Below are 72,089 nucleotides of genomic sequence, written 5' to 3'. Positions count from 1 at the left end.
GAACCGACAGTCTCTTTAAACTGGTGAGATGCACACTTGGGATGAAATGATGTCACTGGAAACTGGTGGTTTTCACCCTTGGGATGAAATGATGAGGGATACACCGGCTTGAAAAGAGTCCAGATATCATTCAGCAGCTGTACTCCAGTGTGGTCCAAATAAAAGATAGAAAACGAGAGAGAAACCATGTTGCCTGTACTGAATGGAGAGAGAGAGAGAGAGACTAGGTTGCCTGTACTGAATGTGGCAACATGTGACAATATTAATGCATTTACTTGGTATAGTTATGGCAAAAGAGAGACAATATTCAGTTACTTAAGGTTCTTAATCGGACATTCCAAAAATATATGTTTTTGTGTGCTGCACACAAATATGGCATTTCAGAGAGACCATAATTATGTACTGAATGTATTCAGAAATGGATACTGAATGGATCATATCTAGTGAGCACCATGGAATAAACACTTATAGAGTAAAACCTTTTCTTAAAAATATAACCCCGTACATTTAGGATATGAAAACTATAGGTAAAAAGAACATTGCACAATTGGGCTAGAAAAAAAAATGGGAAAAGAGCTCTAGAAATGGCCGATGTTATGTATCCTGGGGTACCCCCTAAACTAAAGCAAATCGACAACACACAGACCACATGGCACAGACAAAACATAAAACATGGCTGGGCTGTGAAGGCTTGAGTCACCTTGGTATTCGGACACAGAGAGTCAGGACATCCCTATGCACTAACACTGCTTTTCCTGGCTGTTAAATCACTTTTTACTCTGTCCAATTCTATCTGCATTGTATGTCTTACCATTTTCCCTTCTCTGGAAAAGATTTGGTTCTATATTAATTCCTTTCAAGTATTTAAATGTCTGTATCATATCTCCCCTCTTGGCCCACTCTACTCCCTAAATCTTTTTAACCTGCTCTGCTTCTCATTTTCCCCTTTCCCAGCTCCCCAGCAAAGTCCAATGTACTTTTCCCTAGCCAGTTGCCATTCCAGGAAGGTTTGGCGTATTCATCCTTTTACTGATTCCCACTTCACTCTCCTCTACAGGTGAGACTTTCTTTTGTTTGTAGATTTAACTCAATTCATTCAATATGGGGTTTTAAAAAAAAAAATGTATTTATTCATTTTAACAAAACATTTGCAAGTATCGACTTGTTCTGGAAATACAGAGAATAAAGTATTAAAACAAAGGAAAGGGAATTTAACAACATCCCACCATAAAGGCATAAATAGCACTGGGGGGAAAACAAAATAATAAGGAGATCGTACAAACTCATCTTCAATTTGTGACTTCCCATTGACCACAAGCTTGGATCATTTCCTTGCTCTGCTCTCTGTGGCTCCAGACACATTCCAGTTTTCTGAGACTGGTTCCTCATCCCCTTTTGCACTGCAGCACTTATCCTGGTACTCCCAGATTGCAGACCAATGGCCACCTTTCTGCCTGCAGAGTCCACATTAGATTCTTTGCCAAATGCTCAACTTGAGCTTTGGAAACCCAGCAAGGGTCACAGTTTGAAACCTCAAAGATTACATGCTGAGTGGGAGAACATGTTCTAGGAGACACTCTTACTACGCCCACTGTGTTCAGGGCTGCCTGCAGGATATTGCTCCAGTCGCCAAGGAATAAGTATCCAGCTCAAGGAGCAGAGTTGAGACCTGGGAGGTGTTTGCAGAACATTACCACTCCTACAATCTCATCCTGTAGAAAGTTGAAATTCTTTAAAGTATTTAGGAGTCAATTTAGATGCATCTTTGATTTTTCATCCTCAGTTGGTCTCGGTAGTTAGATTTTGTTTCTATGCTCTGCACCTCATACGTTCTATATGATCATATATAGACACTGCCTGCTGCAAATCTCTTCATTATGTGTTGGTCATGTCAAAATTGGACTAATGTAATACTATTATCTATACAGGACTTCCACAGGTTTCTCTAAAGAAATTGCAGACAGTTCAAAACACAAGGAATATCATTGGTTTCCGATAAAATTCAGGCTAATGCATAAAGCATTAACTTTGGCTTTCAAAGTGTTGACCAGTGGACAACCTGATTTATCTCGCAAATTACGTGTTCCATATAAACCTCCCCAATCATCTTATTTAGAAAATATGGCTTGCAAATTAGAGAGTCCATTATTGAATGATTCTCTTACATCTTTTCTACATTCCTTCACAAAAATGGACAAAAGCAAAAGAATCTTTTTATGATTTCTTATTGCATAACTCTTTTTCTTCATTGTATTGTCTTTTGGGAGATATTAATTTGCATCTGGAACTGGATAATAACTCAGTGCTGGAATTAAAGGAATTTCTGACCACTTAAAATTACTCAATCCCAGATCCAATTACAACACATCAGAAGGGACATTAGCTTAATCTAATAAGCTTCTCTTCCAAAAATATAGCTGTTCCCAGTATTAATATTACAAATAGTTCATGGCTTCTTTTGATCTGGTCGGACCATTTTGTTTACAATTTTAAATTATGTTGGCTGCCTTCACTATCACCTAATGAATCCAAACTCAGAAGCAGAACTTTGGCCAGAGGATTTGTTAGTCCAGTTGAATTCTGGAGTCACTAAGAGCAGAGCTATCAACAATGTTCACCTGAAAATTTTCTGGATCCTTGGGACAAGTCTGACTCTTCAATTTTAGAAGTCATAACACCAAAACATTTAATTAACAAAAGAAAAAGGAAAATGCAACCTTAGTTTGATTTAGAACTTCAAGCACAGAAAAGATCCTTAAGAAGATATGAGCGATCATGGTTGAAATCTAAATCAAATGAAGATAGATTGATCTGGTGTAGGGAAGTAAAGGAATGCAAAAATATGTTAAAAGATAAACAAAGACAATTTTATACATCGAAAATAGGCTCCAATAAGATAAACACAAAATAACTGTTTAGAACAGTATCAACTATACATAGTAACATAGTAGATGATGTGGGAGTAACAACTGTTTCTCCAGCTAAGGTTCCATCATCTCTCTATTTATTTATTTTAATTAGTTATATACCACTTATATCCTAAGTGGTTTACATTCAGGTACTTTATCATATTTCCCTATCTGTCCCAGCGGGCTCAAACTCTATCTAGTGTACCTGGGGCAATGAGGGGATTAAGTGACTGAGAGTAGCAAGCAACGGTCCTGGTTCTTAAAGAGCATGAGAACAAAGCTAAGTACTTTAAGCTATATGAGGTTTAAAAGTTTACAGCACATATGCACTTTTTGAAATGGCACTTTAAAGCACTAGTACACTTTGCACTAGTGCACTTTCTGTTGGTCCAGAGTCTCTGAAATGAAATGTGAGGTTTAAATAGCTTTTAGTATTAATGAACTACATAGTCCCTTTAGTATTAAATAGTAGTTTTAATGTAAATCATTGAAGAAATAAAAATTATATTTAATGTTAGAAAGAAGGTAGGGAGAATGGACTCAAGCCAGTGATGTGAATGTGAGTAAGAGAAAAGAAGTGTCTTTCTCTTTGAAAGAACCCTGAATGGGTGAAAACTTAACCCTCAATATTCTGAGTCTTGTTCCCGTTAATAAATAGAGAAAAAGAGAAAATAATTACCTCCAGTGTCATTTTGGTATATTTTGGTGGTTTTAAGTTTGATTCAGCAGCCCAATGCCCCTCCTGAGGGTCTTCTAAGGGTCTTTTTCCCATCACACACTCCCACAAAATACTGCCATTAGAGTTAATATGAACGCATAGAGGTATGATCATGTTTAAAGACTATCATTGGCTTGGCTCTTGAAATTGTCTCTCATTTTGAGAGGAAAACAAAGACCCTTAGTCAATCACGTATCACTACATCTGATATTGAGCTGATCTCTGCAAAAGTGCCCAAGTGCAAAAGTGCGTGTTTGGTAAATCTAAGTTGGCACTCATAAGAACATAAGAACATAAGTAGTCGCCTCCGCCGGGGCAGACCTGAGGTCCATCCCGCCCAGCGGTCCGCTCACGCGGCGGCCCATCAGGCATATTGCCTGAGCAGCGGTCCCTAATTAATTTTATACCTATCTCTAAACCTTCCACTGCTCTTATCTGTACCCCTCAATCCCTTTGTCCTCCAGGAACCTATCCAGGTCTTCCTTGAAACCCTGTACTGTGCTATTCCCTACCACTCTTTCGAATTACCCAGCTGGACTCAGTTGAAAAACTTATATGTTAAATATGCTCAATCTTCTTGTCGGTTAGATCCTTGTTTCCCAAATACTGTATCATGATGACTTCTAGTCCAACTTTTCAGACAGACCTTTATAATTGGTTGATCTACATGTTGACTAAGCTGTTGCCTTCTCAGCAGGCTCTGCAGTACTAACATAGAGGAAACACAAGACCTCATTTATCCTCAGATTATAGAAGTCTGCATTGGAAAGGGCAGGGATGCAGCAAAGACATTTTTTCCCTATGCTCATAGGCTGAACAAGGTCCACAATTCCTTTTATTCCTGCACATGCTGCTTCAAGTCTTAGGCAGGGTTGAAGAGGCTGACACATCATAGCAATATAGATGGCACGTAGGGAAGAGAGATAGTGGATAAAGATGCCCCTGAGATTGACAACAAGATTCTGGCACTTACGTTAGCTGTTTTTATTGTTGTCAGCTGCTGCCCTCCCCCCTACATATATCCGGCCAGGGTGGCTGGAAACTCTAGTTCAGAATTTGCTGCAAATAATGTTAATTTGTGATGATATTGCTGACATTTTCATTTTCCTTGAAATCTTTCCACAGATCCACAAGAAGAAGGATGACAAAAGTTGTGAGAGATTTCATCCATGCACAGGAAGTGCAGGCCCCATTCGAGCTTTATACTGATTGGCTGTTGGTGGGTCATGTGGATGAGTTCCTGACCTTTATTCCAGCTCCAGACAGGAAGGTGACCTATCCTAGAGCATTCTAACTTTGTGGAGGGGGATTTGTGTGTTCACTGAATCTTTCATAGTGCAGAAATTCAGCATCAGGCCTCCGATATCATAGCAACAGGAAAACTGTATATTATATAGACTTCTCCCTCTGCCAAGAGCAAAGAGCTACTATTGGCTGTTTTTAAAGATTCAGAGGTTGGGTTTTTTCAGCCTGAGAACAGTGTAGAGAGAGACAGAACTGCAGCTAGACTCAGTGAGAAGGGGAAGTGAGCAGTTTGGAGTAGGGAGAAGCAGCATGTCTCTCTTAGGTTAATAGTTTTGTGGGAGCTGGCAGAGCTCAGGAGATCAGTGTCCCAGGTAAGATTTGCCTCCTTGCAGCCCCATTGCTTTGTCCACCTTCAGTTTAGCTAGCTCCTCACAAACACAATCTTCTGTGGTCCTGCTCCTGGCACTTCAGTTAATACAGAATAGAAATATTTGTTAAGCAAATATTTTATCAGCTTCTACATAGTTCTCCCTTTCACCTCCAAGTCTCACAATGCCACTTTTGTACTTCTTCCTATCACTAATATACCTAAAATATATCTCCCCTCCCTGTTTTACCATGTCGATTATGTTTTCTTCCATTTGTATCTTTGCTTTCCTGACTACTCAACCAGCTTTTCTTAACTTTTCCAGATATTTTTGCCTGTCTTCCTCTTTCTGCAATCTTTTGTAATTTATGAAAGCTAACTTCTTTTTTCCTTACCTTTTCAGTTGTTACTTTTGAGAACCAAAGTGGCCTTCTTTTCCTCTTACTTTTACTTTCTTTACAAAATGGTTTGTTGCCCTTACAATAGCTCCTTTCAGTTTTCCCCACTGCTGTCCTGTGTCTTCCAGATGTTTTCATCCAGACAACAATTCCTTGTTGTTATCCCTCATCTGAACAAAGTTAGTTTGTTTTTTTAAAAAAAGTCTAGAACCTTTGCTTTTGAATAAGCCCTCTTCACATCTGTCTTAATATTAAAGCACACCATGCGGTGATCACTGTCTGAATTCTGCAAAGAAGATGGTTTGGATAGGCTGGAGTGGACTTCAATGACAGCTCCAGTAGTTGGAACCTAAGGACAATACCGAGTGGACTTCTAGGGCCCAAAAATAACAAAGAAAAAGACATTTTAATTTAATCATTGTAATGCATGTAATTTCAGGGCAGACTGGATAGACTTTATGTGCTGTCATTTACTAAGTATAAATTAGATTGCAAGCTCTTCTGAGCAGGGACCATCTATTGCAGTTTGAATGTACAGTGCTGCATACAGTTTTCAGTGCTATAGAAATGATAAACAGTAATCATAGTTATAAAGTCTGGATTTCTTGGAAGTCTCTGTAAGTGCCCCCACAATATTAGGTTGTAGGGGTTATGTGAGGCGCCCTTACAAACGCCAGGTCCCGAGTTCAATACCTTCACAGAAGATTCACCAGGAAGCAGACTCAAATAAGAAGCATGGCCAGAAGTGATGGCATAAAGAATATTTTATAGAAATAGGCTTACAGAAAAGTAATATTCATAAGCATTACAATTAAGGAGAGAGCAAAGCAGTTTCCCTGCCTTACAGAGTCCAGAGTGAAGCGTGAAGTTCCAGGGAGAGGCAGAGAGAAAGGAGGATGGGGGTGATGGTCTAAGCTTCAGGTTCCAGAGATAGGCAAGAGAGATGGGGGTGATGCAAGAGGAGCCTTTTATAGCTTGGAAACTTATTCTAAATATAGAATCTTTTGAACTTCAATAGAAGTTAAGCATCCCCATCCTTAGTAAACTGTGCTAGACAGGAGAAGAATAGACTGAAGTCAAATGTAATTTCCAGTATGCCTCTGACAATGACTGTGCACCTGGATCCATTGTATATCCTAAGCTGTCCATCCTAAGCATCAGACATTAACACATTTTCTTAGCACCTCTTCGCACCTCTTAGCTGCAAGTTGGTTTGTTACCTTTTAAGCATGATTTAATTAGGGCTGTTTGAAACAGTCTGCCTGGATGGTTTCTGTATGTGAATTCTGTGCATGAGTACTCAGGGTCTATCTGCATCCACATCCCAGAGTCAGATTGATATAATTTCCCATAGGCCTTTGCTGACATTGGTTAGGACAACCAAAAATGCTGATTGCTAGCAATAGCTATGCTGACAGTCTCCACTTCAGCTTTTATTTATTTTCATGTTTTTTTTTTGTGGTTTCCTATTTTGTATAAGGTGAGAATCTATCCATGCTCTGCAACTACTGCACCATATCCGGCAATCGGCATTGAATTTCCGGTTTCAATTTTGGCTTAACTGGAACTTCAACGCCAAGCAATTAAGTTCCTAGCCTGTTATCTATGCAGCCTATTTTAACTGCTGAACCCAAAACTGAATATCAGAACTAAGCAACTATATAGCGTGATGTAGCCAGTTAGCTGCTATATGCTAATCACAAATATTTAGCAAAGATAACTGGATGTCTCCCACTGAATATTCACTGCTAGCCAGTTAAATCATTTGTGTCCACTTAATCACTGCTAAATATCACCACCATCCACGTTCCAGTTATGTGACTCCAGGCAGAGTCTGGGCGGAGTCAGCACTTAGTCATGGTATTGAGTTTGCTAACCACTTAAATGAGTGATTGGCAGTTAGCTTCTGGATATTTAATGCTGATGCCTGGACATGGCCCGGCACTGATATTCGTGATCAGTTCATTTCACAGCTGTAAGCAGCTTAGACACTGCTGAGCACTGTAGGCTAAATTGACCACAGAGTGTCGGCCTTTTTAAATAAACAATAAGGTTGATTTTTAAAGTTCAACTGGATTTTATTTCTTTCCATTTGCTTTCCTTTTCCTCACTAGGGTTTTCGTTTGCTCTTGGCCAGTCCAATTGCCTGCTATAAAGTGTTACAAAAACAGAAGAGTCTGGGTCATGGAGATGTCACCATGTTCCAAGGTAGGTTCTACCCATAGCTTTTTCTTTCAGATCATTTGCAGTGTACCTCCTAGGATAAGCAGAATAAAATCTGTTTTACTCTTTTGGGACCATGCCAGGTACATATGCCCTGGATTGGCCACTGTTGGAAACAAGATACTGGGCTTAACGAACCTTCAGTCTGTCCCAACTCTTATGTTCTTACCTTTAAGGGGATCCAGAAATGCACATGACAGAGGAATGAAGGTTCAATAAAGTAAATTTTACTAATAGTAACTTGTATTTAATATGTTAAAACCAAGCTCTGTCCTCTTTATAGTTGTAACATTAAAGAAATATGCTAGTGGCAGAGCTACCTCTAGGGGTTATGGTGCTTTTGCAAACCACTTGTTACCCCATCCCAGAAAGTATTTGTGTTGTCTGATCATTTTTAATTTTCCAGTTGGATTGGAGAATAAAGAGTAAACAGTGGTGTGCCACAGGGGTTTGTACTGGGACTGGTGTTATTTAACTTATTTATAAATGATCTAGCTGTAGCCCTTTTTCTGCCATCATCTTCTTCTATGTTTCATCTTCTATGTTTCTATGTTTAGAAATTGGAACGACGAGTGAGGCGATTAAATTTTCAGACGACACTAAACTGTTCAAAGTTGTTAAAACGCATGCGGATTGTGAAAAATTGCAGGCAGACCTTAGGAAATTGGAAGACTGGGTGTCCAAATGGCAGATGAAATTTTTTTCTTAAATATCTTTATTCATTGTAAAGCTAATAATAAGTGCAACATATTATACAGACATTTTACACTTTAACAAATACATGTCTCTTCCACACACCCTTCTATATACCCAACAATTACACTCAACCATAATTAAATTAAAAGTATTTCCCTACCCTAGACGTGTATAATCAAAGGGCAAAATCAATAATCACTCCTTACAGAATTTTGTCAATGGTTCCCAAACATCCTTAAATTTCCTATAATGTCCCTGTTGTATGGCAATCATACATTCCAGTTTAAAAGTGTGGCATAAAAATTCTCACCAGAAATTATAATTTAACCAGTCCCAGTTTTTCCAATTCTTCAAAATAAGTTGTATGGCAACTCCTGTCATGATGAAAAGTAATTTGTTGTTATGGGAAGTTATTGGACTCCTGGCTCTCATATGTCAATGCCACTGGATTTTCCAGTATTCTATTGATTTGTCTCCAAATGGATTGCCAAAATCTAAGTATCAAGGGACAAAAGAAGCGCAGATGATCCAGTGTCCCTATATCAAGATGACAGTGCCAGCATCTATTAGATTTAGAACTATCTAATTTCTGCAAACAAAACAGGGGTCCAGAAACTTCTATGTAACAAAAAAAAAAACATGTTTGTCTCATAGATGCTGACGCCATACATCTCATCCTCCAAGTCCAAATTTATGGCCATTGAGACGCAGAAATCTGCTGCTTAATCTCAGTGCTCCAAATATCTCGAAGACCAGTTTTTGGTTTCTTATTCAAAAATTCAGATTTAAAATTTATACCATTGGGCGGCCTGATACCCTAGGAAATCTGTCTGGAAGCATAGGACCAGCAAACCCTACTGATTATTTAGATTCTGCCAATCAGGGAACCCCCTTCTGAATGACCTGCTTCAACTGTAACCACTTATAGATTTGAGACTTGCAATGCCAAATGTTTGTTGCAGTCGTGAAAAGTCAAGCAGCTTTCCATCTGATACTACATTATGCCCGCCTGCATCCAAAGCTTCCAGAGGCACTGGGCACAGTGATGCCAGCGCTTTAAGTGAAGTAGCTATTTTTTGACTATACTTTTTCCTGGACCCAGTGGTGGGTTAGGTTCCCTGTTTGAAAGCTACATTTTTGTAAGTGGAGTTTTTTGCCTATAATAAAAAGCGAGCAGCTAGAAATCTGTGTTGATTGTCGTCTCCAATTATGAGGCTTTTTCTCCATAGTATTATTGGCTAATAACATTATAATTATTTAAGAATTTAAACATCTCTACCATATCGCCTCTCTCTCACCTTTCCTCCAAAGTATACTTATTGAGATGTTGAAGTCTCTCTCTATATGCTTTTTGATGAAAACTCCTAACCATTTTGATAATCTAATTTAATCAGTAGACTTATATTCCGCTATTTTTCAATTCAGATTCAAAGCGGATTACAAGAAGAAGAACCCTACATTAAGGGGAGCTCATATACTTAAAAGTTATTGCACAAAGAGATAACTATCAAGAATCACTTTTATCAAAATCTTTAAAGCTTTACAAAAAAATAATATATAACTTCAGGCTTCTTATTTCTAAAGGATGACTGTTTAATGACTGAACTGCCTGATAAAAACCAATCCTACCGGTTGATTCTTCCTAATTATTCTAAAAACAGTTTGACAAGGCCGCTGCAAAGTCTGATCAATGTGGACAGGAGGGATCGTCCCCTCCAAAGGGAGAAGATTCTCAGCCTACAGTTACAAATGAATTAGTATCAAACTATTAATCAAAGATAGTAATTAAAATTCAGTTTTTGTGTCAGGTGCACAGTTTGCCTTTTTCTCTCCTGTCTACTGTACACCAAAGTCCAGTATTCAAATCATTACATTTATAGCTGTTTGCTGGTTTTCCGAAGGATTTTTTTTATCTGTGTTCATTTTTTTATTTGTTATAAAATTTTATGTATGCAACATTCTTGTAAACCGTTTTGGTTTAAAATGGTATAGAAATTAAAAATTTTTTTTACATCACATCTGTTAATTAGCATATTCATGTAACACAGTAGTTGAAATCCAATATATAATTGGCTAACATTCTTAGTCCCTAGGGGAGATTGTTTGGGCTTGAATAAAAAAAAGAAGAGAAGGGATTATTACAAGACAATTTATTAAATAATGGACATCAGGAATTGTGGGCTCGAACAGTAACTCATAGGTGACCAGCACCAGACCATAAGTCTAAATGAGAACTGTCCCATACATCATTTAGTCCTATTTAATGTGAACAATTAAGTTAAATCTAAATCACTTTTATTGGTCAACCTTAGCATGAATTTTTGTGAGCACATTGCACTTTAACTATTTTTGATATAGTGATGATTTTGGGAGTTTACGTATTATTATTATTTTTTTCATTTTCCTTTTTCCCTGGTGTGAATGTTTGACCATGATTTAGATGGGACTTTAAGTTAATTGTTCTCAATAAATAAGACTGTTATCTGGGGTAATAGGCCACCATTATCTAATCAATCCTTAATACCCAGACTTCCCCAGCTTACTGAAATTCTGCCTAAAGAAGTCCCTGCAACTATTTACTCTGGAAGAAAATTCAGACCACCTAAATCTCTAAATATAGGTTTAATCAATTCATGATCCATTCACAATAAACATCACATTCTAAAAGATATAATCCAACTAAACTCCCTTGACATTCTTTGCATTGTAGAAACTTGGTTACACGCTGGTGATGAGGCATTTCTATCTTATCTGACCCCCCCCTCCTGGTCATTCATATTCATTTAACCACCTTAGTGAGAAAAGAGGGGGTGGTTTTGCAATCATCTACAAATCTTCACTCTCTGTAATAATAGATACTCCCCCTGCCACCATGTCCATTGAATCTATCCACCTAAAAGTCAACATCAACCCAGTTTTAGTCCTTCTATTACTCTATATTCCTCCTCCTATCAGCAGTAATAGTTTGACCCAAATTCAGTCTTTAACATTAGACTTTGCTACCCAAGCCCAATTTCCCATAATACTAGGGGACTTTAACCTTCACTTGGAGGATGTCAGCTCCCCTTTTTCTCATGACTTTCTAACTCACATGTCTGACCTTAATTTTGCCCCCTTGTTCACTGACCCTACGCACATAAAGGATCATACATTAGATATGATCTTTATTCCTTCGTCTCATAAACATAATTTCTCCAGTCCATCTCTACTTCCAGTTCCTTGGTCTGACCATTATCTTATTTCTACCTCTTTTTACCCATTAATCAACCATAACTCACCACCTCCCCTAACAATTCATACAAGAGATTTTAAACAATTAAAAGAGAAACTTACTTCCTCTTTATTCCAACTTGATATAGACTCCTTTGATTTGGCTGATCCCGACAAACAAATTGAGATCTGGGACTTAGCCTGCCGTTCTCTCCTAGATAAATATGCCCCAGTTTCAACTCATATCATTTCTTCAAAAAAGCAAAAAACAAACAAACTCTGGTTCAATTCATTACTTCTGCTTCTCAAACATCAACTTTGTTCTTTGGAACGGAAATGGCGAGCAAGTCCTACTCTATTCAACCTTGATAAATATAACGAACTCTCCAAATTCTATAAACAATCAATTACCCAGGAAAAGAAAAAATATTAGAAAAAATGTATTTCAAAAGTGAAGATTTCCTCAGCTTTATTTTCTGTTTAAAAAAACTAACACATTTTAAGCAAAAACATATCATTAAAAGTGATTCCTCTCCCACAGCTCAAAGTCTGGCAGACTTTTTCCAAGCTAAAATCCAAACCATTAGTGATTCAATAGGAAAATAAAATAAAACCTGAAGCATTCAAATTACAGATGAAAATAGCGTAAACCATCTATGTGCAAAGTGCTCTCACTTTAAGTTTCTTACACTAAACGATATTCAGTGTGTCATGCAATCTTTGAACCCCAAGGGTTCAAATTCAGACTCCATTCCACCATTCATCCTAGCGGTATGGATAATTGACTAAGGGGCCTTTATGAAGCTGCGCTAGCAGGGTTAGCGTGTTGGACATGTCATCACGCGGTAACCCCCGGGGCCGGCTAAAAAACTAACACCTGCTCAATGCAGGTTTTAGCGGCTAGTGCGGCAGGCGGTTTAACGTGCAGTATTATGTGCGTTAAGCCCTTACCACAGCTTGATAAAAGGACCACTAAATATTGCCACTCTCTATGTAATTAGGTGGTGCTCATTGCTCTTTATGTATAGTCAGTGCTGCCACTCCCACAGATAATAGCACAGATTATACGTAAAATAAAACACTGTAATTAGTGTTTCAAAAAACAACTGACCATGTTGTTTTAATATTGATCTGTAAATGATTTAATTGCTTTGGTTATTACTAAGGAGGGTATCAAGGAGATGCCCGTACTAGAAACATTTCTTATGATGATGATTCAGAGGAACTGAACCAAATTATGGCGAATCTTGTAGCTGTAATAGATCAAATTGGTAAACTAAAGAGTAACAAATCACCAGAACCAGATGGTGTTTTTATCTTTCCTATTTTCTTTCTTTTAACTTATTTATAATACACTTAAAGGCCTAAGTGGCTTCCAATAAAACATACATAAAAAATAAAAAAAACAAACATAGTGACCGTAATATAGAAAATCAATAAAATCATCCTACAAAGGTTGCTCTTAAAACATTCTGAAACTTATCTCTTGATGGTGTCCCTTTCTTTTTCTCTGAATATTAGATTGTAAACCTTGGAGTATCCCCTCATTTAGAAGGATACCGAGCACTTTTTAAACAATAGTTTTGAAGGAACTGTAAAATAATATTACAGTCAGACCTACAGTATTGCTAATATTCTGTAGCCTAGTGTTGAAATCAGCAACAGCATTATAGATTTCAAGGGTGGCAGCATTGGGGTTACCCAGGTTTTAAAAAGCGCTTCTGAAACTAATTGATGACCCCGATACAGGTATCAGGAAAAAATGGTAGAAGCTACTCTGAAAATCAAAATTACGAACCATATGGATGGACCATTGATCAGTGTGGATTTAGCAATGGGAAATCTTGCCTAGCAATATTAGGGTTTTTTTTTTTAATTTCAAAATGTTAAGAAGTTTGTAGACATAATGATCATTAAAGTAAATGTGGATTTTCAGCAGCATTTGATAAAGTCACTCATGAGAGACTTAGGGAAATTGCATGGAATGTCCTGTTTTGGAGTAAAAGACAGAAATAGAAGTGAACTGTGAAACTCTCAGATATGCCAACTGGGAGCCAAATTAGCATACTTAGCCCAATAGAAGAATATGAATGCATTTCCCTCCCCCCAAAAAAAAGATATCAATAGCCTTTCATTTCAATGCAGGTCTGGAAGTAAAGTGGCTGACGATTAACAAAGTGCTCTCCACTGATTCCCTGCAGCAAGAGAACAATTATGTACAGGTATATTGTATGTGTGTGTTTATGAAACTTGCTTATTACCTTCTAACCTCACATGCCAAAATCTAAAGCATTGAAAGCCATAACACCTAGATTATTCCTGGATCAGCTATTAAAAAGGGTATTTATTGAAGTGTGTTAAAACTCTAATAGAGCTGACGTTAGGGGAGTGCAAATAGGGCAGCTGCCCTGGCCCAAAGACTGGGCAACACCAAGCTAACTCCAGCGATAAAGAGCCCGCCGCCTTCTGCCACCCTCCCGCTGCCTGCCTTGGAGTCCAGAGTCTATATAAGGCTTGGCACCAGTGCTAACTTAACTGACATAGAGCCTTCGAGTCTATCCGCTCATGAGGCCCCTGACACATACATGACAAAGTGGGAAGGAGCCGGCAGGGCCTTCCAGAGCGTGTGGATTCAAAGGTTCTTCATTGTTAAAGTTAGCACCGGTGCTGGTCCTTGTATGGATTCTGGATTCCGGGTCAAGCAGTGTTAGGGTGGCAAAAAGAGGAAGGTTAGAGGAGGAGAAAGACTGAACGTGTCTGGGGAGGACTGAGGGAGGTGGGGAAATGGAGAGAGTTGGTAAGGATGAATGGATGGGTAGGGAGACATGCTGGACAGGGATAGAGAAGGGATATTGTTTAAAATAATTATTTTTGAAATGCAGGCTTTTGTGCTCTTTGAAGTTAGTGTTAACTAGTTCTAATTTTCGATTGGTTATTCAAAGTGTGATTTTTTTTTTTCACATTTTGACTATTGTAATTCCTTGCTAATGGTTGTTCCCAGGGCCGGATTTTCCTATAGGCTAACTAGGCTTCAGCCTAGGGCCTCAAGATAAAGAGGGGCCTACATTCAAATTGTTAGCAAAATTAAAATTACACTATTCTAAAAACAGTGAACACTAAAACACTGAACCAAAAATAAGGAGAAATTTTACGCTTCGGGATCGGAACCGGCTCCGGCCGCAACGGGGCACCGACTCAGCTTCTCCCTTTCTTTTTCTCGCTCTGGGAGGAGGATCAGGGAGGGAAAGACGTCAGTCCGGAAACAGCTGGGCAAAGCCCAGCCCATGGGGAGAGAGGCAAAACGTGGATCCATCAGGACAGGGCGGCCCAGACTGGCATCGGGGGGGGGGGGGGGGGGTTAAGTGAAAGGGGGATGGGAGGCAGGCAGGCTCGCATCGGAGGGGGGGTGGGGGGGTTTAATAGAAGGCAGGCAGGCAGGATGGCATGGGGGTGTTCAATGGAAGGGGAATGGGAGGTAGGCGGGCATCGGAGGGGGGTGAGGTGAGGAAGGACGCACTGGGGGCACTATGGACATAGGAAGGGGCAATGCTGTGTGTTATGTTTGATTAGTTATTGTTACAAGTACTATATATGGTGCTGAGAATAAATGTCCAAATAAGTGTTCTTGACTTTTTTTTATTTATTATCCGTGTCACATTTTTTATAAAGGTTAGTACCAATAACATGTTTCATTTAACATATTGATATATATCACAGTAATGATGTATTTTATTATCTCATGTAATTTACAAACTTAAAAATGGGAGGTGAAAGGGCCTCATAAATGGAATAGCCTAGGGCCTCTTTTCATCTAAATCCGGCCCTGGTTGTTCCTAAGAAATATTTAAGATCTTTACAGGCTGCTCAGAACTCTATGGCAAGGTTAATAAGTGGAACTTCTAGATTTGAACACATCACTCCTGTTCTTAATGAATTGCATTGGTTGCCAATTGAGTATCGTATTTGTTATAGATTGTTGCTACTTCTTTTAAAAACATTGATTGGCAGGAAATCTCATTTTGTTAGATTCCCTTTGTATTTATTGACTAACATGGAACATTAATGCTGTGGTGGTCCCATCTATTCTTGAAATTCACTGCAAGGAATATAGGAAATCTATATTCTACATGCATGGACTACAGTTATGGAACCAATTACCTGAGCAACTGCGAAGGCTTGGTGATGACAGTTTCAAGATTCTGTTGAAAACGTTTTTATTTTGAAGTTTATTAAGAAATTGCTGTTTTAATGTATTTGCTATAAGTTATGTATGTTGGTTGGAATCTGCCTAGAAATATTGATAGAATGGAAAATACATTTTTAAAATAAGTAAATAAATATGCTACTTATGGGATGGAGAGGAAGAGAAGAAAAGAGGAGGAAATGCACATGGATGAAGGGGATTGAAGAAGAACTGAAGAGAAAGGGAAGATATGCACATGGATGGAGACACTTGGCAATGCCCCGGGTGTGTATAAACCCTCAGATAAGTAAATCACTGAATACCTCTACACGGATGGGAAAAGGGGGCAATGTCTGGAAAGCAGTATATACTAATGCTCGAAGTATGGAAAACAAGATTCTGAATCTAGAAGCTGTGATGGAAGAAGAGTTGGATATATATTGGCAATCACGGAGACGTGGTTCACAGAGAACCATGACTGGGATGTATTTATACCGGGCTACAATCTGTCCAGGATTGACAGGGTAGGAAGAAAAGGAGGGGGAGTAGCATTATATGTTAAAGATCATATTAAAGCCACACAATTGCTGGATCTGCAGGGCACTGAGGATCAATTTGGAAGGAGGGAATGGTGAATATATTTACATTGGTGTGATATACAGGCCTCCTTCACAGACAAACTAAGTGGACAGAGATTTAATAATAGACATTCAGAATATATCTAAACAAAAGGGGAACATTTTACTAATAGGTGATTTTAACATGCTAGATGTTGATTGGAGTATCCCTATTGTGGGGTCTTCTAGAAGTAGGGAGATCCTGGATTCTCTACAAGTTGGTAATGGAACCCACATGGGATGGGGTCATACTGGACTTAGTGCTTAAAAACTGGGAAAGCGTTTCTGATATTACGGTGGATGATCATCTGGTTTAATATTAAAATAGGTATAGAGAGGGCTCATTCAAAAGCAAATGTTCTAGTTGTAAAAAACTAACTGTTCAAATCGGGGATTACATCAAAGAATTGTTGTCTGGATGGGAACGTCTAGAAGGAGTGGAAATGCAGTGGTGAAAACTGAAAGGAGTAAATAATAAGAGTGACAAACCTTTTTATGAGGCAAGTAAGAGAAAAAAAGGCCACTTTGGTTCTCAAAAGTAGTAGCTGAGAAGGTAAGGAGTAAGAGGTTAGCTTTCATAAACTAAAGATTGCAGAAAGAGGAAGACAGGCAAAAATATCTGGAAAAGTTAAGAAAGGCTGGTTGTGTAGTCAGGAAAGCAAAGATACAAATGGAAGAAAAAATAGCTGACACAGTAAAACGGGGAGACAAGACTTTTTTAGATATATTAGTGATAGGAAGAAGTGCAAAAGTGGTATTTGAGACTCAAAAGTGAAGGGGAGGAATATATAGAAGCAAAAAATTTCAAGCCATTCTTTCCACATATTAAGGGGAAACGACCCGCGAAGGAAGTGGTGGGGCTGTTGGATGACCATGGAATAAAGAGAGAGCTAAAGGAGGACAAAGCCATTGCCGACAAACTGAACAAATTTTTTGCGTCCTTATTTACCGAAGAGAATATACACAACATACTGGAAGCTGACAAGCTATACGCAGGAAATGAAGACGGGAAACTGACAGGGTTGACAGTCAGTCTAGAAGAGGTATGCAGGCAGATTGATAGGCTTAAAAATGATAAATTCCTGGGACCGGATGGCATCCATCTGAGGGTAATCAAGGAATTGAAAGGGGCTATAGCTGAACTGCTTCAACTAATAGTCAATCTGTCAATCAAGTCAGGAAGGATTCCGGAAGACTGGAAAGTGGCGAATGTTACGCAGATCTTCAAGAAAGGATCGAGGGGAGATCTGGGAAACTCAGACCGGTGAGTCTGACCTCGGTACCGGGAAAGATGGTAGAGGCGCTGATAAAGGACCGCATCATTGATCACCTTGACGGACACAATCTGATGAAGACCAGCCAGCACGGCTTCAGCAAAGGAAGATCTTGCTTGATGAACTTGCTGCACTTCTTCAAGGGAGTAAACAGGCAGATAGACAAAGGTGACATTGTATATCTGGATTTTCAGAAAGCATTCGACAAGGTTCCGCATGAACAACTACTTTGAAAAATTGCGAGCCTTGGAATCGAGGGTGAAATACTCACGTGGATTAAAAACTGGCTGGCAGATAGGAAACAAAGAGTGGGGGTAAATGGACAATACTTGGACTGGAAAAGCGTCATGAGTAAATTGCCGCAGGGTTCAGTGCTTAGACCCGTGCTCTTTAACATAGTTATAAACGACCTGGAAATTGGTAAGACGAGTGAGGTGATTAAATTTGTAGACAATACAAAGTTATTTAGAGTAGTGAAGATGGAGGAGGATTGCGAAGACTTGCAACATGACATGACTTACTTAATTTTTAATTCAACTCCTCCCCTTTTGTTTTTGCCTTTCCCCCTCTTTTTTATTATATTGTAGTTCATTCCCCTTTTCCCTGGTTTCTCTTGTACTGTTGAATGTAACATAACCTAGCATTTTTGCATGGTAATGTTTGTATTGTTGTCTTTCTCTTTTGTTTTTGAAATTATATTTTAAATATCTTTGTACATCGCTTTGAAATATGACTTAGCGTTTAATCAAAAATTTTTAATAAACTTGAAGAAAAAACTTGAAGATGACATAAACACACTCGAGAATGGACCACGACATGGCAAATGAGGTTTAACATGGATAAGTGTAAGGTGATGTATGTCGGTAACAAAAATCTTATACACGAATACAGGATGTCTGGTGCAGTACTTGGAGAGACTTCCCAGGAAAGAGATTTGGGAATACTGGTCGACAAGTCAATGAAGCCATCCGCACAATGTGTGGTGGCGGCAAAAAGGGTGAACAGAAAGCTAGGAATGATTAAGAAGGGGATCACGAACAGATCGAAGAAGAAGGTCATCATGCCGCTGTACCGGGCCATGGTACGCCCTCACCTAGAATACTGCGTCCAGCACTGTTTGTCGTACATGAAGGACACAGTACTACTCGAAAGGGTCCAGAGAAGAGCAACTAAAATGGTTAAGGGGCTGGAGGAGTTGCCGTACAGTGAGAGATTGGAGAAACTGGGCCTCTTCTCCCTTGACAAGAGGAGATTGAGAGGAGACATGATCGAAACATTCAAGATAATGAAGGGAATAGACTTAGTAGATAAAGATAGGATGTTCACCCTCTCCAAGGTAGAGGGAACGAGAGGGCACTCTCTAAAGCTAAAAGGGGATAGATTCCGTACAAACGTAAGTGAATGGTGAGTGGTGGAAAACTGAAACTCTCTTCCAGAGTCTGTTATAGGGAAAAATACCCTCCAGGGTTTCAAGACAAAGTTAGACAAGTTCCTGCTGAACAGAACGTACTCATCAGCAGTAATTCTTATCTTATTATGATAAAGAAAAGGATGAATTGTTTAACAAATATTTCTGTTCTGTGTTCACAGTTGAAGCGCTGGGAGCAGGGCCGCAGAAGACAAACACAAATAGGGATGGAGGAGTGGTAGACCCTGATCGATTTTCAGAGGGTTGCATAACTGAGGAGCTAGCTAAATTAAAGGTAGACAGTGCGATGGGGATCAGATGGTGTACATCTGAAGGTGCTGAACAAACTTAGGGAAGTTCTGCTGGCTCAGCTGACTGATCTTTTCAATGCTTCTCTAGAGTCAGGAGTGGCACTGGAGGACTGATAAAGGGAGGATGTGGTCCCTCTACACAAAGATGGAAGTAAGAAAGAAGTAGGGAATTACAGGCCAGTAAGCTGACTTCTGTGGGAAGCAAATTAATGGAAACACTTTTAAAACAGAGAATGGTGAAGTTTCTGGAATCCAGTGGATTACAGGACCAAAAGCAACATGGATTCACTAGAGGTAGGTCTTGTCAGATAAATCTGATCAATTTCTTTGACTGGGTGACCAGAGAATTGGATAGAGGGAGTGCACTAGATGTGGTGAATTTAGATTTTAGCAAAGCCTTTGACAGTGTTCCACACAGAAATCTAATAAATAAACTGAGTGCCTTCAGGATGAGCCCCAAAGTGACAGGCTGGGTCAGAAACTAGTTGAGTGGAAGACAACAGAGTGTAGTGGTCAATGGAGATCACTCTGAGGAAAGGAATGTTACCAGTGGTGTGCCTCAAGACTCTGTTCTTGGGCCTGTTCTTTTTAACATTTTTATATGCGATATTGCTGAAGGACTATCAGGAAAGAGTTGCCTCTTTGTGGATGATACCAAAATCTTTAATAGAGTAGACATCCCGAATGGAGTGGATAACATGAAGAAAGATCTAGCAAAGCTTGAAGAATGGTCTGAAATTTGGCACTTAAAATTTAATGCTAAGAAATGCAAGGTCATGCATTTGAGCTGCAAAAACCCAAAGGATCGGTACAGTTTAGGGGGTGAAGAACTTAAGTTCATGTCATAAAAGCGGGACTTGGGTGTGATTGCACTTGAGCACTTTAATGTTATTTTCTAATCTAACAAGAAGATCATATCATCATCAGCCCATAAAATTTTGGTCGGGAAAACAAAGCTCAGTACAAGAGTTAAATAGAAAGCGTGTTTTTCTCTAATAATGTCTGTTAAGGTTACCACATTGGAAAATACATTAATTTATTTGACTACAAACAAATCTTAATGAAATTAAATATTAATTAAAAACATCTGGTATTTAGAAAAAGAGAAAGCACATAAGCACATAAGCAATGCCTCTGCTGGGTCAGACCAGAGGTCCATCACGCCCAGCAGTCCGCTCATGTGGCTGCCCATCAGGTCTAGGACCTGTATAGTAATCCTCTATCTATATCCCTCTATCCCCTTTTCCTTCAGAAAATCATCTAATCCTTTCTTGAACCCTAATACCGTACTCTGACCTATCACACCCTCCGGAAGCGCATTCCAGGTGTCCACCACCCTTTGGGTGAAGAAGAACTTCCTAGCATTGGTTCTGAATCTGGCCCCTCTTAATTTTTCTGAATTCCCTCTCATTCTTGTAGTTGTTGAAAGTATGAAGAATCTGTCCTTCTCCACTTTTTCTATGCCCGTCATGATCTTGTAAGTCTCTATCATGTCCCCTCTAAGCCTCCACTTCTCCAGGGAAAAGAGCCCCAGTCTCTCCAATCTTTCAGCATATGAAAGGTTTTCCATACCTTTTATCAATCTTGTCGCTCTTTTCTGTACCCTCTCGAGTATCGCCATATCCTTCTTAAGGTACGGCAACCAATATTGGACGCAGTACTCCAGATGCGAGCGCACCATTGCCCGATACAAAGGCAGGATAACTTCCTTCATTCTGGTTGTAATACCTTTCTTGATAATGCCTAGCATTCTGTTCGCCTTCTTAGAGGCAGCTGCGCATTGTGCCGACGGCTTCATTGTTTTGTCCACCAGTACCCCTAAGTCCTTTTCTAAGCTACTTTCACCCATTACCAGCCCTCCCATCGTATAGCTGTGGATTGGGTTTCTGTTTCCCACAAGCAAGACTTTACATTTCTCTACATTAAAGTTCATCTGCCATTTATTCGCCCACTCTCCCAGTTTGTTCAGGTCCCTTTGTAAATCTTCGCAGTCCTCTTTAGTCCTAACTCCATTAAATAGTTTGGTGTCGTCTGCAAATTTTATAATTGTGCACTTCTTCCTGTTTCTAGATCATTTATAAATACATTGAACAGCAGCAGCCGGAGTACCAACCCCTGCGGGACACCACTCGTGACCCTCCTCCAGTCCGAGGAGTGGCCCTTCACTCCTACCCTTTGCTTTTTACCCGCCAACCAATTTTTGATCCATCTATATACGTCTCCTTCCACCCCATGGTTCTTCAGTTTCCTTAGTAGGGGTACCTTGTCAAAGGCTTTTTAGAAATCCAAGTATATGATGTCTATGGGGTCCCCTTTGTCCATTTGTTTGTTAATTCCTTTGAAGAAGTGCAATACGTTCATTGCAGAAGCCATGTTGATTTGTTTTCATCAGTTTATTCCTTTCTAGATGCTCATCGATGTTGTCTTTTATCAGTGCTTCCGCCATCTTCCCCGGGACTGAAGTCAGACTTACCGGCCTATAGTTCCCCGGGTCACCTCTCAACCCTTTTTTTAAAGATGGGTGTAACATTTGCTATCTTCCAATCCTCCGGGATCTCCCATTTTCAGGGATAGATTACAGATCTGCTGTAATCTGCTGATTCCGCTATTTCCTCTTTTAGTTCTTTCAATACCCTAGAGTGGATTCCATCTGGGCCCGGAGATTTGTCAGTTTTTAATCTATCTATCTGCTTGAGTACATCTTTGAGAAAGGGGGGTTGAAAGGGACCAATGTTGGCTTGCATTAAGGATATACTGACAAGACTAGTTCTAACGTCTATGATCTTAAGGAGGCCAAACAGGTTGAAAAGGTGACAGTGAAAGCAAGAAGGATGCAAGAGTGCATAAGGAGAGATATGGCTAGTAGGAAAAATGAGGTATTGATGCCCCATATAAGACTGGTGAGACCTCATTTAGAATATTGTGTACAATTCTGGAGGCCGCACCTTCAAAAAGATATAAAAAGGATGGAGTCGGTCCAGAGGAAGGCTACTAAAATGGTGTGTGGTCTTCGTGATAAGGCATATGGGGAAAGACTTAAAGATCTCAATCTGTATACTTTGGAGGAAAGGCAGGAGAGGGGAGATATGATAGAGATGTTTAAATACCTAAGTAATGTAAATGCGCATGAGTCGAGTCTATTTCATTTGAAAGGAAATTCTGCAATGAGAGGGCAAAGGATGAAGTTAAGAAGTGATATGCTCCGGAGTAATCTAAGGAAGTACTTTTTTACAGAAAGGGTGGTAGATGCATGGAACAGTCTCACAGAAGAGGTGTCTGAATTCAAAAGGTACTGGGATACGCACGTGGGATCTCTTGGAGAGAGAATGAGATAATGGTTACTGCGGATGAGTTAACTAAGATGGGTCATTTGGCCTTTATCTGTCGTCATGTTTCTATGCTTCTATTTATGTTTCTCCTGCATGTTTCCTCTCCTCTGGACCTCATTCCTGTCATCCACCCAACATATCTCTCTGTCCCTCCATGAGTCCAACTTTTCTTCCTCTCTCCTCCACCCCCATTGGCAACATGTCTCCTTCTCTCTCTCTCACTGTCCTTCTCTCATTCCCTCCCTTGCTGCAAAGGGAGTGGGGAAAGAAAGAGAGATCCAGGGTGCATCTATCCCACTCCCTCTACGGCCACATCCAACATTTCTCCCTCTCTCATCCCCCGGATTATGTGCAGCATTTTTCACCGCTGTCCACTAGTCTCATGCCTATTTCTCCTTCTATCACTCCTCTCCAGCACAATGCCACATCTCTCCCTCCATCACTATGTCCAACATTCCTCCCCCTTACATCCACCTTCAATCTGTCCATCTGATCTCTCCCCACCACCATATCCAACATTTCTCCCTCCTCTACTGTTCCCATGCATCTCATCCTCAATCCTCTCTCTCTCTCTCTCTCTATGCCCAACAATTTTCCTCTTTCTTCCTTTCCCAATGTGCACCGTCTCTTTCCCTCTCACTCACACACTTATGCCCAAAAATTATCCCTTTCTATTCCCTTCCTCCTATGTCCCAAGTTAGTGCCCCATTCCTCCCTCCCTTCTGTGTCCCATGTTCATGCCCCCTTCCTTCCTTCTGTGTTGAGTTCATGCTCCCCTCCCCTGTCTTCCAGCCTTTGTCTCAAAATCATGCCCTTCCAATGTCCCAACACGCTCCTTCCCACCACCCTCCTTTCACCCTTTATCCCAGAAAGATAATGTCCCCTTTCTTGTTCGAACCACACTCACTCCTTCTGCCTTCAGCAGCTATAGTTGCAGGGATGCACAAGCAACATACATATGCTGCATGGGGCTGACCCACAAGCCTTCCCTCCGACGTCAGCTCTGATGTCTGAGAGGTTTCCGGGTCAGCTATGTGCAACGTGTGAACACTGTATGCACGTCCCTGCAATGATAGCTGCTGAAGGCAGAAGGAACAAGTTTGGCTCGAACAAGGAGGTAACTGGGAACTCACACACGCCCTCCGGCTGACCCGGAAGGCTTTCCTTTGACATCAGTTCTGACATCGGAGGAAAGCCCTGTGGGTCAGCTTCGGAGGGGGGGGGGGGGCAGGAATCCCTGGCAGTGGCTCCAACAGAGGGGGATGGACAGAAAGGAGGGGGCAGCCACAATTTGGATGGATGGGTGGGCAGGGAATATTCTCCACAGCGGCCAGGCCACATACCCCCTACAAGCAGCCCATGTACCCCTTAGGGTACATGTACATCGTGTTGAGAAACACTGGCCTAAGGGATCTGGCCAATCGGAGTCTTGGGCCACTCCCAGTAAATGTTAGCTATAATTGTTACTTCAATTGTTACATTTAATTTGTTACAATTGTTGAGTCTGACAGCTATAAGATACAAGGTATATAGTTTCCAGCCTGAACCTTACTTCGAATTTACTGCCTTTAGATTGTTGGTTCAGTTGTTATTATTGAGTCTTCTTGACTACTGTAACATTGTCTATTTGACAATTAGTAAGAAAGAGCTGGCAAGATTATTGTTGATACAGAATACAGCGGTCAAATTGATCTACGGTGTGAAGAAGTATGACCATGTCACGTCATTTTATTGTGAACTGCACTGGCTGCCAGTGGAAGTTCGAATATTGTTCAAGTTGGGCTTTTTTTTCTATAAGGCTTTACGTCAGGGGTGTCCAACCTGCAGCCCCGGTCAAGGGCGATGCAGTGTTTTCCTCTGCTGCCCCCAGGTGTTTACCGTCTTGCCGGTTCCCTCCTCTGTCTTGCTGCAGCGTTTGCGCATTTTTTTCAGCCAATGTGGCCCAGGAAAGCCAAAAGGTTGGACACCCCTCCTTTACGTACAGCCCCTCTCTACCTGGCTAATAGATTTTCTATAGCCTCACATAAACATAGCAGGAAAACCCACGCCTTGTTTAGTTTCCCCCCGTACAAGGTTGCAAAAGTAAGAAACTTTTCAACCACAGCATTCCAGGCAGCTTCTTACGACAAAGAATTTCGATTATTGTTGCTTACAGCTCATTCTTATATACATTTTAGGACACAGTTGAAGACTTATCTTTTTTCTAAATACCTGGGTTAACTAATCGATCCTTTTTCTTAGATTATGTTCACCGTTAATAACTTTTTCTACACCGCGTTGAACATACGGTTACGTGGTTAATAAGCACATTGTTATGTTATGAACCGGCCTTGATATTTTTTATTCACTAGTATCTCTTCTACATCATCATCAATGAAGGCCGAAGAAAAGAATTCATTTAATTTCTCCACTAAGCCTTCCCTTCCCTTCCCTTCCCTGAATGCCCCTTTTGCTTCTAAGTCATCCAGCAGTCCAACTGATTCTTTTACCAGCTTATTGCTTCTAATATACCTAAAAAGGATTTTCCAATCCCAACGATATTCAGAAATATTTAGCTGGCCGACCAGCTAAATACTGTTTAGCCAGCTAAACTCTAATATTCAGCAGGAGATAGCCAGCTATGTTACTGGCCAATCCGGCAAGCTGGATATTCAGCAGGAGATAGCTGGCCAGCTAAGTACTACTGAATATTGGGGGGGGGGGGGGGTCTTTGAGGTAAACCAGTGGATCAGCTGCAAAAAGTGAGTCTTCATCATTTTTCTTGGCAGCATTGCATTGATTGGAACCGGGACATCCTCAAAGAGCAACTGGGGCTAACAGAAGATGATATCATTGATATTCCTGCATTGTTTAGACTGGACAAATCTGGCAAGGCATTGGCTTTCTTCCCAAGCATGGTAAGTAAACTGTTAAAGCAGCAGTGTTTCCTAAATGTCATGGGGGAAAACACAAATTTGCCCTGGTTCATATTTGAAGTGAGAAAACATGCTAGTATTGAACATAAGAGTTGTCATTCTGGGACAGATCGAAGGACCATCAAGCCCAGTATTCTGTATCCAACTGTGATCAACCCAAGTCACAAGTACCTAGATGCCAAGTAGTAAAAAAAGATTTTATGCTGCTTATCCTAGGAATAACCCCAAGATTTTATGCTGCTTATCCTAGGAATAACCCCAAGCCATTTCAATAATGGCCTATGGACTTCACTTTTAGGAAATTATCCAAGCCTTTTTTAAACCCCACTAAGCTAATTGATTTCACCACATTCTCTGTCAATGAATTCCAGAGTTTAATTACATGTTGCGTGAAGAAATATTTTCTCCAGTTTGTTTTAAATCTAGTACTTAGTTGCTTCATTGCATGCTCCCTAGTTGTAGTATTTTTGGAAAGAGTAAACAAGTGATGCACATCTACCCTTTCCACTGGTAGTGGGGGAGGGGGGTGAGAAGGTGTGACACGGGTGAGGTGAGGGGGATCGGGGGTTATGAAGAGGGTTGATTTTTTTTTTTTTTAAGTATACGGACATCAGCCTGATATAAAAGTCAGGGTCACATAAGACTTATGTGGCCCTGGCTCAATATCAGCTAGGCCCGCTTACACTCTGGGCGACCAGCTATAGCAAGTAGGAGAATCTGTTCTGAGGATCCCCATCAGCTCAGGTGTTCATTTTTGGGGGAGTTTCTGGTACAGGAGCAGGGTGGGGCCACTTTGGCTCAGGCCCACTCAAAGTATCATATCTGGCTACACCTCTGGAAGTAACTACAAGTAAATTTAAATGAGAAGAGTGAATTTTGTATTTTAAACTTTCATCTGTCAACAGCAGTGGTAAAATATAATATAGCAGCTGTAACTGTTGACTAAAGAAACCCAAAAGCAACTGTGATAAGTCTTAATGCAGTTGAGTAAAGAACTTTCTATCCTGACATTTGTCCTTTTCTCTGTTTCTATCATTGACCTGTACAGGTGAATATGGTTGTTCTGGGGACTGATCTTGGAATCCCGAAACCCTACGGACCAATCATTGAGGAGACCTGCTGCCTTGAAGGGTACATGACCTCCATGCTGAAGCCCCTGGGCTTGAAGTGCACATTCATTGATGATGTTGTTTCTTATCACAGGAAACTGGGGGAGGTCCACTGTGGAACCAACGTCCGCCGGAAGCCTTTCACTTACAAATGGTGGAACATGGTCCCTTAAACACAAAGTCAACCCATAAATGACAAGAAGGCTACATCTGAAAGGCAAAAGAGTGTTTTACACACAAAAATAGCCTTTTACTGGTTGACCAGACTATATTCATGTAAGCGTTTGCATATACAAACCGTATGTGCATAAGTAGACCTAAACTGATTGGAGATGTTCCTGGGGCTGAAGTTAGGAAGAGATTAACATTTTGCGTACATATGGGCCCTTTTACTAAACAGCTAACATGGGTTTTATGGAGCAATAGGCAGTTGTGTAGGTCCTCGATGTTGTCTTGTAAAAACAAAACAAGCAAGCCCCGCAATAGCTGCCTAACGTGGGAGTGGGCAGGAGACGGGCATCTCATGGGCAAGCGAAGATGTGGCCGGCTCTCACAACTGCTGCTAGTGTGACTAAATTTACTGCCAACTCTTGTGAAGCTGTGCTATTGGAAGTTTGGCAGCACAACATCTGTCTGAGGGTGCAGTGGTACTCCCCTTCATTCAGTACCGACAATTCAGTCAGCCTGGTTCAGCACGGCCGTGTAACCACAGCTGTTTCGTCATGGCCATTGTAATGGTGAGCATTTACCTTGCTGAAGCTGTGAGGTTTGAAAGAGGGGGGTGAGGGAAATAGCGCCCCTCACCCCATCGGTGCTTCTTTCCTTCCCTTCACCCACCCGTGGTCGTCTTCTCCTGCTTCCGCATCATCTGGTGACTTCAAGGTTTGAAAGGGGGGGGGGGTATCATCACAGATCAATCAAGCACATCGTAAGGTTTCCCTTTATATTGGAACAGAAAGATGTCCAGAGAGAAGACTTCCGGGGTAAATGTTTGACCTTAAGAGGGCATCTTAATATAAAACAGCCCACTCTGAAAGGGCCATGATGAAACAGCTGTACTGAATTCTCCCATTCCCTTGATATTTAAGCTCCCTTTGAAAAACCCAGACCCCCCCCCAATCAGGCTAGGTACCCCCAATTAGGCTCAGCATCCCACCCAGGACAGGCACTGTACCCCCCTCCCCCATCAAGCCTGGCATTCCTCAGAGCAGACCTTGCCTCCTGATCCTACCACATTCCTCCTTCACTAAATTCCACCCCATCAGCCAACCCCACTCCCAGACCCCTCCCTCAGCATTTACTGCTTACCAGGAATTAGCAATTGATGGGGCACTGGTCAACAGCAATCTTCAGCAACTGGGCAACAGCAATCTTCTTCAATGTGGCCCGGTGTACTGTCTGAATCCAAGATAGCATCAGTGACCCCTGGTAGCATGGAAGAATGCACCTGGAGCTTTGTATAAGGTTTCAAAGGTTTATTTAAAATTTGATAAATCGCCTTTATGTAGTTTCAAGTTGGTTTACAGTTAAAATTAGCATGTTGCTTTACAGTAACCAAAACATTTAATAACAATAAATGTGAAACTACTAAATTGTTTCAGTTGTTAAAAAAAAAATCTCAGTCCTCAATAATAACCTCAAAAGCAGATTGTCGCTTTTTGGAAGTTTTTGCCAATGATGTGGTGGTGGTGGTTTGAGCTTGAGCTCTGCCGATAAAACCTGAGGCTTTTCTTCCATTTGAGTTGACTCTCAGCTTCAATCAAGTGGAGTTGTATGCAATAGTATAACAATAAATATGACATATTTGACTAACTTGAACATTAGGATAAGTGAGGAGAACTACAATATTGGATAGAAAAAAAACAATTAAGGCAAAAACCGAAGGTAGGATAAAATAAAAGGAGATCTTAGGAAACAAGATGGTTGATAAAGGCCAATGCCCCTTCCAGTCTGCAGCATCCACTATCTCCTCCTCTTCCTATAGGCTAAGGCTCTTAATATTTGCATCTCCTCTTCCTATAGGCTAAAGCTCTTTACACCTACATTGTGAGGTCATAGAGCATTATTGTTATAAACTAAGGCTTTTAACACTTGCATTGTGAGGTCATTGAGCTTTATAGTTAGAGAAACATAGAAACATAATGGCAGATAAAGGCCAAATGGCCCATCCGGTCTGCCCATCCACAACTATCTCCTCCTCTTAGTAAGAGATCCCATGTGCCCACACTTTCTTGAACTCAGACACAGTCTTTGTCTCCACCATCTCTACTGGGAGCCTATTATTGCACATTTACCATTTATGCCACGTAGGTATTTAAACATCTCTATCATATCTCCCATCTCCCACCTTTCCTCCAAAGTAAACATCTTGAAATCTTTAAGTCTGTCCCCCATACGGCTTATCATGAACACTACTGACCATTTTAGTAACCTTCCTCTGGATCGACTACTGCTAGGAGCTTTCAGTGCCATTTTGGGTTCAGGTACTGATCCCTTGGGATCAGTCCTTGGGAGGCCAGGGGGTAGAGGGAGGATATGAGTCTATGGAGTGGGTTTGCTGATGGAATTGTAGGATCAAGATTTGTGTGATTTGCTTACAGGTAGTTCTAGGCCTAATCAGAGGGTATGGAATCTAATCTCAAGGGGAAGGATGCTGGGCCTGATTGGAGATTTAGAGGCTCATTTTCAAACCACTTAGGTACATAGAGACATGATGGCAAATGACCCATCCACAGCATCCACTATCTCCTCCTCTCCCTATAGACTATGGCTCTTTATACCAACATTGTGAAGTCATAGAGCATTATGTTTACAGAAACATAGTAACTTGATGGCAGATAAAGGCCAAATGACCCATCCAGCTGCCTAGCTGCAGCATCGACTCTTTTCTCCTCTTCCTAAGAGATCCCATGCGCTTTGAAAATAAGCCTCTTTGCGCGTAATCAGCGGTAACAGGTTTCTTGAAGAAGGTGAAGTTTGTGCACGGGGGGAGGTGTCAAAGCTATTTTCAGTGGGAGAGGCAGGGGATGTGAACCAATTGTACCATCCCAGTCAGCTGTCATTGTAACAGCGTCAGGGCTGCATTACAAGCCTGGGTTGATGGCTCAAAAAACCTGCGCTACTAGACCAGGAATGTAGTGTGGTGCCCGTGCACTAACCATGCGCTTTGTGAGGTAGATGCAGGGCAGAGGCAGGTCATGACCCTTGCACTTACTACATGTTAATTTTTGCTTTGAAACTGCTACTCTAACTGCAGTTTAGTCAAAGGAGCTCATATGTCCTGTATGTAAAATAAGCCTGCAGATTTGTGTGTGTTGAATAGCAGGTCTCAATGACCTTTTGTAGGGTAATTAACCTGTTATAAAATTAGCTTCCCTGCTCGATGGACTGGTCTTCTTGGTTAATGTTCCAGTTAATGCAAATCTTTAGCGGACCGAGTGTCTTCAAGTTCCCATGTAGAATCTGGAGTACTAAAGTCTCCGGGCATTGATATTCCAACTGTTTCTCCGTTTCAGAGGGGGGGGGGGTTTCTATTTTGAATTGGCTGGTAAAATATAAATTGCAGTGAATGCAAATGTTTTCCTGTGCACTTAAGTTCTTGAGTGATGGTTTTCATTGTGCTTTTTTTGTGAAGCGTATCCCAGCACATTCCATTCCTGGATTTTGAAGATGCATCAGTTCTGAGCATTAATGAAAAGGTCTCTCTACCAATGATAACTGAATATTAAATCAAGTGAATAATTATATTAGATCATGTGTATTAAGTGCTGCCTATGGTATATTTGGCCTTCTCTGTGAAACTTCTGACATTACCTGGGCCCAATACTCAGATCAGGAGATAGCCAGGCTGACCAACTCCTGCGGTCAGTGCTGAGCCAGTGACCGGCATTGAATATCCAATCTATTTGTGGCTGCTGTAAAATTATATGACCAGCGTTTTAAGTTTTACAGACAGTCAGCTAAGTCATGTGACATACCTGGCTAGCCACTGAATGCAAATATTCAGTGGCCATCTTGCCAGTCCTGGCCAGTTAACTAGCACTGAATATTAGCTGGCCTGTCTTTATATTATTGATAACAAAAGGTCCTGTTCCACCAAAGATTTTACTCTAACTGAAGAAAAATTAATGAACTGCAAGAGATGAAACCTACCATCTACCTTTCTCTCAGCTCTACATGAATTTACAAAAATCTCCACAAGATTTAATAACATTTTGCCTAGGTAAACTGCCTGGTCACCTACACAGCTCAGAGTAAACATAGAAATGCAGAAAAACGAAGGCAGATAAAGATCATGGGCCTGTATATAATGCTATATAGATGGTCAAGAACAGCTTCCAGACCAATGTTCCCTCTAATTTTTCATAGGCTGTGTGCGCAAAAAATTTCATCTGTGCGCATTTTAAAGAAAAACTAAATTTGTGTGCGCTATAAAAATGATTGCCAGAGGGCCCGGAGTTCAGTTATGGGCAGGTCTTTGAGTTTAGTCTGAATTAACGAAAACACAATGTAATTTTAGTTACATTTTATGTTAGTTACACTTTATGTAACAAAGTCTCATTTCAATAAACATAAATTATGTTTCATTAAGCGCTACCTATAAATAAGGTATCATTGTACTTTATACTTAAAATTTAGAAAATAACAATTTAGTTTTCAAAGTCTTTCCCTGCAATCTTTCATATTTATCCAGTCCGAATAAATTCTGTCAAGATCTGTTGAGCCTCCATCTTGAAGGTGACTCTTAACACGCATCAGCATTTCCAAATGCTCTAAATGTAAACGATTCCTTTATTTAGTCTTCAAATTGTTCATTAGACTAAAATAACACTTTCCTCTGGAAGAAATTATTTATACTTTAAACAAAGAAATCTGATATGTCCATTTCTGAAATCAAAGTCGCATTGTGATATTGCTGTAAAGTCAAAAGCAGACCATTCCTCAACTTTATTTTCAGGAAATCTTTCACCCAGATGCAAACATAGGATGTTGATGAAGGTTAATATGGAATTAGTATCCACTGAAACTTTTTCTCCAGACCTCATCCTATTGTCAAGAAGACTGTTGACTTTATCACTCCACTTAACCTTGTCGCCTAAGTATTGCATTCAAAGTTTGTTCAATTTATCCTGTGCAAGATGATAAGCTTCCAGATGTCAAACCACATTTTTGAAATGCCATGGTTAAGGAAGCCAGTTCTGATAAGACATCATTCAAAACTTCAAGTGTAATATGAAATTGTTCACTGTTCAGCTTCTTATAGCAGTACTTTGCAATAGGATCATTATCTTTGTCTTCTTCAAAATATTTTAACAGGGGATCATAATTTCGAATAATTGCTTTAAGTGCAAAGTGTCTAGATAACCAGCGCACTTCATTCAAAGGTCTGAAAGCAATTGATTCACATTCAGATGCATCTGCTATTTCTTGAAATTTGCATCGTTTAGTAGAAGACCGACAGAACACCGTGTACACAGTTCTCATTACAGTTTCTATTTCTTTCATCAATTTTACTTCTTTCCATGAATCATAAAGTCCCAAATCTTCCCGATGTGCAACACAATGTTGCTGCACTAAATGTAGAATGTCCTTTCTCAGCTGTGCTGCAACACCATCTATTTTGCCCAACATAACAGAGGCACCATCAGAGGTGAACATAACCATTTTATTTAGGTCAAGTTCATGTTTCCTATAGAATTCCCTAATTGCTGTTACTATTGATGTAGCATCACATGCTTCCAACTGTAGCATCCCACCAAATGATGTCCTATACTCATTTGAATTGACTGGCCGATACTTAAAGTAGAGTATTAAGTACTTGTTGACAGAAATGTCTGTGCTTTCATCAACAGTTAACGTATGATACGTTGCTAATTTAATGTCTACCATACGATCATCTTGAACGATGCCATTGATAATTCCAAGAAATTCAAACGCATAGTTTTTTCTTCTCCAGCTATCAGGTATACTAACATACTTCGCCATGTGCTCATTGATATCTTGAACAGAGAGCACTGAGATATTCATCTTAATGGCCAGCACAACACTGTCGACAAAAACTTTAATTTCATCAGGACTGGAACGCTTCCGTTCATTACTAATTTGCCTGTTTTCTTTTTTGGTTGGGCTTTCAAGCAACATGTTAACCAGTCCCCCTCTTAAATTCAGATTTTTACTTCTGAGTTTCCTAATACTTTCGGTATGAGATTTACTTGATAGATGGCGTTTCAGAAAGTCCAGTTTCCAAACATTATCCCATATTTTTCCAGTAGATAATTTTCCAGTTGCTTTGGCATCTTGACAATAACAACACACAACTCCATTGTCTTCATCATAGGTAAATATTTCACACAGTCGAACACGCATTGTATTTCGAGATTCTGGTGTCTCCGTTTCAACAATTTCTTCAAGCCATTCAGACCTAAAAGCTGTTGCAGCTCTCTTGCATTTTACACTTTTCACCATTCGCGGTTTAGACATTTTAAGAGTTATATCTGGTTGCAATTTAATAAAGGAATACAGTTATACAACCGCAGTACCACGCTGCACACTACGAATCCACGAAATAAACAATATTGCGGAACTTCAGGAAGTCAAAGAATCAGAAGTGTTTCATATCCATAGGCTATGGCCCTATAGGGCACGTGATGTGTCAAGTTCAACTGCCAAAGATAACGGAATCACGTGAATGATTTAAAATTTATATTATAGCGCTTCAATAAATGTAATAAATGGGAAATCAGAACAGCTGGTCTTCTGCAACATTTCATTTTAGCAGTGAAAATCATTTTAGGCAAAAATTTATTTTTGTGTGCATGCTATTTTAATTTGTATGCGCGGGTTCGGCAAGTTGTGTGCGCGTGCACAAGCACACAGCTTAGAGGGAACATTGTTCCAGACATCCAAATAGAACATAGCCAACTATTCACAAATATTCAGCGGGGGATAGTCAGCTATCTCACACTGAATATCCCAGACTGCCAGAATTAAGTGGCTAAAGACAACTGCCTAAAAGAGTAGTATATCTTTGTCCATTGAGACTTAGTCAGCTAGCCACTGCTTATGTCCCAGCCAGCCAAGAGTAGATGGGAAATTCCATGCCAGTGGCCAGATACAGGACTTCACCAGCAATCTCCTGTGGTTTGAATATAAGCCTGCATATGGCCTATCTAGTCTGCCTATCCATGCCTTCTCCCTTAGAGAGCCAATGTAAATATCCCAAGCTTTCTTAAATTCAGATATAGTCTTCATCTCCACTACCTCCACCGGGAAGCCATTCTCTGAGGTTACTTCTGAGTTTGTGCCCTTTCACCTTCATCCTATGCCCCCTCATTCCAGAGTTTCTTTTCAATTGAAAGAGACTTGCCTAATGTATAGTTATGCCATGTATATATTTAAATGTCTCAACACATATCCAGCCAACACTGACTATTGACAAAGCTGGTTAAGTTTACACTGGTCCAAAAATCCTGGCTCTTCAATGTCACTGAATGGAAACAGCCCAGCATTGCATAGCCACGGTTGGCACTGATAGGGGCGTACACATGGGCAGGCTAGATGGGCCTTGCCCACCCTGTTTGGACAGGCCCACACACACAGCAGCCACAAGCTACCGGCCAGCATATCTGCTGGTTGTCTCTGCCACATCCCTTTCCCAGCATCTACTCCTTTTATCTCCCTGCTGGGTCTACCTTAAATTTGTTGCAGAAGTTGCTAAGCAATGGCAGTGATTCACAGTGCATCTTCTCTCCACTGCAGCCACCCTCTCTGACAACTTTGTGTTATCACTGGGACGAACAACAGTAGAGAGAAGACACTAGGTGCTCCTTTTACTAAGGTGCGCTAGCGTTTTTAGGGCGCGCTAAAGATTAGCGAGTGCTAACCATGCACTAAATGAAAAATACTAACGCAAGCTCTATGGAGGCATTAGCGTTTAGTGCGTGCGGCATTGTAGTGTGCGCTAAAACCACTAACGCACCTTTTACAACAAATTTAAGATAAACACGCTGGGGGGGGGGGGGTGGAATAAAAGGAAATGTCAGTCAGAGAGGATAAAAGGAGTAGATGCCAGGAAAGCTGACAGTCGCCCAGGAGAGGATGGTTCCTTGGAGGATACTATTGAAACAGGATATTTAGGGAGTCCCTGTAGAGAGGTTCCAATAATGTTGAAAGAAAGCCAGGAGGGTTTAGGAGGAAGGCAGAGTAAAAGACTGAAATTTTCCCTGTCTTCTCAGTAGCCTGTACAGTAGTTGCAAGGAAAAAGCACAATTTGAAGTGTCTGTATGCAAATGCTAGAAGCCTAAAAAATAAAATAGGAGAGTTAGAGTATATAGCACTGAATGATGAGATAGACCTGGTGGAAGGAGGACAATCAATGGGACCTGGTAGAAGGAGGACAATCAATGGGACCTGGTAGAAGGAGGACAATCAATGGGACCTGGTAGAAGGAGGACAATCAATGGGACCTGGTAGAAGGAGGACAATCAATGGGACCTGGTAGAAGGAGGACAATCAATGGGACCTGGTAGAAGGAGGACAATCAATGGGACCTGGTAGAAGGAGGACAATCAATGGGACCTGGTGGAAGGAGGACAATCAATGGGACCTGGTAGAAGGAGGACAATCAATGGGACCTGGTAGAAGGAGGACAATCAATGGGACCTGGGTACAAATTATATCGCAAGGGTAGAGTAGATCAAATTGGAGGAGGGGTTGCACCATATGTTAAAGAGGAAATGGAATCAAATAAAATAAACATTCTGCATGGCTGTAGATAGCAGTGTGGAATCCTTATGGATAGAAATCTCATGTGTGAAGGGAAGGAATGTAAAGGTTGGGGTGTCTACTCTATTGCAGATTTTGGTATCATCCATGAAGAGGCAAATCTTACCATACAGCCCTTCAGTAATGTCACTACCTGTACTGCCACATTTCTATCTAACAACGGTATGTAAAAGTGAAGCAGCAGAGTAATAGGATCCTTTTTTTGCATAAACATCAGATAATCACCAGATAGACATCAAATAATATACAAGATAAAAGCAGAGAATATCTATATACACAAAATAGAAAACATCACCATGTCTACCAGGCCCCTCCCTGATGTTGATCGGGGATCCGAGCGATCAATAGGTCGGTACAAACACGGTTCCCATGGCTGCAGCTGGATCCATTTTGAAACTGTCCCAGTGTTTCTTATATATCTTTTTACACACTACCTTTGCCCTGTCTTAACACACTGCTATCCCTGCAGAAAACAATGCTGTCCCTCTTATCTTCGAGCTGGGAGGTCAAATTCTATTCCTTATCACAGTACTGATGCTGAAGTAAGTTGTCTCAGGGTAAACAAGGTTGAGGACAGCAGTCCGGCAGATGAGTTTTGCAAGGTCCAAGACAGACATGAAACAGCACCCGCTCTTGGTAACAGGTCAGGATAGCAAATAAGCAGACTTGAGGAGACATGTCACATAGTATGCTGAGTTTCAGCCATAGGCATAACACTACCCTTTGGCCCATATGCTCAAAACTCACCTGTGCCTTTAATGATCGATGCTAAACCAGTTTTAACCTGTTTAAGGTCAAAATATTTCCGGTATTGAAGGCCAAAATGGCTAATTGTGGTCCTTTCCATAGTTTGTAGCAGCCTCTGATAATTGTAAGCACACACCGAAAAGCAGGTTAAAAAAAAAATAAAAATTAATGGGCAAAGAAGTTGTGCTTGTGTTATACATGCACAATAACTGTCCCCATTATAAATAATAATGAACAAAAATAGTCGTGCAGTGGCCCCATACCCCCAACGATGGCCCACACCCCCCAAACTTAAAAATAAAAAAAATTGGCAGGAGGAAGTCCATTCCCTCCTGCCTCAGCCATCTGGATGCCTCAGCCTTCTGCTCATTCCTTCCATTTTTCTAGTGACACCCTCCCCCCCTCCCCATGCTCCTTTTGCTAGTGATTAAAGTGTACAAAATCCTGAGTGGAGTAGAACGGGTACAAATGGATCGATTTCTCACTCCGTCACTCGATGAAGTTATAGGGAAATACTTTTAAAACCAATAGGAGGAAATATTTTTTCACTCAGAGAATAGTTAAGCTCTGGAATACATTGCCAGAAGTTGTAATAAGAATGGATAGCATAGCCGGTTTTAGGAAAGGTTTGGACAAGTTCCTGGAGGAAAAGTCCATAGTCTGTTATTGAGAAAGACATGGGGTTGCTACTCCTTGGGTTCTGGCCAGGGTGGATTGGCCACCGTGAGAACGGGCTACTGGGCTTGATGGACCATTGGTCTGACCCAGTATGGCTATTCTTATGTTCTTATATGATTATATATCATGCGCACACACACACACATAAGCCCCTATATTCCCTCTGCTGTTGCTTCCTTTGCAGAAACTCATATGTTTTCTATTAACCTTGCTCTGGACCCCAGAATCTATAGATCCCTAGCACACACTGTTTAAAATTTTGCCATTGGTGTGCGGCTAAATTTACTGGGACCTGATGACTTCCTTAAGCAGAGGTCAGTGAATAGAATGATAATAACTAATGAACTACCTAGTCTATATTCAGTTGCTCCTGTTTATTTTTATGTCTGATTTAACCCAGTTTTTCACTGGTGTTTAATAACAAGTGTGTATTATGTACATCTGTTAGTAATGACACTAAGTCAGCAGAAAAAGAAGCACATAGCATCACAGGCAAATCTGCTTATTGCATGATTTATTTATATCCCAGTAATTTTACTGCATCTTGGCCAATTACAAAAAACATAAGCAGCACAATCATAGACATATTAATATGAAAGAAAACTAAATTAAGATATTTTGATTGGTATTTTGAAGTCATTACATTTATTTGCTGATCTTCAGATGTAGCTTAAAATAATGGACTGAAAGGAAAAGTTTTGGAAGAGTTGCTAAATTTTAAAGGATTTGGTAATGTTACCATCAGAGGGAAAACTGGGAACGCTGACATGGGGAATATATTCTGTATAGCCATTTTATTTTCTCAAATGATAAATTTAGATGACATTTTTCAATATACTATAGTTGAGACCCTGGGCAAGTCACTTAACACCCAGGTTCTGAGCCCGCTAGGGACAATGTGTACTCCAAATTATACAGAACACTGCACTGAAGATCATATTTAATGCAAAAAGTTAGACCATGTTACTCCCCTCCTTTATAAAGCTCATTGGTTGCCAGTAGAACATAGAATCACATACAAATTTCTTTTACTGACCTTTAAAACTAGACAAAATAGTCAAGCAGAATTTATCAATAACCTTATTCCCTATAGTTCTTCTAAGATCTTTTTCTAAAAATCTGCTAGCTGTTCCATTTTTGAAGTTTATCAACACAATGAGGTCTACCATTTTCTCTGTCAGCGCTCCATCTCTTTTGAATAATATTCCGGTCCACTTATAGGAAGAATCAACTCTTCACCATTTTAAAACAAAATTAAAAACATTTATTTTTCTTGATGCTTTCGAGACCTAAATGCCCTTTTTAGGGCTACATAGTTTTATTTTATTTTTAGATACCCTCCCTTTTGTTCTTTCCCTATATGTTCTCTTTCTTACTTGATAAATTGTAGTTGTAACCTTCTTCCCTTTTTTGTTCGTTTGGTTTTGTATTGTTTTAAAATGTTTTAAATAATGATTATTGTTTTAAAAGGTGTATAGTTACTCCATATATGTTTTTAACATAATGTTCATCACCTAGAAGGCCGATTGGGCGGTTTATAAAATTTTTAAATAAACTTGAAACTTGTATAGTGATGGGTAGTAGAAATGATTAGCAAGATGGGCTGCTTGGGTGAAGAAATGTTTACACCTAGAAGACAGTTTACAGCATTCCATTATAAAATGTTTTGCAATGTAATAAAATATAAGTTTTCTAGGAATCAAAAGTTTTCATATTCTAATCAATAAACTTCAGTGTTAGGTGAAGTGAAAAAGAACACGAAAGGGATTGCACCATTTAAAATAAAAATCCTGATACTCTTTGAAGCATGGCAAAGCAACTGTACCAAGACAGGCTCTGGCTTGATCCCACTGGTAGGACATGAAATCTGAACAGTCCTTGTATTTCAGCGTCCCGGGGTTAGGGTCAGGGTTCAAGGGTCCATGGGTCAAAGGTCAGAGTTCAGGGGTCAAGGGTCAGATCTCAAGGGCCGAGGGTCAGAGCTTGAGGATCAAGCATGAAGGATCAGGGTTTAAGGGTTGGGGTCAGGGGGTCAAGGGTCATGGAGTCAATGGGTCAAAAATGAGGGGTCAAGGGTCAGAGTTCAAGGGTCAGGAGTAGGGGGGGTCACAAATGGGGGTGAGAGGTCAAGAGTCATGGGTTCAAGGGTCAGAGTTAAAGGGTCGAAAGCCTTGGGTTGAGGGCCAGGGGTCATGGGTCATGGGTCAGGTTCAAGAGTCGAGGATCGAAGGTCGGGGGTCAGGGTTCAAGGGTTGAGGATCAGGGTTCAAGGGACAGAGTTCAAGGGTCAACAAATACATTGTAAATGTTCTAAATGTGTTAAGTATAAAGACACTGATGAAAAACCTTTTAAATGTTCTGAATGTGATATGTATTTTAGGCATGTCTTGTCTTTACAATATTATATAAAGACACATACTGAAGAAATACAACTTAAATGTTCTGCATGTCATAAACATAAAGATATATACTGAAGAGAAATCTTGTAAATGTTCTGAATATGATGTGTATTATGGACATGCTTTTTTCTCTTCAATATCATATAGACACATACTGAAGAGATACCTTTTAAATGTTCTAAATGTGATAAATATAAAGACACTGAAGAGAAACCTTTTAAAAGTTCTGAATGTGATATGTATTATGTTAGGTATGCTTTTTCTCTGCAATATCATATAAAGGCACATACTGAAGAAATACCATTTAAATGTTCTGCATGTCATAAGTATAAAGACATATACTGAAGTGCAATCTTTTAAATGTTCTGAATGTGATAAGTATAAAGACACTGAAGAGAAACTGTTTAAAAGCTCTGAATGCCATAAGTATAAAAATAGCATACTGAACAAATACATTGTAAATGTTCTAAATGTGATAAGTATAAAGATACTGAAGAAAAACCTGTTAAATGTTCTGAATGTGAAATGTATTTTAGGCATGCTATGTCTTTACAATATTATATAGACACATACTGAAGAAATACATTTAAATGTTCTGAATGTTATAAGCATAAAGAAACATACTAAAGAAATATAATTTAAATGTTCTGCATGTCATAAGTATAATGACATGTACTGAAGAGAAATCTTTTAAATGTTCTAAATGTGATAAGTATAAAGGCACTGAAGAGAAACATTTTAAATGTTTTGAATGTGATATGTATTATAAGCATGCTTTTTCTCTGCAATATCATATAAACACATCTGAAGAGATACCTTTTAAATGTTCTAAATGTGGTAAGTATAAAGAAACTGAAGAGAAAACCTTTAAATGTTCTGAATATTATAAATATAAAGACACATACTAAAGAAATATAATTTAAATGTTCTTCATGTCAAGACATATACTGAAGATAAATCTTTAAATGTTCTGAATGTGATGTGTATTTTAGGCATGGTTTATCTTTACAATATTATATAAAGACATATACTGAAGAGAAACCCTTTAAATCTTCTCAATGTGATATGTATAAAGACACTGAAGAAAAACTGTATAAATGCTCTGAATGCCATAAGTATAAAATAGCATACATTTTAAATGTTCTAAATGTGATAAGTATAAAGATACTAAAAATACCATTTAAATGTTCTGAATGTGATATGTATTTTAGGCATGCTTTGTTTTTACAATATTACATAAAGACACATACTGAAGAAACACTTTTTAAATGTTCTGAATGTGATATGTATTATAGGCATGCTTTGTTTTTACAATATTACATAAAGACACATACTGAACAAATACATTTTCAATGTTCTAAATGTGATAAGTGTAAAGACACTGAAGAAATTCCTTTTAAATGTTTTGAATGTGGTATGTATTTTAGGCATGCTTTGTTTTTACAATATTACATAAAGACACATACTGAAGAAACACTTTTTAAATGTTCTGAATGTGATATGTATAAAGACACTGAAGAAATACCTTTTAAATGTTCTGAATGTGATATGTATAAAGACACTGAAGAAATACCTTTTAAATGTTTTGAATGTGGTATGTATTATAGGCATGCTTTTTCTCTGCAATATCATATACACACACACAGAAGAGATACCTTTTAAATGTTCTGCATGTCATAAGTATAAAGACACTGAAGAGAAACCTTTTAAACATTCTGAATGTGATATGTATTATAGGCATGCTTTGTTTCTAGAATATCATATATAGACACATACTAAGAAGATACCTTTTAAATATTCTGCATGTCATAATTATAAAAACATTGAAGAGAAACCCTTTGAAAGTACTGAATGTGATATATATATATATATATATACAGTGGTGCCTCACACAACGAACTTAATCCGTTCCAGGAGCAAGTTTGTTATGTGAAACGTTCGTTGTGTGAAACGCGTTTTCCCATAACAATACATGTTAAAAAAAATAATTCGTTCTGTAGCATAAAATATGCTAAGATGACATAAAAAAAGATAAATTTTTGGTTATTATTTTTATTTAGATACATCTAAAAACATAATTGTTTTTTAAAACAACACACATTTTTTAAATTTAAAGACAGACTAAGTAGAGTCTAATTTTACAGTGAGAGGGCAGAGTCTCAGCGGCAAAAACTGGGACTTAACTGTTCATTTTTTTTTTTTCTACCGTGTTTCCCTGATGATAAGGCAGGGCCATCAAATAAGACAGCCCCCCCTTTTTAGAAAAAAATGTAAAATAAGGCACCCCCCCGCAAATAAGCCACCCACCGATACCTGCGCTTACCCGAATCGGGTGGTACGGTGGGTGACTCCGTGTGGTCCCTGGCACCCCCGACACGATCGGGGCAAGAGGGAGCTCAAGCCCTCTTGCCCCCCCGACTCCCCGACACGATCGGGGCAAGAGGGAGCTCAAGCCCCCTTGCCCCCCCCCGACTCCCCGACACGATCGGGGCAAGAGGGAGCTCAAGCCCTCTTGCCCCCCCCCGACTCCCCGACACGATCGGGGCAAAAGGGAGCTCAAGCCCTCTTGCCCCCCCGACTCCCCGACACGATCGGGGCAAAAGGGAGCCCAAGCCCTCTTGCCCCGCCGATTCCCCAACTCCCCGACAATATCGGGCCAGGAGGGAGCCCAAGTCCTCCTGGCCACGGCGACCCCCTAACCCCACCCTGCACTACATTACGGGCAGGAGGGATCCCAGGCCCTCCTGCCCTCGACGCAAACCCCCCTCCCCCCAACGACCGCCCCCCCCAAGAACCTCCGACCGCCCCCCCAGCCGACCCGCGACCCCCCTGGCCGACCCCCACGACACCCCCAACCCCCTTCCCCGTACCTTTCTGTAGTTGGCCGGACAGACGGGAGCCAAACCCGCCTGTCCGGCAGGCAGCCATCGACGGAATGAGGCCGGATTGGCCCATCCGTCCCAAAGCTCCGCCTACTGGTGGGGCCTAAGGCGCCTGGGCCAATCAGAATAGGCCCGGGAGCCTTAGGTCCCTCCTGGGGGCAGGGCCTGAGGCACATGGTCGGGTTGGGCCCATGTGCCTCAGGCCCCGCCCCCAGGAGGGACCTAAGGCTCCCGGGCCTATTCTGATTGGCCCAGGCGCCTTAGGCCCCACCAGTAGGCGGAGCTTTGGGACGGATGGGCCAATCCGGCCTCATTCCGTCGATGGCTGCCTGCCGGACAGGCGGGTTTGGCTCCCGTCTGTCCGGCCAACTACAGAAAGGTACGGGGAAGGGGGTTGGGGGTGTCGTGGGGGTCGGCCAGGGGGGTCGCGGGTCGGCTGGGGGGGCGGTCGGAGGTTCTTGGGGGGGGGCGGTCATTGGGGGGAGGGGGGGTTTGCGTCGAGGGCAGGAGGGCCTGGGATCCCTCCTGCCCGTAATGTAGTGCAGGGTGGGGTTAGGGGGTCGCCATGGCCAGGAGGACTTGGGCTCCCTCCTGGCCCGATATTGTGTGGGGAGTTGGGGAATCGGCGGGGCAAGAGGGCTTGGGCTCCTTTTTGCCCCGATCGTGTCGGGGAGTCGGGGGGGGCAAGAGGGAACCAGGCGGAGAGAGGGCAGTTAAGCGCAGTGCCTGCGCGGAAGGATGCAACTCGGGCGACTTCGTTGTGTGAAACGAAGTTCGTTGTACGGATCAAGACATAAAGTTCGTTGTGCGCAGCGTTCGTTGTGCGAGGCGTCCGTTATGCGAGGCACCACTGTATTAGGAATGCTTTTTCTCTGCAATATCAAATAAAGACACATACTAAAGATATACTATTTAAATGTTCTGCATGTGATAAGTATAAAGATATATACTGAAGAGAAATCTTTTATATGTTCTGAAAAGGATAAGTATAAAGACACTGAAGAGAAACCGCTTAGAAGTTCTGAATGTGCTATAAATATATAGGGTTAGGGTTGGGGGTCAAGGGTCAGGAGTCAAAGGGCAGGGGGGTCTATGGTCGGGGGCCAGAGGTTAAAGGTCAAGGGTCAGGGGGGTCACGGTCTGGGGATCGGGGTCAAAGGTCAGGTGTTAAGTGCTGGGGTTAGGGGGTCAGGATTAGTCGAGGGTCAGGGTTTGTGGATCTGGGGTCCTGGTGTCAGGGGTCTGGGGGCCAGGGGTCGGGGTTAAAGGTGAAGGGTCAGAGTATCAGGGGGGGTCGATGGCTGGGGGTCATGGGGTCAAAGTCCAAAATTCAAGGGTCGAGGGGTCAGGGGTTAAAGATCCATGGTTAAGGGTCAAGGGTCAGCGGGGTCATGGGGTCAGGGTCAAAGGTCGATGGTCGGAGGTTGGGGGTCAGGGGTCAAAGGTTGGGTGTCAGGGGTTAGGGGTTAGGGGGTACAGCTGGTAACATTGAGCTGGATACACAGTAATTGTACTTCCCCAACATACACAAGCAGTCTGTAGTCAGTGTTTGGTTTCAGACTCTAAAGGCAGGCAGTACTGGTTGTCTCTCCCTGGTTGCTATGGAGATCAATTAGCACTTGCCAGCCCTGCACGGAGGTTTGGTAACCCGAAACCAGGGTAAACTCAGGCTGTCGTCCTGCACAGCGTTTGACTAAGCTATGTGCAAGTTTGTATATCTCCCACACATAAGCTCTGATGCTTTATTCAGTCCTATTCCCAAGAATAACACTGGCAGTTTCTGTAATTATCTCTTCAGACATAACTTTCCTTTGTGAGCAGGGGAACAGCAGAGTAACAGTAAGGAACAGAAGCTTTCCCTCTTTAAATTCCCAGCCCTTATGCAATCTCCATAGAAGGGGCTACACACGGAGCACAGCCTTCCTCAACTATCGTCTCAGGCATACAGTATTGTAAAGGCAAGTTTCCAACCTGTTCCTCCTTCATGTTCCAGTCCCCTTCAGCAAGAAGCTCTGGCTGCTTCCAGGTCAGTTCAGCCTCATGCTGAGATCCTGGTTCCTGCTCTGCCCCTGTCCTGAGGGCTCTGCTGGTTCCTTTCTGCTCCATCCCTGCTGCTCCCCTAAGCTCATTACAGAGCCTCTGTTTAAGCTGTGGGAAGAAACCCCTCCCCTTTAGCTGCAGGGGGGAGAGTTTCCTTCCCTTGGCTTGAATCAGTTCTCTCCAGGCCCCCTGCTGCGCTGCTCTCTGCTTCCCAGCACCTAGAAAACAGCGAGGTAAAACTTTACTGCCTGGTTTCCGGACAGTATCAGGGAAGTCACAGCTTACACGAAGAGTGACAGAACATTAACACTAAGAGAGAGAGGACACTTGAACACTAAGAGAGAGAACACTTGAACACTGAGAGACAGAGAACACTAATACTGAGAGAGAGAGAGAACACTTGAACACTGAGAGACAGAGAACACTAATACTGAGAGAGAGAGAGAGACTGAGAGAGAGAGAACACTAACATTGAGAGAGAGACACAACACTAGCACTGAGAGAGACAGAACATTAACACTAAGAGAGAGACAACACTAACACTAAGAGAGAGACAACATTAACACTAAGAGAGAGAGGACACTTGAACACTAAGAGAGAGAACACTTGAACACTGAGAGACAGAGAACACTAATACTGAGAGAGAGAGAGAACACTTGAACACTGAGAGACAGAGAACACTAATACTGAGAGAGAGAGAGAGAGAGACTGAGAGAGAGAGAACACTAACATTGAGAGAGAGACACAACACTAGCACTGAGAGAGACAGAACATTAACACTAAGAGAGAGACAACACTAACACTAAGAGAGAGACAACATTAACACTAAGAGAGAGAGGACACTTGAACACTAAGAGAGAGAACACTTGAACACTGAGAGACAGAGAACACTAATACTGAGAGAGAGAGAGAGAGAGAGAGAGACTGAGAGAGAGAGAAGATAAACACTGAGAGAGAGAGAACACTAACATTGAGAGAGAGACACAACACTAGCACTGAGAGAGACAGAACACTAACACTAAGAGAGAGACAACACTAACACTAAGAGAGAGACAACATTAACACTAAGAGAGAGAGGACACTTGAACACTAAGAGAGAGAACACTTGAACACTGAGAGACAGAGAACACTAATACTGAGAGAGAGAGAGAGAGAGAGAGAGAGAGAGAGAGACTGAGAGAGAGAGAAGATAAACACTGAGAGAGAGAGAACACTAACATTGAGAGAGAGACACAACACTAGCACTGAGAGAGACAGAACACTAACACTAAGAGAGAGACAACACTAACACTAAGAGAGAGACAACATTAACACTAAGAGAGAGAGGACACTTGAACACTAAGAGAGAGAACACTTGAACACTGAGAGACAGAGAACACTAATACTGAGAGAGAGAGAGAGAGAGAGAGACTGAGAGAGAGAGAAGATAAACACTGAGAGAGAGAGAACACTAACATTGAGAGAGAGACACAACACTAGCACTGAGAGAGACAGAACACTAACACTAACAGAGAAATGACACTAACAGAGAGAGAGCGAGAGAACTCTAAGACTAAGACAGAGGGAACACTTGAACACTGAGAGAGACAGAACACTAACACTAAGAGAGAGACAACACTAACAGTGAGAGAGAGAGAACATTTGAATACTGAGAGAGACAGAACACTAACTCTGAGAGAGAGAGAACATTTGAATACTGAGAGAGACAGAACACTAACTCTGAGAGAGAGAGAACATTAACGCTGAGAGAGACAGAACACTAACACTAAAGAGATAGACAGGGCCAGATTTCAATGAAAAGAGGCCCTAGGCCTAGGCTATTCCACTTATGAGGCCCTTTCACCTCCCATTTTTAAGTTTGTAAATTACATGAGAGATAATAAAATACATCATCCCCCTTCCACTGAAACCCCCCCACCCCACTCCCCCCGATGCCATCCTGCCTGCCTCCCATCCCCCTTCCATTGAAACCCCCCCACCCCACCCCTACCCCGATGCCATCCTGCCTGCCTCCCATCTCCCATCTCCCTTCCACTGAAACCCCCCACCACCGATGCCAGTCTGGGCTGCCCTGTCCTGACGGATCCACGTTTTGTCTCTCTCCCTGCGGGGCTGGGCTTTGCCCAGCTGTTTCCGGACTGATGTCTTTCCCTCCCCGATCCTCCTCCCAGGGCGAGAAAAAGAAAGGGAGAAGCCGAGTCGGCGCCCCGTTGTGGCCGGAGCCGGTTCCGATCCCAAAGCGGAACTGAGGTAACCAGGGAGCGGCTAAAACTTGAATCGGAGGCAGGATCGGACCAGGGACTGGCGTGCATCCCCACCCAAGGCTGAGACCGATTTCCCTCCGGAGCCGGGAAAGGGGGGGGGGGAGAGAGGAGCAGCGGGATCTGATCCGGAGCTGGAGCACGTGTGCAATTCGGATTCCCCACCCCCGGCTGAATTTTGATGAGTAGCTGGCGCAGGCGCCGTGAGGAGTGACACAGCACACCTCACACCACCAGAACTCACGATATTTCAACAGTGCATGCGCGTTCTAGGATTTTATTATTTATGATATAATCATGAAAATATAAAATAAAGCACATAATATACATTTTAAAATATGCAAATTAAAACATATGTTAAGAACTTACTTAGAATTCCGTGAAATGAAGATATTGTCACAAAAAATTTTTCAATAGTCTATAAACACTTCACTAAAGTATTGAACCTACTGAACTCAAAAGGCGAGAATCAAATGATCGTGTACGCAAACCTAAAATAAGAATCTTTTCTAATATCATTAACACGTGTTTCATATTATCGAAGTAACACGAATATAACCGAACGACGGGATATCAATAGGTCTGTTCGTTTGTCTGTTCCAATCTACACCAATCTGCACTTTATTTCTGCAAGAACAAACCAGAGCTTAGTAGCATAAGGCACGTCAATATTAGCCATAGCAATCAGTGAACCTATGAACTATACTTTGGTGCAATCTAGTATATACAAATGAACAGACCCAATGAGCAGAACGCCTTGGTCTTAACCAATACGTCATATGCGTAGAATTTCTCCTTATTTTCGGTTCAGTGTTTTAGTGTTCACTGTTTTTAGAATAGTGTAATTTTAATTTTGCTAACAATTTGAATGTAGGCCCCTCTTGATCTTGAGGCCCTAGGCTAAAGCCTAGTTAGCCTATAGGAAAATCCGGCCCTGGAGATAGACTACTAACACTAAGAGAGACAGAACACTACTTAGAGAGATTGAACACTAACACCTCTTGTGAAGACCCCAGCAGCAAGAGCAGCACCTCCCAACCCCCCCCCCCCCTCTGGCCACTTCTGCTGCTGCGGCAAAACAGGCTACCTCAATATGATCAATTGTTGACTCTGACCTGTAACCTCAGAGGTGCATTAAGCAGCAGCAGGGTGTTAGGTGAGAGAGAGAGGAAGACACTGGATGGAAAGGGAGAGAGGGGGGCAGATGCTTTACAGAAAGGGATGGGGAGAGAGGGGGGGGCAGATACCGGATGGAAAGAGAGAAGGGGGATGATGCTGTATATAAGGGGATGCAGAGATAGAGGGCAGATACTGGATGGAAGAGAACATAAGAACATAAAAATTGTCACTGCTGGGTCAGACCAGGGGTCCATCCTGCCCAGCAGTCTGCTCCTGCAGCGGCCCCCAGGTCAAAGAACAGTGCCTTAACTTAGACCAGGGCAGATGGTGTGGAGAAGAGATAGGTGGAAAATGATGGAAAGGGAAAATGAAAGGGGAGGGGGCATATGCTTTATAGAAGGGGATAGTGGCCATGGGAGGTAGAAGGGTAAGTCATGCTCTTGGTGCATGTCCCAAGAAGCAGCAGCCGAGTTCCTGCAAAATTAGGTATTGTTTTTGTTTTGTTTTTTTAAAATGAGTTTCTGGCAATGAGAACAAAACAGTTCATATTTGATGGAAAAATATAATTTATTTAAAGTTCATCATGGGATATATAATTGATACCAAGATCATTTATCTTGGCGTACAGGATTAAATTTTGCAACAAAGTCCACATAAGTTAAGAGGCTTATTTTAATTATAAACGCTCATTAAAGCATTTTGTTTTGGTTCAATATCGTTTGTGAGGTATAAAATCGTCCTCCCTTTGTGCGGGATAGAATTATAACCGGACGATTAATCGGGTGCACGTCACCAGCGCACGAAGTTTACGTAACATCTACCACCCTATGAGGGGTGATGACCAAAGCTAGCGTAAATGATCATATGGCAATCAGGTGAGCGATGACGTGGAGCCTAATGACTGAGCGTATAAAGTTCACGGTATTCGCCACTTTTGAGAATGCAACGTTGGAGTGAGGAGGTGTGACTGCGCTCGGTAATCTTTGCGATGCTGTAACCTTGGAGGGAAGAGGTTCCGCGCTACAGCGGGTAAGTTTTTAGATGCTGTTTTAAGATGTAAGCGGTTAGAATGAGTTTGAAAGTTTAAATTTTGAACTTGGAGATTAAGACTTGTGTTTAAATTTAACTTTAGTCGTTGCCTTCAGTATTCCTAAACCGAAGCTTTGTTTTAGCGTTTCCCGTACGATGCTTGTTTTTGGAGGGGTAATTTTAAGAGTTAACACGCTTAGGATCCGCTCAGTGGCGTACCTAGGGTCTACGACACCCGGGGCCCACTGTTTGTTTGTTTTTACACCCCCCCCCCCCATGTAAAAAAAAGACTTAATAATGTTTTTCCAGGTACAAGCTATGAGGGGTGGTGTTATTGGGTTTGGAGTCACGGTCCAGGAACTTCTCTTTTCAGGACCCGGTTCCAAGGCTTTGGTCCCGGTTCCGGTGCCGTGATCCAGCATGTTTCCAGACTTCTCTCTTGTCCGATGGTCTTTTACCTTCCGTGAAGCCCGGAGAAACTGTCGGCCTCGGCAGTGATTCAGCTACTTCCCCCGCGGCTCCCCTTCCGCGCTTTTCGTGTAGTATCTGGCGCAGATACAGACACGAAAAGCGCGGAAGGGGAGCCGCGGGGGAAGTAGCTGAATCACTGCCGAGGCCGACAGTTTTTTTTCAGGCTTCACGGAAGGTATAACTTGAATTAAATTAAAACAACCACAATGATTTAACTGATTAAAAAATGTAACTTTAGAAGCGGTAGAATGATTTCAATTAAATGAAAAAGCAATTTAAGAAACGGTCTTAAAATCACGTTGCCAATAGCTTCATTATTGTATTATGTACCATGTGGTACTATTAATGTCATAGGTTTTAAAAGTTATAAAAAATTTAATATGCACATTAAAAATTAGCACAGTTTTAATTCAAAGAGAAAATGAGACTTTTTTTAAAAAAGATGTGATTTCAAATAATTTGTATTTTGTGAACACAATGATTTTTATTGCTGACTATAATTGATTGATAAATAGTTGATCTGGTAATTGATAGTATATTAAAAGTTGGAGAGTAACTCATACTAATCTAGCTTTTGATTATAAAGATTGCTATAATATAATTTGTTTATTCTAATTAGTGAATAAGAGGTTAACTAGTGAAGGAATAAGAACAAATTAAAAGCATACTTTTAAGTGCTTCAATTGAAGCACCAGATTGATCTAGCTTTTTATTATAAAGATCCCTATAACATAGGGGATTCAATTTACAAAGATGATTATGAATCAGTAATAAAGACATTAGTTTAAATCAAAATTTATATATTTTGTTACTATAATTCTATAGATTATATTGTGATGATTTAAATAGATACTTGACAAGCAATAAGAATGTTTAGAAATGTAATTGGAAATTTATTATAATACAGTATTAGAATTCTTGCAGTAACTAAAGTTTGAAGCATTAACAATAAAATATTATGTTGCAAATAATGAGGGTATTGATCTTCTTTTTTTTCTATTTTTTTAAGGCTTCAATAACATGATTACAATTGAAATTATGTCTGAAATTTCCACCTTGGCTTTCATGAAAGCAGTAGCAGCTTGTGGATATTGCCATTGGCTGAGGAAGATGTCTTCAGTCGGCAGGGCTTGGGAGTCCACACTAGCTCAAGTATTTATAAATTGCACAAGGCAGGGAGAAACTTTGGTGCCCATCCACTAATTTAGGGCTCCAGTTCCTCCCCCAAATCAGCTGTATAAGACTACACCACTGAATACAAAAATAATTGTGATTAGCATATCCCAAAGCTAACATTCCAGTTAATAAATTCAAAATAAAACAATTTTTTCTAGCTTGTCTGGATGTATTGTTTTTCTATCATCTTGGTCCCAGTTTCTCTTTTTGCGTTTAGTCCATTTTTTTTCTCCTTCTCTTGTAACATTCCATTTCCTTCTTATGCCTGTCTCTAATGTATTTTTTTCCCCTTTCAGCTTAATTTTTTGCCTGTGTCCACTCAAATATTGCCTTCTTTCTCACCCTTCTTCTTTTTAAATGTTCAGCTACTTCACAATTCTCCATCTTATCTCAGTCCCTAGCTCTCCCATTTCCCATCTCGCTCTTTTCACAGCCTCCTTTTTGCTGTTTTCTACTCCCCATTACCCCATTAATACCACTGTACTCGCTGCTCTTTCACTTATCTTGTCATCTCCCTTTTGACCTCATCCACATGGGTCACATCTCTCCTCAGGCTATAACTCCCTGTTCCTTTCTTTCTTCTAGCATCTCTCTGCCTTCCATCCCCAGATCCAACTTTTCTCCCTTTCTCTTCCCAACTGCCCCATCCCATCTCTCCCCCTGCCTGCCTCCCTTCCCCAGGTCCACCATTTCTTCCTTTCTCTCTTCCTCCACACCATCCCAGGTCCAACTTCTCTCCCTTCAGACTATTACCCACCATCTCTATATTTTGGCCCCATAAGCTCTCCACCTCCCCCAGCCCAATCTAGCACTTCTTTAATACCATCCCCCTCTGTACTTTAAAAAAAAAAAAAAGCCCAGTATGTTCTCCCCTCCTTCTCTCTGTGCCCATGCATCTCTACCTCACTCCTCTCCTACTCCCTCCTTTCTCTCTGCCTAACAGTTCTCTTCATCTCATGTGCACCATCTTTCCCTTTCTATTCTCTCCCGCATCTCTTTCCCTCACTCCCTCCATTCTTCCATATTAAGGCTCATGCTCCCCTCCCTCTTTCCCTTCATTCTGTGTCCCAAGTTCATGCCCCTCCTTCCTTCATCCTGTATGTGCTCCCTCCCTTAAGTCTCAACACATCCTCCTTCCTTATTTCCCTCACTTACTTATATATTTTGTTTGTTTTTTGTACTGCAGGGATTCCTAGAATGTGAGTTACCTGATCACCGAAAGGAGTCGACTGAAATTTTACAGGAAGGATGGCAGGTAAGAATTTCCAGTTGTTAAATTCAAATTAAAACAATTTTTTCTACCTTGTCTGGATGTTTTGTTTTTCCATCATCTCGGTCCTAGTTTCTTTTTGCATTTTGCCCATCTTTAACTAAGTCTGTTTCTAGTGTCTGCTGTCCATTTATTTTCTCTTCTCCTCTCATTCCATTGTTTTTCCTTATGCCTATGTCCAATGTATTTTTCCCTTTCAGCTTTCTTAACTTTATTTTTTTGCTTCTTTCCACTCAAATCTTGCCTTTCTCACCCTTTTTAAATGTTCCGCTACCTCAGTTTTCCATCTTTTCTCCATCCCTAGCTCTTCCATTTCCCATCTCACTCTTTTCCCAGCCTCCTTTTTCCTGATCTCTACTCCCCATTACCATAATACCACTGTACTCACTGCTCATTTCTTGTCATCTCCCTTTTGACCTTATCTACATGGGTCACCACTTTCAGAATCCCCCTCCCTCTCCCCTCAGGCTGTAACTGCCTATCTTTCTTTCCATCCCCTAGCATCTTCTTATCCCAGCTCTTCCCTCCTGCCCTCCTATGGGTTCTTCTCTGCTTCTCTATCCCCACAGTCCAATGTTTTGCTCTTCTGTTTTTCTTCCCTTCCCCCTCCTTGATGCTGTATCTCTGCCTTCCATCCACAGACCTAACATTTCTCCTACCCTTCCATCCCCGGATCCAACTTTTCTTCCTTCCTCTTCCCAAATGCCCCATCCCAACTCTCCCCCTGCCTGCATCCCTTCCCCAGGTCCACCATATCTCCCTTTCTATTCCCAACAGTTTTTCCTTGAAGTATCTTTCCCTCTTCCTCCACACCATCCCAAGTCCAACTTCTTTCCCTTGACTATTGCCCACCATCTCTCTCTGTTTCTGGCCCCATAAGCTCTTCCCCCCCCCTTCACAGCTAATCTAGCACTTCATTAATACCCTCCCCCTCTGTAGTTAAAAAGAAAAAGTGCGGGAGGCTTCCTCGGCCCAGTATGTTCTCCCTTCTCTCCACGCTCATATTTCTACCTCACTCCTCTCCCCCATGACCAATAATTCTCTCTCTTTGTGTGTCTGTCTTCATCATCTTTTCCTCACTCCCTCCATTCTTCCATATTATGGCTTGTGCACCCCTCACTCTTTCCTTTCATTGTGTGTTCCAAGTTCATGACCCTGTTTGTGCTCCCTCAAGTCCTAACACGTCCTTCCTTCCCTCACTTACATATTTAGTTTGTTTTGTACTGCAGGGATTCCTAGGATGCGAGTTACCTGATCACTGAAATTTTACAGGAAGGATGGCAGGTAAGAATTTCCTGACTCCCAAATGGTAAATTGGTTGGCAGTGATTGGTCAAGGAGAACTTTGGAGTTGAGAATCGAACTATACACAAGATGGAAGCCATGCAATTCAAAAGGGACCATGCTGCATTTTTAAAATAGGAAATTTTTAGAAGTGTAGTGCAGTGGTTAAAGCTACAGCTTCAGCATCCAGAGGCTTTGGGATCAAACCCACGCTGATCCTGATGACCCCTGGGCAAATCACTTAATCCCTCCATTGCCCAAGCTACATTAAATAGATTATGAGGCCATTGGGACCGGGGGGATAGAAAGATACTACATGAGGTAGGGAGGGATAAAAGCTGGAAGGGTTTTGCTGCACAAGGGATGGGAGGGAGGGATAGAAAGGAAATAGGAAGAATTGGGGTGGAGAAGAAGGAAGAGATGATCATTGTGTATGGGAAAAATCTAGTGTCTTTTTTGGGCTCAAAATGAGTCTTATTTTGGGGGAAACACATTTCTTAAAAATGGATAGAAATGAATTGAAATATTTGAAAAGTGTTTATTGAAAAATTATTTATTTCTGAAGACAGGAATACTTGGAGGCTTTGACTGAGCGGACTTGTCACAAGAACAGCCAGTGTGTATGAAAGACACATGGACCGATCTTGCACAGTGCTGGGAAAGAAGTGTTTATCATAAGAGTATTAGGAACATTATATACTTGCACACAGTCCAATTACATTAGTGGGAATTTATTACTGAAGACAGGAATATTTGGAGGCTTTGGCTGAGCAGATTTTCCATAAGAACAGCAGTGGTCAACTTTAGGATGTTAACTACTTGTTGGTCTACCTTGGTGTTCACCACTGCCTTGGTGTACATCGCTTTGGGGGGGGGGGTTGATCACCACCCTGGTGTACACTGCCTTGGTGTACATCGCTATGGAGGGGGGGGGTTGATCACCACCCTGGTATACACTGCCTTGGTGTACATCGCTATGGGGGGGTTGATCACTGCCCTGGTGTACATCGCTATGGGGGGGTTGATCACCGCCCTGGTGTACATCGCTATGGGGGGGTTGATCACCGCCCTGGTGTACATCGCTATGGGGGGGTTGATCACCGCCTTGGTGTACACCGCTATGGGGGGGTTGATCACCGCCCTGGTGTACACTGCCTTGGTGTACACCGCTATGGGGGGGTTGATCACTGCCCTGGTGTACACTGCCTTGGTGTACACCGCTATGGGGGGGTTGATCACTGCCCTGGTGTACACTGCCTTGGTGTACACCGCTATGGGGGGGTTGATCACTGCCTTGGTGTACACCGCTATGGGGGGGTTGATCACTGCCCTGGTGTACACTGCCTTGGTGTACACCGCTATGGGGGGGTTGATCACTGCCCTGGTGTACACCGCTATGGGGGGGTTGATCACCGCCCTGGTGTACACTGCCTTGGTGTACACCGCTATGGGGGGGTTGATCACCGCCCTGGTGTACACTGCCTTGGTGTACACCGCTATGGGGGGGTTGATCACTGCCTTGGTGTACACCGCTATGGGGGGGTTGATCACTGCCCTGGTGTACACTGCCTTGGTGTACACCGCTATGGGGGGGTTGATCACTGCCCTGGTGTACACCGCTATGGGGGGGTTGATCACCGCCCTGGTGTACACTGCCTTGGTGTACACCGCTATGGGGGGGTTGATCACTGCCCTGGTGTACACTGCCTTGGTGTACACCGCTATGGGGGGGGTTGATCACTGCCCTGGTGTACACTGCCTTGGTGTACACCGCTATGGGGGGGTTGATCACTGCCCTGGTGTACACTGCCTTGGTGTACACCGCTATGGGGGGGTTGATCACTGCCCTGGTGTACACCGCTATGGGGGGGTTGATCACCGCCCTGGTGTACACTGCCTTGGTGTACACCGCTATGGGGGGGTTGATCGCCGCCCTGGTGTACACTGCCTTGGTGTACACCGCTATGGGGGGGTTGATCACCGCCCTGGTGTACACTGCCTTGGTGTACACCGCTATGGGGGGTTGATCATCGCCTTGGTGTACACCGCTATGGGGGGGTTGATCACTGCCCTGGTGTACACTGCCTTGGTGTACACTGCTATGGGGGGGGGGGGTTGATCACTGCCCTGGTGTACACTGCTATGGGGGGGGGTTGATCACCGCCTTGGTGTACACTGCTATGGGGGGGGGGGTTGATCACCGCCTTGGTGTACACTGCTATGGGGGGGGGGGGGTTGATCACTGCCCTGGTGTACACTGCCTTGGTGTACACCACTATGGGGGGGTTGATCACTGCCTTGGTGTACACTGCTATGGGGGGGGGGGGTTGATCATCGCCTTGGTGTACACCGCTATGGGGGGGTTGATCACTGCCCTGGTGTACACTGCCTTGGTGTACACTGCTATGGGGGGGGGTTGATCACTGCCCTGGTGTACACTGCTATGGGGGGGGGGTTGATCACCGCCTTGGTGTACACTGCTATGGGGGGGGGGTTGATCACCGCCTTGGTGTACACTGCTATGGGGGGGGGGGTTGATCACCGCCTTGGTGTACACTGCTATGGGGGGGGGGTTGATCACTGCCCTGGTGTACACTGCCTTGGTGTACACCACTATGGGGGGGTTGATCACTGCCTTGGTGTACACTGCTATGGGGGGGGGGTTGATCACCGCCTTGGTGTACACTGCTATGGGGGGGGGGGGGGTTGATCACCGCCTTGGTGTACACTGCTATGGGGGGGGGGGTTGATCACCGCCTTGGTGTACACTGCTATGGGGGGGTTGATCACTGCTCTGGTGTACACTGCCTTGGTGTACACCACTATGGGGGGGTTGATCACCGCCTTGGTGTACACTGCTATGGGGGGGGGGTTGATCACTGCCCTGGTGTACACTGCCTTGGTGTACACCACTATGGGGGGGTTGATCACCGCCTTGGTGTACACTGCTATGGGGGGGGGGGTTGATCACCGCCTTGGTGTACACTGCTATGGGGGGGGGGGTTGATCACCGCCTTGGTGTACACTGCTATGGGGGGGGGTTGATCACTGCCCTGGTGTACACTGCCTTGGCGTACACCGCTATGGGGGGGGTTGATCACTGCCCTGGTGTACACTGCCTTGGCGTACACCGCTATGGGGGAGGTTGATCACTGCCCTGGTGTACACTGCCTTGGTGTACACCGCTATGGGGGAGGTTGATCACTGCCCTGGTGTACACTGCTTTGGGGTGTGTTCACTTTGTGGTGGTCTACTCTAAAGTCCTAAACAGCTGTGTCGCAAGCGATCATAAAATTTCTTCCCACTAATGTAATTGGACTGCATCCAGATTGTGTAGAAGAGGATGTAGGGGAGTTCTAGAGGCCACAATCCGCTTATTCTGATCTCTCCCCCTCTCAAAATGAGGCATTACTTTATCAACCTGAGTTGTAGATCATGAAATTGTAGCCTTAAATTTGTAAGCTCATTATGCCTGGAATTAATGGTTATAGAAGAGTTGACATACCAAAAAATGCAAGGTCATGCACCTTGGCAGCCAAAACCCATGCAGAAGTTACACCCTTAATGGCGAGATCCTAGCAAGGACTGTAGCAGAACGGGACTTAGGGGTGATCATCAGTGAAGACATGAAGACTGCCAATCAAGTGGAGCAGGCTTCATCTAAGGCTAGACAAATCATAGGGTGTATACGTAGGGGTTTCGTCAATCATAAGCCTGAAGTCATTATGCCATTGTATAGATCCATGGTGAGACCCCATCTGGAATACTGTGTACAATTCTGGAGGCCTCATTACTGCAAAGATGTGCTGAGATTGGAGTCGGTCCAGTGAATGACCACCCGGATGGTCTCTGGACTCAAGGACCTCCCTTACGAGGAACGGCTGGATAAGTTGCGGCTATACCCACTCGAGGAACACAGAGAGGGGAGACATGATCGAGACGTTCAAATATCTCACGGGCCGCATCAAGGTGGAAGAAGATATCTTCTTTTTCAAAGGTCCCACGGCTACAAGAGGGCATCCGTGGAAAATCAGAGGAGGGAAGCTGCACGGTGACACCAGAAAATACTTTTTCACCGAGAAAGTGGTAGATCGCTGGAATGGTCTTCCACTTCAGGTGATTGAGGCCAGCAGCGTGCCCGATTTTAAGACAAAATGGGATCGTCACGTGGGTTCTCTTCACAGAGAAAGGTAGGGGTGGGTCATTAAGGTGGGCAGACTAGATGGGCCGTGGCCCTTATCTGCCATCTATTTCTGTTTCTATGACATTTGAGCAAATAATTTGGGCATACATCCTGTCTAAGACTTGCGGTTGGCTGCACTGCCATATTGGAATATGGTGTTTCTTCTTTTTGTTAGGGTATGGATTCCATGGTTTCTTTTAACTTCATGTATGTATTCTGCCTAGGTCTTACGCAGGAAGACGAGGTGTTTTCTGTTTGACCTTGTGGATTTCTGACAGGAGGATGCATGTCTGGCTTTGGCAGAAATGTGAAGGTAAGGAGGGAAGTGGCAAGTATTTAATTTGTTTATCCCCTCCTCCCAGTAGCTCTGAATGGGTTAGAAGCAAACATTCACAGTGGGATACATTTAGACAGTCAAAAGATTTTACAGTGACTTAAGTAAAGGTTAAGAATGGAGAAGCTAGTGCAGAAAGGAAGGGGAGTTTAAGGGAGGCGATGGGGGTTGATTTGCAGTTGGAATTTTAGTTGAAGTGTCCTGGGATGGTCACATGTTTGTGGGAGATGGATAGCTCGCTGATGGAATTTGAGTAGGGATTCTAGGGCTTCTGCTCGGTAGCAGGGGGGTTCTGTAGAGTAGGATGAGGATGACTTTGTGCTTGTGGCAAATTCTAGGCCCTCTAGGGTGGGAATATTCACTAGGTAGTGAAATGGAGCGAGGGAATATGAGGTTCGGTGATGTGTCACCTCCCAAGGCTGTCAGTCCTTTTCTGATTCTTCATTTTAAATCTGTCTGCTTTTTTGGTCCATTATAAAAAGGAAAGAGCAGTGCAGGAATGACTGTTTCATTGTGTGAAGGTTGCGTATGATAGGTATTCCCCTGTCCTTAATTCATTTTGAATCTTTACTATGAATTTCTTTATTTTAATTTTCCAATGAGTTTGACGCCAATTTGGTTTTTTTCACAGTGAACCTATCACTTGAACATTATACAAATGACCTGTCTTCACTTTTGGATTCCTGGAAAAAGATCTGTGAAACTTGAGTGACGTACCCGTCGACAATGCAAAAGTTAAGTGAAACTTATTATTTTTTTATGAGAATTGTTTGATTCTGTCTTTTAAATGCAAGTAACATTATTATGTAAACCATTTAGGTTTTCATCGCTATAGAAACGTTTAAAATATACAGCTAGCAGTCGGCTTCGCTTTAAATCGCGTCAACAGGTATAGTTCCATTGAAGTCGGTGTTCTTTAAACAGGCAATAGATATAATTAAAAAAATAAAGGAAAAGTTAATACCTTTTTTTATTGGACTTGCTCACTCACTTACTCACTAATTCGCTCAGTAAAATAAGTGATTATCTTATTTCCTTTATTGGTTTTTTCCTATCTATTGCTTATTTTAAGCAGATCGACTTCAATGGAACTATACCCGTCGATTCGATTTAAGGCGACGCTAACTTCTAGCTGTATATTTTAAAACTTTTTATAGCGATGAAAACTCAAACCGTATACATAATAACATTAGTTACATTTATAAAATAGAAGCAGACAAAGAAAATCCGCAATAGGAAGACAATAGCGCAAAGCGGCTTATATAAAGAATGATAAAGTTCCCAAAGGTCAAAGGCCTTTAAGTAGTTTCCTCAATTTCCCTTTAACCACATTTTCTGTAATATGTGATTTATACATATCTTATGTACCAAAGCCTTGTGCAGATCCATCCCAGCTTTAAGTTTTTTTATTAAATTTTTGAGCTCTATTTGTATGAGGGTTTAGGACATAAGAAATTTATGAATCGGACAGAGGTGCTCTCGCTCACATGATATTACAGAAATGCAGTAGGAAAGAACTTAAACGCAATTGGTTATAGTTTTTTCTAGATAGTGATGTTTTTTGACTGCTAAGCCTTGGGAATTTTTTCATAATTGTACAAGCATTTCATGGCTTTCTTCCTAGTACTGATTTTTTTAAGGATCAATTCAGTTTTTTTGCTTCTGTATGTAACTTATATAATTTAAATTTTCCAATGAGTTTGACACCAGTTCTGGTTTGTTTTTTCACAGCGCAGCTCTTATCACTTGAACGGTATAGAAATGAGCTGTCATTACTTCTGGATTCCTGGCAAAAGATCTTCAAAACACAGCTTACATTGGTTCCTGTCGACAACCCAAAAGTTAAGTGAAACTTTATTTTTTTCTTTCGGCTCTTGGCCGAATTACACAATCGTTTGTACGAGCCACTTTGGGCTATTGTCTCGCTCATTTTCCTGAGGATTGTTTATTTGCTTCTGTTTTATAATTGTAAGTAACATTAAGTAAACCGTTTAGGTTTTCATCGCTATAGAAACGTCTAAAATATACAGCTAGCAGTCGGCTTCACTTTAAATCGCGTCAACAGGTATAGTTCCATTGAAGTCGGTGTTCTTTAAACAGGCAATAGATATAATTAAAAAAATAAAGGAAAAGTTAATACCTTTTTTTATTGGACTTGCTCACTCACTTCTCACTAATTTGCTCAATAAAATAAGTGATTATCTTATTTCCTTTATTGGTTTTTTCCTATCTATTGCTTATTTTAAGCAGATCGACTTCAATGGAACTATACCCGTCGATTCGATTTAAGGCAACGCTAACTTCTAGTTGTATATTTTAAAACTTTTTATAGCGATGAAAACTCAAACCGTATACATAATAACATTAGTTACATTTATAAAATGGAAGCAGACAAAGAAAATCAGCAATAGGAAGACAATAGCGCAAAGCGGCTTATATAAAGAATGATAAAGTTCCCAAAGGTCAAAGGCCTTTAAGTAGTTTCCTGAATTTCCCTTTAACCACATTTTCTGTAATATGTGATTTATACATATCTTATGTACTAAAGCCTTGTGCAGATCCATCCCAGCTTTAAGTTTTTGTTTTTTAAATTTTTGAGCTCTATTTGTATGAGGGTTTAGGACATAAGAAATTTATAAATCGGACAGAGGTGATCTCGCTCACATGATATTACAGAAATGCAGTAGGAAAGAACTTAAAAGCAATTGTTTGTTCTAGATATTGATTTTTTACTTTTAAGCCTTGGGAATTTTTTCATAATTGTACAAGCATTTTATGGCTATCTTCCTAGTACTGATACTTTAAGGATGTACTGTCTTTTTTTTTTTTTTTTTGCTTCTGTATATAATTTAAATTTTCCAATGAGTTTGACACTGGTTCTGTTGTTGTTTTTCACAGCACACCTCTCACTTGAACAGTATAGAAATGAGGTCCTTTATTTCTGGATTCCTGGAAAAATCTTACACGGCTTACGTCGGTTCCTGTTGACAACCCAAAAGCTAAGTGAAACTTTATTTTTTGCTTCAGCTCTTGGCTGAATTACACAATCATTTGTACGAGGCTATTGTCTCACTCTTGCTTATTTTCCTGAGGATTGTTTGTTTGCTTCTGTTTTATAATTGTAAGTAACATTATTAAAGTAAACCATTTAGGTTTTCATCGCTATAGAAACATTTAAAATATACAGCTAGAAGTCTGCTTCGCTTTAAATCGCGTCAACAGGTATAGTTCCATTGAAGTCGGTGTTCTTTAAACAGGCAATAGATATAATTAAAAAAATAAAGGAAAAGTTAATACCTTTTTTTATTGGACTCGCTCACTCACTTACTCACTAATTTGCTCAATAAAATAAGTGATTATCTTATTTCCTTTATTGGTTTTTTTCTATCTATTGCTTATTTTAAGCAGACCGACTTCAATGGAACTATACCCATGGACTCGATTTAGAGCGACGCTAATTTCTAGCTGTATATTTTAAAACTTTCTATAGTGATGAAAATTTAGACAGTTTACATAATAATGTTACTTACATTTACAGAATAGAAGTAAATAGACAATCATCAGGAAAATCAGCAATAGGAAGACACTAGTCCAAAGCGGCTTGTACAAAGAATGATGAAAATTCTCAAAGGTCAAAAAGGCCTTTAAGTAGTTTCCTCAATTTCTTTTCACCCACATTTCTGTAATATGTGATTTATATGTCTCTTATGTACCAATGTCTTGTGCAGATCCATCCCAGCTTTAAGGTTTTTTTTTTGTTTTGTTTTTTTTGGCTCAATATTTTGGAGCTATCTGCATGAGGTTTCACTACACAAGAGAAGTAAAAATCAGGCAGAAGCTGTGTCGCTCACATATCATATTACACTAATGCGGTAGGAAACAACTTAAGATGCAATTGTTTATAGTTGCCTTTTTCTAGATATTGATGCTTCTTGACTATTGACCTTTGGGAATTTTTTTTATAATTTGTACAAGCCTTATTTTCCTACTGCTGGTTTTGTTTTTTTAGGATCAATTGTAGGTTTGTTTGGTTCTGTTTTTTATAAATTGATGTATAATATGTAAATTGTTTAGATTTTAATGAGTATAGAAATTTTAAAAATATATGGCTAGAAGCTAGCTTGGCTTTAAATCGAGTCAACATGTATATTTCTATTAAAGTCTTTAAATGGGCAATAGATGGAAATAAAGGAAATAACGCAAAACTTTTTTTATTGAGCGAGTAAGTGAGTAAAGTGAGTGAGTGAGTCCAGTAAAAAAGGGGTTGTCTTATTTCCTTTATTTCTATCGCCTATTTAAAGAAGATTAATTTTAATGGAAATATACCTGTTGACTCAATTTAGAGCCAAGCTAGCCTCTAGTCTTATATTTTATTGCATTTTAAGTAGTTTCCGAAGGTCTCCTGTTACAAAACCACGATAGCAGTTTTTAGCTCAAGGAGCCGCACCAAACAGCCTGAGCCGCTCCCGACGCTCATTGAGTTTGTATGAGTGTCGGGAGCAGCGCAGGCCATTCGGCACAGCTCCCCCACGCTAGAAACCGTTATCGCAATTTGCCGCCTTCACCACATTTCTGTAATATATTTCAGCAAGAGAACCTGTCTCATTTATACATTTGTTATGTACCGAAGTCTCGTGCAGATAGAGCCCAAAAATATAAATAAACTTAAAGCTGGGGTGGATCCACACAAGACTTCAGTACATAAATGTATTAACCAGGCAGAGGCTCTCTTAGAAATGCGGTGAAAGGCAAATTGAGGAAGCTACTTAAAACGCAATTGTTCATAGTTGGCCTTTTTCTAGATATTGATGCTTCTTGACTATTGACCTTTGGGAATTTTTTTTATAATTTGTACAAGCCTTATTTTCCTACTGCTGGTTTTGTTTTTTTAGGATCAATTGTAGGTTTGTTTGGTTCTGTTTTTTATAAATTGATGTATAATATGTAAATTGTTTAGATTTTAATGAGTATAGAAATTTTAAAAATATATGGCTAGAAGCTAGCTTGGCTTTAAATCGAGTCAACATGTATATTTCTATTAAAGTCTTTAAATGGGCAATAGATGGAAATAAAGGAAATAACGCAAAACTTTTTTTATTGAGCGAGTAAGTGAGTAAAGTGAGTGAGTGAGTCCAGTAAAAAAGGGGTTGTCTTATTTCCTTTATTTCTATCGCCTATTTAAAGAAGATTAATTTTAATGGAAATATACCTGTTGATTCAATTTAGAGCCAAGCTAGCCTCTAGTCTTATATTTTATTGCATTTTAAGTAGTTTCCGAAGGTCTCCTGTTACAAAACCACGATAGCAGTTTTTAGCTCAAGGAGCCGCATCAAACAGCCTGAGCCGCTCCCGACGCTCATTGAGTTTGTATGAGTGTCGGGAGCAGCGCAGGCCATTCGGCACAGCTCCCCCACGCTAGAAACCGTTATTGCAATTTGCCGCCTTCACCACATTTCTGTAATATTTCAGCAAGAGAACCTGTCTCATTTATACATTTTTGTTATGTACCGAAGTCTCGTGCAGATAGAGCCCAAAAATATAAATAAACTTAAAGCTGGGGTGGATCTGCACAAGAGTTCAGTACATAAATGTATTAACCGGGCAGAGGCTCTCTTAGAAATGCGGTGAAAGGCAAATTGAGGAAGCTACTTAAAACGCAATTGTTCATAGTTGGCCTTTTTCTAGATATTGTCGCTTCATGATACTACTGACCAGGGTGTCCAACCTGCGGCCCCGGTTGAGGGCGATGCAGTGTTTTCCTCCACTCCCACCCCCCCCTGGTGTTTACCATCACTCTTCCATCTCGCTGCAGCATTTGCACGGCCCCAGAAACTTTTTCGTGCAATGCGGCCCAGGGAAGCTTAAAGGTTGGACACTCCTGATTTTCACTATTGTTTGTACAAGCCTCTTGGCTACTGTCTTATTGCTCATTTTTGTTTTTTTATAAATTTATGTATATTATGTAAATCATTGAGGTTTTCATTACTATGGAAATTTTATTAAAGTATATGGCTATAGGATAGAGGTATAGTTCCATTAAAATCAGTCTTCCTTAAATAGGCGATAGATAGAAATGAAGGAAGTAACACAAGACCTTTTTTATTGAGCAAGTAAGTGAGTAAAGTGAGTGAGCGAGTCCAGTAAAAAAGGGGTTGCCTTATTTCCTTTATTTCCATCTATTGCCTATTTAAAGAAGATTGATTGTAATGGAACTATACCTGTTGAGTCGTTTTAAAGCCAAGCTAGATTATAGCCATATACTTGTGTGAAATTTCCATAGCGATGAGAAACTGCTAACAATTGCCTTTAAGTCATTTCTTCAATTTGCTTAAATTTTGCCTTTTCACCACATTTCTGTAATACGATACGTGAGAAAGAGCCCCTGCCCAATTTATACATTTTATGTACCGAAGCCTCATGTAGATCCATCCTAGCTTTAAGTTGGGGTATTTTTTTATAAATTTTTGAGATCTATCCGCATGAGGCTTCAGTACATTAGAGATGTATAAATCAGGTAGAGGCTTTCTTAGTTACCTATCGTATTACAGAAATGAGGTAGGAGTCCACTTAAACGCAATTGTTTAGTTTCTTTTTTTCTGCTGTATCGGAACTTGTTCATCATTGTTTGTACAAGCCTTTTTTGGCTAGTACTGATTTTCCAGAGGATCGTTTGGTTCTGTTTAATTTAAACTGTTTAGGTTTTCACCGCTATAGAAATTTCTAAAATACACGGTTAGAAGTTAGCTTGGCTTTAAATCAAGTAAACAGGTATATTTCCATGAAAGTCAGTCTTCCTTAAATAGGCAATAGATAGAAATGAAGGAAATAACACAAGACCTTTTTTATTGAGCAAGTAAGTGAGTAAAGTGAGTGAGCGAGTCCAGTAAAAAAGGGGTTGCCTTATTTCCTTTATTTCTATATGGTCTGTTTGAAGAAGACTGACTTTAATGGAATTATACCCGTTGACTCGATTTGAAGCCAAGTTAGCTTCTAGCCATATTTTATTGCATTTTAAGTACATTCCTAAGGACTCTTTTTACAAAACTGCAGTTGTAATTTTGTAAAATAGGGGGTAAATTTTGCCTTTATCGCCACAATTCTGTAATATAATATGAGAGCCTTCGCCCAACACATACATTTTTTATGTATTGAATCCTTGTGCAGATCCACTGCAGCTAATCTTTATATATTTTGGCTGCATCTGCACGAGGCTTTCTCTGAAATACGATCGTATTACAGAAATGTGGTAGGAATCTACTTTAAATGCAATCGTCTAGTTTTTACAAGCCTCTTTTGGCTATTATCTTTTTTTCTGAAGATGGTTTGCATCTGTTTTATAAACTTATGTATGTAACATGTAAACTATTTAGGTTTTAATCGCTATAGACATTTTTAAAATCGGTCTTCTTTAAATAAGCAGTAGATAAACAAACAAGGAAATAAGGCAAAACATTTTTTATTGGGCTCGCTCGCTCACTAACTTACTAATTCGCTCAGTAAAAAAGGTGTTATCTTAGTTCCTCTTATCTATTTATTTAAAGACCTGAGTTAACTATCTGTTAGATTAAATTTCTATAGCAATAAAAACCTAAACGGTTTACATAATGTTACATAAATTTATAACTAGAATTGGCTAAACCCCCTTTAAACCTGAGATGAAAGTCTGAAAATATAATATTTGCTGAGAAGACACCGGGGTAGAGATCAAAGACATCAGTATGAGCCCGCCATAAATCGTGGAAACCTCTGGCTCGGGTCTAAATGAGAATTGCCTCATACATCATAGTCTATGATCGTCTCCCGTGAACAAAATAGTTATATTTCCAAGTGAGAAAATACAGGCTTAACACTCAGGAAGAAGGGGGCGGTAAAGACACCACAAACAAATACCCCTTCAAAGACTAAACCAACACAATAACTACAATAAGTAATAATAAATAAGGAAAGTATGTGAATGGCAATCAGTGATTTACACATGCGAGATTCTAAATATTAAATTTTAACAATACATACATAGACATTGACATTAATAAATAAATATATATTATCCAATAAAATTAGTGCAAAATATCTAATAAATAATTCTCACTGAATAAATATGAAATCGTATACAAATATATAAAAGCAATGTATGAAAGAATTGTGCAAATATAAGAAAGGACCCTGAGAACTTAATTACTATAAAGAGATTATATACTCCTGAAAAGTGCCGGTGCAAAAGTTCCTGTCTAAGATAGCAGCCAATTCTAATTAAACCTTAAACATCCACTAAAAGTAAAGTGCAAATGCTGAAACACTAAAGTACAAGTAATACCACTCATAACAGGATTGCAACAGCTACTAAAGCACCAACACTGCAAAATATTACTGGGGTCCCAAACCATTACTAACCCCCAAACACATACACACACTACACCACTCAAACCATATACATATCGCCACTCGACAGAGCTCTGTTTCGCGTCTTCATCAGGAGCGGGATACAAATAAATTGATGACCCAGTGGAAAGACAACAAATTTCTCAGGAAATCGGTCAAGTCATGAAAAAATAAATTGATGCAAGTCATAAAAAATAAATTGATGACCCAGTGGAAATATAGACAACAAATCTCAGGAAATCGGTCAAGTCATGAAAAAATGACAATGAACGGCGTGTACGAATCAAACAACGCTAGCGTTGTTTGATTCGTACACGCCGTTCATTGTCATTTTTTCATGACTTTTGACTGATTTCCTGAGAAATTTGTTGTCGGTCTTTCCACTGGGTCATCAATTTATTTGTATCCCACTCCTGATGAAGACATGAAACGGAGTTCTGTCGAGTGGCGATATGTATATGGTTTGAGTGGTGTAGTGTATGTATGTGTTTGGGGGTTAGTAATGGTTTGGGACCCCAGTAATATTTTGCAGTGTTGGTGCTTTAGTAGCTGTTGCAATCCTGTTATGAGTGGTATTACTTGTACTTTAGTGTTTCAGCATTTGCACTTTAGCAGTTGCACTTTACTTTTAGTGGATGTTTAAGGTTTAATTAGAATTGGCTGCTATCTTGGACAGGAACTTTTGCACAGGCACTTTTCATGAGTATATAATCTCTTTATAGTAATTAAGTTCTCAGGGTCCTTTCTTATATTTACACAATTCTTTCATACATTGCTTTTATATATTTATATAAGATTTCATATTTATTCAGTGAATTATTTATTAGATATTTTGCACTAATTTTATTGGATAATATATATTTATTTATTAATGTCAATGTCTATGTATGTATTGTTAAAATTTAATATTTAGAATCTCGCTTGTGTAAATCACTGATTGCCATTCACATAGTTTCCTTATTTATTATTACTTATTGTAGTTGTGTTGGTTTAGTCTTTGAAGGGGTATTTGATGTCTTTACCTCCTTCCTGAGTGTTAAGCCTGTATTTTCTCACTTGGAAATATAACTATTTTGTTCACGGGAGACGATCATAAACTATGATGTATGAGGCAATTCTCATTTAGACCCGAGCCAGAGGTTTCCACGATTTATGGCGGGCTCATACTGATGTCTTTGATCTCTACTCCGGTGTCTTCTCAGCAAATATTATATTTTCAGACTCATCTCAGGTTTAAAATGGGGTTTAGCCAATTCTAGCAGTACTTTGACTAAGTTTCTATTGGCTATACAATTTAAGAGGGTTTTCTCTGGTTGACATAAATTTATAAAACAGAAGGGAAATCCTTGGGGAGAATCAGCAATAGGAAGCAAAGGCAACTACAAAATGTTTTCCAAAGTTTGCCTTTCACCACACTTCTCTAATACAATATGTCTGCGATAGAGCCTTTGCATAATTTATATATTTTGTTATGTCTTGAAGTTTTGCAGATAGTCAAAAATATAAAATTTAAAGCTGGGGCGGGTTTAGGACACAAGAGAGGCAAAATTAGGAAACTACTTAAAAGGCAATTGTTCATAGTCCATAGTCTCCTTTGCTTCCCAATGCTGATTTGTTGGGTTTTTTTGGAGGACGGTTTGCATTCTGTTATAAATTTATGTATGAAATAATGCAGAACCTTTTTTATTGAGCAAGTTAGAGCAAGCGAGTCCAATAAAAAAGGTATGCCTTATTTCTTTGTTTCTATCTATTGCCTTTTTAAATAACATAAGGTAGTCATTTTAACATTTTATACTTTATTGAATGTAATTCTAAAACGCTGACACTATCTTTTTGTCTTGCAGATAAGCATGCGGGAGTATTGCGGGTAAGCATTTTCAGTTTCCTTTGACCTTTGTCTTCACTCTTTTGTATTGTCTTTGTTAATTTTAATTGTTTTCTGTGCAGGAACCTACTGAAGATTCTCAGGTAAATGTCATTTGAATAAAATTAAATGTATCGTGTGCACACAGGAAAACAAAGTTAAAGGAGCTTCTCCATTTGTAGGTTTTCGTGCAGTGGCTAGAATTAGAGGAGGAAGTCTTGAAGCGGTTGATGCTGGACTACAGCTCTGGAAGCATCCATGCAGAATACACCAGAACCAGACTCAGCAGAAAGTCTGTTTTCCTTTTTTTAGTGTATAACCAATAAAAATGTTTGCCTCGTGTCTTTTTTTTTCTTCTCCACCTTTTGCAGCTTTCTCTCCTTAACTTTTTTGTCTTTTGCTCTTCAACTTTTATATTGCATTTTTCCTTTCCCTTAAACTTTTGGCTTAATATTTTGCCTTTTTCTTTTGTATTTTGTCTCTTTGCCTTCAAGTTTGGCTTCTTTGCCTTCAAGTTTTAAAATCTAAATCCCCCACAGATAGACAGTCCTGGAGGATTAATATCAAGTCCAACAATTCTGAACTAAAAAAAGCAAGGAAGAACTACTACGGTAACAATCTCCAGATCCAACAACCAAAGTAATACTTTAACATCTGGTGCGCCATATCCTCCAAAAATGACTCCATAGTCCCCTCCTCCACCTGCTGATTTAGCAAAATTTTTCAACGAAAGTCACTACCTTATGATTATCGTTTCCACCAACACCCTCCTACAACTCTCTGCCCACCAACTCTAACCGTACACTAACCATCGCCAACCATATCAGTAGACAAATCCTGGACCGCCTTTGAGCTCATATCCAATTCCCAGGTTGCTAAACTCTGCCTCAAGTTGAAATCCTGCAACTGTACCTTGGACCCTTTCACCTCCTACCTATATGAGAAAATTCCCACACAAGCCATCTCATCTCTCACCAAACTTATAAATTCTGCCCTACTTTCAGGCCTATTTTCTGCTGAAATGGGACACATCGCCTTATCCCCACTACTGAAAAGCTGATCTAGACCCCTCCACACCATCCAGCTAGTGCCCAATAGCAAACATCCCTCTCCTGACCAAGATGCTGGAGTCCATCTCTACCCAACTCTCATCCTATCTTGAGATTCTCCATTCTCCTACCCTACCAACATGGCTTCAGCACCAAATCCCTACTGGCCTCAATCTCAAAGGTCCAACAACTTCACTCTTGCAATAAGTTTGCTGTTCTTCAATTTGACCTTTCTGCAGGTTTCGACATTGTCCATCATGATATACTAATTATCCAACTCTCTGAAATTGGCATAAACTCAACAGTCTTAGATTGGATCTGAAAATTCTTATGTTCCCTCTCCTACTCTGACCTCTATCCCTGATTCTTTTCAATATTTATATGTCCTCCCAACTATCCCCCTTGGAAACACTTTACACTTACGCCGATGACATTCTTGTGCTCCTTGAGACCGACTCTAATCTCACCAATCTCTCTGAGAACATCGCTTCATGTATTTGGAACCTCCAATCCTGGGCTCTCACTGTACAAATGAGACCAAAACAAAACTACTTTGGCTCGGCCCAAAATTAAATCAGCTACCCACATTGCAGCTTGAGCACTCGAGCAAAGTTCTGGGCATCATTGATTCTACACTGTCGTTCAACGACCACCTTAACTCCCTAGTAAAGAAAATGCTTTTTCGATCTTCACATGTTAAGGAAAGCGAGATCCTGCTTTTGTCAACACTTTGCTGTCCTCGTACAATCCATCATTCTTTCCAGACTGGATTACTGTAATTCCATCTACTTAAGCCTAACAAAAGAAAAGCCTTCCTAGACTTCAACGGATTCAGAATGCTGCGGCTAAACTAATCTTTGCAAAAAGCAAATTTGACCGTCTCCCCGCTTATGTCTAAGCTTCACTGGCTCCCAGTAATTCTTAGGGTCCACTACAAATGCACCTGCCTAACCTTAAAATCTCTACACGGCATCCTTCCTCCCCTTTTTCCACTATCCTGGAACTCCTCGAATCCCAACATCACAAGATCCACTCAAATTCAAACTATCCTTCCCTTCTTTAAAAGGCATATCCCATTCAGGAAAATTAGGGACGTCCATCGTCTTCAGGATCACCGAACTGTGGAACAGCTTTACTGCCCCGCTTCAGAGTCTAGCCTCCCTCCAACTCTTCCAAAAACATTTGAAAACATGGCTTTACTCTAAAATATAATTGACCTCTCCCTATTCAATATACTAAGTCCCTCTAAACTTTCTCTTTACTAAGTCCTTTAACTTTCGTTGGAGTTCCTTCTATTCCTGTAAACTGTGTCGAGCTCTACTTCTGTGGAGATGATGCAGTTTACAAACTTAAGGTGTAGTTTATCTTTTGCTTTAAAGGTTTGCCCTTTTTCATCTTCAACTTGCCTTTTTTGTATTCTATTTTCTCTCCCTTCAACTTTTGTATTGGATTTTTCTCTAACTTTTGCTTTGCAGATTTCTTCAACCTTCAACTTGCTTTTTTTCTCTATTTTCTCTGCTTTTTTCTTATAGTTTTTCTTCTCCTGCTACTTCTCAGTGTTTTTCGCTGCATTTTCTTTGAATTTCTTCTATTTTTTCCTCGGGTTTCCCAAAGTTTTTCCTCTGCCCTTTCAGGTTTCTCCATGTTTTCCTTTGCCTCTGCCCTTTCAGGTTTCCCAAAGTTTTTCCTCTGCCCTTTCAGGTTTCTCCACATTTTCCTCTGCTCTCTAGTTTCTCCACATTTTCCTCTGTTCTTTCATGTTTTCCCCAAGTTTTTCCTCTGCCCTTTCAGGTTTCTCTACGTTTTTTTCCTCTGCCCTTTCAGGTTTCCCAAAGTTTTTCCTCTGCCCTTTCGGGTTTCTCCACGTTTTCCTCTGCTGTCTAGTTTATCCAAGTTTTTTCCTCTGCCCTTTCGGGTTTCCCCCAAGTTTTTCCTCTGCCCTTTCGGGTTTCTCCAAGTTTTCCTTTTCCTCTGCCCTTTCGGGTTTCTCCAAGTTTTCCTTTTCCTCTGCCCTTTCAGGTTTCCCCACGTTTTCCTTTGCCTCTGCCCTTTCAGGTCTCCCCACGTTTTCCTTTTCCTCTGCCCTTTCAGGTTTTCCTTTTCCTCTGCCCTTTCAGGTTTCTCCACGTTTTCCTTTGCCTCTGCCCTTTCAGGTTTCCCCACATTTTCCTCTGCTCTCTAGTTTATCCAAGTTTTTCCTCTGCCCTTTCAGGTTTCTCCACATTTTCCTCTGCTCTCTAGTTTCTCCATGTTTTCCTCTGCCCTTTCAGGTTTCTCCACATTTTTTCCTCTGCCCTTTCAGGTTTCTCCACATTTTCCTTTTCCTCTGCCCTTTCAGGTTTCTCCACATTTTCCTTTTCCTCTGCCCTTTCAGGTTTCTCGTCTCTCTAGTTTCTCCACATTTTCCTCTGTTCTTTCATGTTTCCCCCAAGTTTTTCCTCTGCCCTTTCAGGTTTCTCATCTCTCTAGTTTCTTCACATTTTCCTCTGCCCTTTCAGGTTTCTCCAAGTTTTTCCTCTGCCCTTTCAGGTTTCTCCAAGTTTTTCCTCTGCCCTTTCAGGTTTCTCCACATTTTCCTCTGCTCTCTAGTTTCTCCACGTTTTCCTCTGCTCTCTAGTTTCTCCACGTTTTCCTCTGCTCTCTAGTTTCTCCATGTTTTCCTCTGCCCTTTCAGGTTTCTCCACATTTTTTCCTCTGCCCTTTCAGGTTTCTCCACATTTTCCTTTTCCTCTGCCCTTTCAGGTTTCTCGTCTCTCTAGTTTCTCCACATTTTCCTCTGTTCTTTCATGTTTCCCCCAAGTTTTTCCTCTGTTCTTTCATGTTTCCCCCAAGTTTTTCCTCTGCCCTTTCAGGTTTCTCCACATTTTTTCCTCTGCCCTTTCAGGTTTCTCCACATTTTTTCCTCTGCCCTTTCAGGTTTCTCCACATTTTCCTTTTCCTCTGCCCTTTCAGGTTTCTCGTCTCTCTAGTTTCTCCACATTTTCCTCTGTTCTTTCATGTTTCCCCCAAGTTTTTCCTCTGCCCTTTCAGGTTTCTCCACATTTTCCTTTTCCTCTGCCCTTTCAGGTTTCTCCACATTTTCCTTTTCCTCTGCCCTTTCAGGTTTCTCCACATTTTCCTTTCCTCTGCCCTTTCGGGTTTCTCCACATTCCTTTTCCTCTGCCCTTTTGGGTTTTTCCTCTGCCCTTTCGGGTTTCTCCAAGTTTTCCTTTGCCTCTGCCCTTTCAGG

General features: G+C 41.1%; 1 protein-coding gene and 2 long non-coding RNA genes across 9 annotated transcripts in view; all 3 read left to right on the top strand.

Moving 5' to 3' along the window:
• Positions 1-28,958, top strand: part of LOC117348899 (protein-arginine deiminase type-2-like) — a 244,259-nt gene extending 215,301 nt beyond the window's left edge. For all 7 annotated transcript variants that reach the window (XM_033921524.1, XM_033921529.1, XM_033921527.1 and 4 more), the window contains 5 exons: positions 4,753-4,897; positions 7,752-7,845; positions 13,912-13,988; positions 25,657-25,785; positions 26,852-28,958. In XM_033921524.1, coding sequence (XP_033777415.1) covers positions 4,753-4,897; positions 7,752-7,845; positions 13,912-13,988; positions 25,657-25,785; positions 26,852-27,085 — 679 coding nt within the window. In that variant the 3' untranslated portion in view covers positions 27,086-28,958. The remainder of the gene's footprint in view (positions 1-4,752; positions 4,898-7,751; positions 7,846-13,911; positions 13,989-25,656; positions 25,786-26,851) is intronic.
• A 19,809-nt stretch (positions 28,959-48,767) lies between these two features.
• LOC117348831 lies at positions 48,768-53,787 on the top strand. The gene is made up of 5 exons (XR_004537054.1): positions 48,768-48,851; positions 50,332-50,474; positions 51,685-51,753; positions 52,998-53,052; positions 53,617-53,787. It is a non-coding gene; the product is annotated as an uncharacterized LOC117348831 (long non-coding RNA).
• Positions 53,788-67,159: 13,372 nt separating this feature from the next.
• LOC117348906 lies at positions 67,160-68,134 on the top strand. Its single transcript, XR_004537068.1, has 3 exons — positions 67,160-67,814; positions 67,895-67,915; positions 67,994-68,134. It is a non-coding gene; the product is annotated as an uncharacterized LOC117348906 (long non-coding RNA).
• Positions 68,135-72,089: the final 3,955 nt, after the last annotated feature.

Source organism: Geotrypetes seraphini, chromosome 15, assembly GCF_902459505.1.
Source record: "Geotrypetes seraphini chromosome 15, aGeoSer1.1, whole genome shotgun sequence".
NCBI classification, from domain to species: domain Eukaryota; kingdom Metazoa; phylum Chordata; class Amphibia; order Gymnophiona; family Dermophiidae; genus Geotrypetes; species Geotrypetes seraphini.
Note: the sequence above shows the minus strand (reverse complement) of the source record. Positions and strands in the feature narration are given on the sequence as shown.